At 37.2% G+C, this 72,089-nt stretch overlaps 1 protein-coding gene across 4 annotated transcripts; it reads right to left on the reverse strand.

Annotated features, from left to right (window-relative positions):
- Positions 1-2,548: 2,548 nt before the first annotated feature.
- On the reverse strand, positions 2,549-52,857 carry LOC121323533 (glycophorin-C-like). Of its 4 annotated transcripts, none has more exons than XR_005951147.1 (5): positions 52,635-52,857; positions 44,606-44,813; positions 6,752-6,796; positions 4,713-4,771; positions 4,087-4,172 (listed from the first exon to the last, which is right to left on the reverse strand). XR_005951147.1 is itself a non-coding variant. In XM_041264641.1 (4 exons), the coding sequence occupies exons 2-4, from the start codon at positions 44,637-44,639 to the stop codon at positions 3,976-3,978; spliced, it is 276 nt and encodes a 91-aa protein (XP_041120575.1). In that variant the 5' UTR covers positions 44,640-44,813; positions 52,635-52,857; the 3' UTR covers positions 2,549-3,975. The 4 variants fall into 4 exon arrangements, 1 of the variants encoding a protein (XP_041120575.1); XR_005951146.1 differs by lacking the exon at positions 4,713-4,771 and adding an exon at positions 8,156-8,276 and having other exon boundaries at positions 4,144-4,172; XR_005951145.1 differs by lacking the exons at positions 4,087-4,172; positions 4,713-4,771 and adding exons at positions 5,487-6,035; positions 8,156-8,276.
- Positions 52,858-72,089: the final 19,232 nt, after the last annotated feature.

Here is a 72,089-nt window from a genome sequence, read left to right on the forward strand (position 1 = left end):
CTGCCTATTGAATGCAGCACTGAACTGCGTTTCCATCATCTTAATCTCCCATTACAGCGACGTACTTGGCTTCCTGTAGTTCTGTTTTTATTCATTCTGAATCTTGTTAGAGGTAGCCGAGAATACTGTGGCTATTGAGAAGCTATTGCTTAACATGTTGTTGTAGTCAGAAATCAGAGAAAGTAATTGATTTTCTGATTGAAATCTGATTTTTTCTTACTTGCTCATTGTAATGTATTGTATCCCCATCTAGATGTGGCTTACGTACATCTGGTGGCTTGCATTATATTGCATTCATTTATCAGAAGAAATACTGCATTCAAATTGATTTTTGTTTTTTTAAACGAAAGTGGTAGTTTTTCCATGATAGTAATGTTATCTATTGTATTATAGGAAAAAAAAGGTTTGTCAACGAGGCTATGGTGATTTTTTTTTCTTTTGTAAAAGCAGCCATTAACTGAACTTTATGCAAGTACACACTTGGTCTCTTGCATCAAGCAAGTTATCATCGCTTCCGTTGATAGATCAACACCTGTTAAACCATTTGTTCCAGGCTTCGTTTACATTTTAAACCCAAATATCTTTTTGTACATTTTATTTATTTTTTTTTACAATAGGCGCTGTGGTGTGAACTATGCATCACAACTGCTGCTGCAGGGTCAATTACAATAGGACCTCGGTTTTAGGTCTCATCCAAAGGGTGTAATTGTGAAACCTGGATTTATTGTTATTAGCCGTCAATTTGTATATGTTTTTACTACTGTAACTTATCTGTAAATATACCGAGCATCAAAAGAAACTTATCATTATTATGACACATTTATTTTCGAAAGAAATAAGGTACATAAATGATGGACATGTTTTTGGTTTCTTTTTAATCACTTGATCATTCATCCTTAACCAAGACATACTTGAGTGACTATGACTGAAGCAAATGCACTTAATCACCTAATTAATGAGACAGCTGATTGGACACTGACTATGGAGTGATTTCGGCTGTTGAATTGCAAGCAATAAAGAAAATCACAGAAAAAAAAAAACAATATGCCACGTCTATCAAGAAAGCAGGGCCTTCTGGAGGCTGGACTAGGGCAGCGTACTGTGGCTCGTCATCTTGGGTGCATCCTCGACCTGCTGAGGGAGGGGTGGGAGGAGCACAAAGGCTCGTCTAAAAATGTAGTGAAGTATGTGCTCCTACTCAGAGATCGCCTGGATTTGGTCGGTCGTTTGACCCAAGACAACCTCAGATCGGCTCAGGACCGACAACAGCAGCATTACAACAAAAATGCACGGATTCGAACCTTTCGACCAGGGGACAAGGTAATGCTGCTACTTCCCTCATCTGAATCAAAACTGTGTGCTAAATGGCAGGGGCCGTATGAGGTGATTCGGGCTATAGGTAAAGTAAATTATGAAATTAGACAGCTCGATCGCCGAAATGAACGTGAAATTTATCATGTCAATTTGTTAAAGCCCTGGCAGGCATGGGAGGTCTTATTTATAGCCCCAGGCAATATGGAGGATGATTTAGGTCCCTGTCCAGAGACCCCGAGCACAAGATCGATTTCTATGGGGGAACAGTTGGTTCCAGATCAGCAGAGGGAGCTGCGTAAGCTTATTGAGGAGTTCAGCAATGTTTTTTCTGATGTGCCCGGCAGGACAAACTTAGTTGAGTATGACATTATCTCTCCACCAGGTGTCACAGTACGAGAGAGACCGTACCGGATCCTGGAAAGTCGCCGAAGTGGCGTTCGCAAAGAGGTATGAGATATGCTCGAGCTTGGGGTGATTGAACCTTCCAGGAGCGAGTGGTGCAGTCCGATCGTCACAGTGGCTAAGAAAGACGGCACCAACCGCTTCTGTGCAGTGGTGATCCGGATTGTGCTGACCCTGGTCGACAGCTCCGGATAGGTGAGTTAACTGTCTGGTGGTGCAAAACGCAGACAATTACAAAACAGACAAAACCCAAAACATAATACACAATACACTTTTTCTCTTTCTGCACGAGAGCTCCTCTCTCGGTCCTTCTCTCTGCTGAGCTTTTACCCAAACGAAGGAAAAGATCAGCGTTACCCTGGCCCCTATATGTAATCCCGCATGATATCTAGGTAAACGGTTGCAGCTGCCTCTCGTTTACCTTTCAGATCAATACAGTGTTACAACAGAGTTGTGCTTCTTTCCAGGCTGACCCACTTCCCTGACCCGGAAACGAACTGTCAGGCCAGCCCTTCCAGATACTTCTCCTCTCGTTCTTTAGCGCCCTCACAGGTCGGGAGGAAGATTCATCACCAGGACTCATCTTTCCGTCACAGGAATGTAAACACAATTTAAAGGCCAACAAGGTCTGGTTGCCAATGAAGCAGAGTGCTTTGAAGGAAAAATGCGATAGAATGTCGTAAACAGCCACCCAGAAATCAGTTTAGTATTAAACTGAACAATACTGAGGGACACTGCAGCTGTTAGGACAGGAAGTATCTCTGATAAGTTACTTTCATAGGGACTGGAAAACAAAACATGTTTAATAGACACACAGAACATAAACCTTGTTTCTTAACAGTGTTTATTTGTTTTAACAACACGCCAAAAGGTTGTTTGAAATGTCTTTTCTCTGCCTTTAAAAGACAACAAGCCCTGATACTTTAGGTGGTATGTTACAGCTATACTGCTTAAATTTGTAATTACCAAAGTTTTACAGATAACCTTATCTTTAATTTGACTAACATTCCCACAAGTTCCTTATTGATTTGCTGCTGATGTTTTTGTAAGTATTCCCTGGTAAACTGTGGTAGCATTGCAAACCATGACAGTTTCTTGGACACTCGTACTATATCGTGCATTGCAGTGTTCTGAAACCCCCTTGTCTGACAATGAAAATATAAGTTGAACAATTGACTGTCGTGCCATATGCTAAACTTGGTGTAGCACGGTTGAAACATGATCTCTCTCATGGGGTCATATTATCTGTAACACAGGAAATGAATACCTAAAGCAATTAGGGACTCGTAGTAATGTTGTTATATTAAATAATTGGTTAATACAAACCTTGAAATCACATTAAAATACAAAATTATTTTCTTAAATATTAACAAGAACCTAGACTTTTCTCAGCTACAAGCACATGAAAAAACCCATATATATATTTGACACTTCTATAAAAACTGTTTAAACAATAGATTTGGGTGCATTTGGCTTATTTCTATCTTTTAAACCCTTAATAAACTTATAACAGACAATAATTATGTTTTGACCATAAAACACTTGCATATTGAACTCAATGATGGCTGTGTGTCCATTTTGAAAATTCCAGCAAATGTTTGTGAGCCTGAGAGACTAATTTAGCATAAACATGAATGATGAATGTTTTTTTTTGGTTTGTTTGTTTTTTTACTGAATATGCAACTGGTATATAAAACCTTAGCACAGGTCAATCAATCAAGGGATTTTAGCGTTTTTAGAAATGGCCAGCTTTTTCTTTAACCAACATTTCCAGCATCAGTTAGCTATGTCACCACGGTAAACCACTGGTTCTAACATAATATCATGCTCTAAAATTGAAATTGGCTTGAAAATGGCTTGGCAGGTGTCGTATACCAAGAACAGTGGCAATGGTTAACCACATGAGGGTCAAATTAGGGTAGACCATGTTAATAATAAAAACAAAGAAAATAATACAAAAAACAACAGGCGGTTACAAAAATTGATATTAACACAGCCAGCACATCTACCGTCTCGGAAGACGGCAATTGCTGGAATTCTCAAGGATTCTCAAGGATTCTGACAAGAGAGATGTAATCTTTGGGAATTGTAGAATGCTGAATAACGCTGGGGTATCTTTCATTCCAGCTCATTAATTCTAAACAACAGCTTGTCTAACCACCCTTGAAGGGGAGGTGATATGAAAGCATGTTTTTATCCATGTGTTTTGTTATACAGTTCCAGAAACACAGAATTGGAAGAGAAAGTTTGTGATTCTTCTCAAATGAAGTATTCTTTCTTGCTCTCGTCCACAGCCTCTTGAAGGGAGGGATCACACTTCAGGGCTGCATCTGCATTCTCTGCAAATTCGGTGCCTTTGGCCTCGTTGGTGTGGTAGGTGCCCTTGTGTTGGTACAGGTATCGCATAATCACCACCAGCAGACAAATCAGGACCAACACAACAGCAGTGATGACACCTGAAAGAAACACAAAGAGTAGCCTCTAAATTTATACTGCAGATCTATGAGGTTTTGTTAGGGTTTTATAATGTTGTCATGTGAGCAATGCTTCAGATACAATGGGTTTGATTCTAAAAGTTATTTTAGTCCAGATCTCCATTAGGACTCTATTTGATCCAGACAAAATGTTCACTGCTACATTTCTCTTTAAATTTGTTCCGGCAAAGTTAAATTTTTAACCCCTGAATTCAAAGAGGTTATCAACACTATTCTTTGAGAATGAATCAAGTGTACTATGTCTCAAAAATATGAAAAGAACGTGCAAAGCAAGTGTTTCCATGTGGACATGATTGGAATTGTCTACTGGAAAGTATAAGAAATGAGCAAACAGAAATTCAGAAGCACAGATGTTTGATTTGCTGCCTTTATGTTGTCAGTGTAAATGTATTTGTTTGATGTCACAGGATTGCTGTCCCCCAGAAACCCCTTGTAAATGAGATGGTGCATTTTAAAGATCTCGTGCCATACTGTTTGCATGCCTTACTTTCAGGTACTCACTGACAAGCTTTGCAGCCACTGGTGTGTTTTGACCCTTTAGACAGACTTATGGGAAGGACCTTGGAAGTGAAAAAGTAACAGAATGGCAGGCATTAGGACATGCAAACTGAGAACTCGTATGGTGGATGCATAATTTATTTTAATTTTTGGATTTTCTCTCAGAAAGCAATTGTGTGAATACAAATTTGGAGTTAAATGCTTTTAGAATATGGCCCTATGGAACTTATTTCCAAAGCTTTTAAGTCTGTCTTTGCTTAACTGCTTTTTTTTTTAGTTTGCAAGGTATATTTGTATTTGTACCAGTTTAATTTGTAATAATAAAATACCTTATCTGAATTCAAGTCGTGTAGAACCCACCTTGATTGAAATAATAAGACTAGACAATGTTTCCAAGGAACAGTTTTATTAGAAATAAAACTAAATAAAAGAAAAATTAAAGGTGCAACAACTAAAGTAAAATAATACATAAAGGAAGAATTAACTAAAATAAACAGTAAAGGAAAATTAGCTATGGGAGATTCCCTTAAAGGTTACCTGCATTCCTGACAGCTATTTAAGATGAAGGCTAGTCTTAACAGGAGTATCGTTAGTAACACAAATAGTTACTTTCATCAATATTTGATAATCAAAGCATCGTTAAATCAGTCTAATACAGTATATGTAGTTTTGGTTCAGAAGGCAATTCTCACTCTTGCGAGATAAAAACGCTCTTTGCATCCAGACAACCTATCGAGAATTATCTATTATCAAGACAGCTAAATTTGGATTCTAGCCTTAAACGCAGAATGATAATTGCCTTGTAAAACCAACATCAATTTATATAAATCACATACAAACAGTTACTATAGTGTTTGTTAACTTCAAAGCATGTATTAAAAGCAACAATACTTTTCTTACATGCTACCTAAAACAAAATGTTAATTTTACTTTAAGGTCTGCTTATTCTCAAGTTCATAAGAGGATTAAAACGCTACTCATTGACTACTTAACGGACGTTTGCTGCCTCCTCTAGCTGATCCATGTCTTCAACAATACAGGCGCTCGAAGGCTCTCCTGCTGGCAAGGACAGGTCCAGGTTCTGGAGTCTCCCTTCCTCGCGTTTTGTCTCTACTTCAGGGTACAAAAGAAATGTCTTTGCAAAGAACAAGGGTGCCTTAATCCACTTGGAGTGCTTTCCATTGGTTGTTCTTGTTCTGATGCGGCCCCTTGTTCTCAATTGGTCCGCTGTTTCGCCCCCTGTTGGCTGGATTTATGAGACGGGCTGTTTTCTGTCCTAGTTGTCAAAGCACCCAAAACTGTTTGGCTTGTACCCTCTGCAAGATACTGACAATCACCAAGTGACTCATTTAGCTGATGGTGGAGATAAGCTACTTGTCCAGTATTTAGTTTACAACTCTTTTAAAAGCATTCTTTTTCAGTGAGGGAGTTTGTGACCAGAAACCAAGTAGACACAGAGAATGGCTTAGGACCCCCCTTTGTATATTTCAGTTAAAAGGAAATAATTTGAAAATACATTATTTAAAAATGTATTTAAAGATATTTTTTTTTTAAATATAGTGTGTCTTATTATTTTAACCCAGATTTTCTCCCCAATTTGGAATGTCCAATCATTTTCCCCCTCACAGCAGCAATTCCCCACACAGCTCAGGAGAACTGAAGTTTTAGTAGGCGTCCTCCGACCCCATGACCGAGCCAGCTTCCTCTTTTACACCCAGGAACTTGAGAGTTAATATCAGCAAGCTACTGACCTCTGCAGGACATAGGCTAGCCCTGCAGGTGTCTGCTTTTGAACTCACTGGGCGCATGGCTAGAGAGGGTTCACTGTAGCATGATTTGGGATGCTCCCTTCGGAATCCCTAGCAAAGACTGGGAACTTTGCATAGCCAGGACATGAACCTGCCCTGTATGAGTCAACCTGCACACCACACTGCCGTGCTTTAACCAGGTGAGCCATTTTGGGACCTCTACTTAAAAATAGCTTTAGTAATGTTTGTGTGCATTAAACTTGCAATAGTCTAGAACAGGTTTTTGTCATTTACCTCCAATGATTGCTGCATCTGTTCCATCTTCATTCTCTCCAGCACCTGCAAGAGAAGAGAACACAAACACAGTTGGTAAGACATCGCCAAGGTCTTTAATGAGACAAGCTGGAGTGCTTTTTCTTTTCTTGCTGCTAATTGGGAAACAGAACCACTTTAAAAGCACTTGTCTGCTCAGTTGGCAAGGCTGAAATGTGGTAAGAGTTTCCATTACAAATACTGTTCAATTTGGGTTTTTAAAGTCACAAATAAAATAGTAATACTCTTTTGCCAGGTTGGTATGTTAGCTCCTTTGGGAAATTACAGTTGCTGGAGGCAACAAAAGTAGGTAACATAAGCCTGATCAAACTCTTGATGTTATTAGCCCAATAATCCAGACAGATTGTTTTGTTTTGATGAGGCAGTCGTCTTTGAACAACAAGGGGAATAAAAAAAAAAAAAAACTTCAATTAGAAACAGCCTGCATTGAACCTGTAAAAAGAATGCAATGTGACAGACTTCTGTACTTTTATAGTATACGACAATTTGCTTATAGCCCTGAAAAAACCTTTCCCTACTACACTAAATTATTAATCATATAATATTTGCTTTGGGAGAAAAGCCACATTTAAAACAGGAGCTGGCACACATTAGGTAACTAAAAACATATAGGCACATTTCCTGTGAGGAAGAAAAATAACTGTATTGGATCTTACTGGCACAGAGACTAAAGAGCTTTCTGCTGTGCTAATTGTTAGGTTTTGCTCAAAACAGTAGACAAACACTATTTTTTAATATTGCGCAACAATGGGAGAGAGTTCATTAAAATTAATTGAAAAAAACATGAAATGAATAACTAAGACAGGACAGTTTCTTTTTTTTAGTCCATCACTGTTGCTATTCATTAAATAAATATTAAATAATTCAGCACAGATAATCCGCTATGAATTAATGATTTATTGATTGCAATTGCAGATGATTTAATGGACTGTGATGGGCGCTCAAGCCAAATGACTGATGGGCACTCAGGGCCTAAGTGAATAATAAATTTGGCCGGAGGCCTCGTCTGTTGGTATGCGACAGCTACCTGCGTGAGGCCAACTGGAAAACCATAAACAGTTACATGCATCGCAGTGCCGCAGATGGGAAGTGGCTACGGGCCACCTCCCCCAAAAGACGAGGACGCCAAACCATGAATGGAAAAATAATAATAATAAATGTTTAATGCACAGTGGAGCGCTGCCACCTACCCCCCCCCCCGGAAATATTGAAAAATTAATGAAAAATTAGCAGCTGAGACACGGCCCGTACCCCAGAGCATGATGGTGCTTTGGGAAAGAACCCAGCCTCTCCAGCCTGACCATGCACCCCGCATAACTAAAATGAACCACTCAGCACTCAGGTAAGGAAAAACTCCCTACTTACATGTTTTTCATTTTTGATGTAGGGGGAAACCTCAAGGAATCCATAGCTGATGGTAGGATTTCCTCCAGGCTTTAAATGGTCGACTCCCTTTTCGGCCCAGCGCATGACTGGGAGGCCGAAACTAAAGAAGTGACAGGGAGAATAACACACAGAACCTTTATGCACTTGCTGAAGACGTGTTGGTTAGGGGCGGAGTCTCCTTGTAGACAATTCTGTCTAACAAAATAATTACATACATCTTACTAATTTTGCACTTTCATTACCTACATACGGTACTGTAGGTTTTGAATTAAACACGTGTTATAACAAACATGTATTTCCATTTTTTTAACTATCTTCACTGGCTTTTTTTTTTTTTTTTTTTTTTTACAGAAAATCGTTATGCTGTACTTGCACTTCCTGGGTCATTTGACCTCAGCAAGGTCTTCTGGGTCATGGCATGTTACTGGCTGAAATAATGTCAGTCAACAATGAGAACAGCTTATTGGTTATTGACTGGTAAGCAACATTATCTAAAAGCACTGCCTTCAAACCAAGATAAATTTAACCAGGTGTAGTACCAGGTGTCACGTTTAAAAAAAAACAAAAAAAAAACACGCTTACAGTAAAATGTGTTTCTTTCACAACTGGACATTTGAGGCATATCAAATAAGTGGAAGTGCACAACAGGTAAGATTTATGGAATAATTTTGTTTGCTACAATTACCTTAAATGTCTTTTTGAAGGATTTACCATTTTAGAATGTAAATATGAACTATATCAATTGCAATGCTATGTAATCAGTTGCCCTCTAAAACAGTGGTATGCTATGCTACAATTCAGTCAGCATCAGGCTAGGACATTTTGGGGGTTCAGTTTTTCAAAATCTAACCTTTCAGTGCTTGTTGTAAAGAAATAAGAAAAGGATAGTTTTGTCCAGTTAGAGCTTCAGTTTAATAATGTGTAAAGTAGATAGGCTTTATATTTATTTGTATTATTTGTTAATGTAGTTATCACGTTTACAAAAGTCTTATTAAATATTGAGGTGCTCATGAGTGGACCAAACTACAGTGCACTCCGTTTGTAAGAATTTCGTCCGTCCCGGATGATTTGATTCTTATAAGTGGTTGATTCTTAGAAGTGGACAGATATGATTACAATTAGCAAAAGCGTGCCTCAGCACATCAGCAGTTTAAATACAGTAAACAAATGTCAACGGTGCTCAATCACTGAGGACAATACATCAAAACAAATCCTTGTGGGTAAGCAACTTGTTATAAGATCATGATTGTGTTTACTCAATGCTGACGAATCCTATTTTACTACAATATACTTGAGAAGCGATCGTCTCATGAGGATGCCTAGTTTAACTGCCGTGCAGTGCTACGTGTAATGGCCTGAATTAAAATGACATTACAGTACGATATTTTACTGTCAGGACTACCACTGCATTTAGGCATCTGTGGCTTTGCATTTTTCAGTGATGCAAATCTCAGTTTTATACTGTAAATTTACAGTATAATCGTAAATCTCGAAAAACTACTCACTTCTAAATCTGTTGTAGTCATTTTTGTATTACTTTAGTATAAATACATGTTAATTTGGATTCATATGTTGTTCTTTTCTGACTTTATGTGAACGAAAAGACACAAATTCGCCCGTTTTCTCATTGGAAATTATGATATTTTGAAATTTACCTGTCCTGGTCACAAAAGCAAAGTTTGTGGGGAATAATAGCCATTTTCTATACTTTTGAGGCATAAGCAATTAGGAAATAACACTACTACCAAGGAACAAAAAAAAAAAGAAAAAAAAAATGTGTTACACGGTGTTATTATTATTTTTTTTGTGATTTGTGGTGCTGGAGAGTAAGGCATTTATTTCTCATTTTACCCCAAACAACCCTATTCTTAATGTCTGTGTAACAGGAGCGTTTGCAAGGAAGCCCATTTGTATTACAAAGTCATAGTGGCAAGTAAATTACAAGGGTCTCGTAGATATAGTTGTTGCCACATGCAATGCAACACATTGCCCCAACTCCCACTCTGGCCCACAGAGGGCACCATGCATCTTGTTCATACACACAGGGCCTCATTTACGAAAGAGCACTACATGTAGCTGTAACGTGCACCGTACATCTAAATTTACTTCCCCATTTACTAATAAAGAACGCATTAATTTATGCACATACTATTTGGATCAGCTACATGGCATAGTGTGCACACTACATGTATTGTTAGTTATAATTTTATGTACGTGATAATGTTCAAAATGTACCCAGACAGGTAGGAAATTAATGGACCTAAGTGCAGACGTACAGTTTTGTAGTGTGCGTTTTTTTTTTTTTTTTTTAATAAAGGCACCTTAGTAAACGGTCTTAAAGATCGATCAATCATCTGTTCACACGCCGTTACTAAGCAACTACTATACTGTGTGCTGAGAAACTGACACCCTGACAACACCAGACGGGATCACAGAGGAAAAATTCTGTCAGCTGTGTCACCTTGCTGATCACGAACCTCCGTGTGTTTATTTTATTGTTCATTGCATGTGTTTTAATGAACAGTAAAATGGTGGCTGGTGTGTGGAGTTGGGGGTTACAGCCTTTGAGTGATTAAATAACTGAATTACTAGCTACAATAATGAATGTACTCATGTACACACACAGTCTTCACTAAAGTCCCAATTTAAAGACAGTGCATTTCCCTGTAGCCCTAGGGATGAAATTGATAGCTAGGTGGCTACATTTGTTTTTAAAATTAGCAGTGGAAGAAAACCACTTCAGCAAGTACAGTAGAATCTGTCAGAACTGGCGGACACTGAATCTACTAGGTTGGATACTAATGAGCATAAACAATAGAAAAGAAAAACAAGGGAAATGCAGATCTTTAAGAAAGCTTTGTATAAATGGACTGAATATGTGAAGAATCGCCTTCCAGTCTGTCAGAACCGCCAGTGACTGTTTTTTACTTTTTAAACGCTGCAATAATAGTTCTGATTGTGAAGCATCCACACTACAATTTGAAAGAACAGTGATTTATTTGCACTATGCGGGACCTTATTTTTCCTATTGCTGCTTGAGCCCTATCAGTGATTAAAGCCTGGTTTACAAACAATTAAATATTGCTCACTTCAAGGCGCACACTATGATTGTCGCCCTTTAGCAAATATGGTGTGACTGTACATCAACAATGCCCACTATTTTGCAGGATAAAAAAATACAAAAATAAAATTGCAATAGAAAATACAGAAATCATCAACGTGCACACATTGCAATTATGGTGCACCATAATGTTTAGTGCAATCTATATTCAAACTACTTGTTTAAGGAATCGATTCCCAAATCCACATGTAAACCTGGTTCAATGAGTTTGAAGTGCATAGGATCAGAAGGATAGTTTAACATGTAAACACAACACATTTGACTCAAAACAACAAATTCCTTGTGCATAAAAACGTAGTAAATTAGGAAGAATGGAAAATAGTGTTCTGTTCTATCCACCATTGCTGTCTCAAATTACTTTACAACCACCATCTCTACACTTGAGATTTGTAAACAACTGAAAAGTAGTAATTTTAGGTTGTGATAAACAGACAACACTACTGGGAGTCCAAGGAAGGGCAAGACTATTAAAATCAAGGCCAGTAAACAGATTATAACATCATGTTTTAAAATTAAAATATGTATCCGTTTTGCGAAAACATACTTTCTAAGATGCATATTTGAGTCCTATATGTGGAAAATGTATGAATTATTTAGTTAGCTAGAAGCACTTCAAAACGGGGTGGCTTTCAGAAACCAACTAGATCAGCAGGCTACCAGTCTTTCTGTTTATATTTAATCAGCACAATAAGGGCTGTGTGCCTGAGAGCAGAACATGTGCTCTGCTGTGATCCCGGAACTGCAGCAGCACTAATCATACACAGGTCAGGACAGCACTGTTACTTTCCCTGAAGGAGACAAGCCAGCCTCATTTTACACAGTTCTAACAATACGGAGACACTACCTGAGCTACTGACATTTCGAAGGCAGAAGTCTGTACAGTTGATATAAGAAGACTTCTCACATGTCTTATGTTCTAATGTTTTGGCTGTTGCTGTATCCTACTACTCTTTATGAAAATGGCTTGGCTATTATATCACACACTGTAGGTATCAAAAGTGTACCTTGTTTGTGGAACTGTTAAATGCTTCCTTCCCCATCCCAAATATACGTTTACCACAGTAAATCTGCAAGGTAAATTTTCACTTGTTCCATGCTTTTTCCATGGTTATACAATACATTTACTATAGTTTACACATTTTTTTCATTTGCCATACCTCTCTGGGCTTTACAATGCTTATCTGTGTTTTCCCTAAGCCTTATTGCACTTTGCTATGCTTTTACTATGGGGAACTTTTATAAAGGAATAGTAGACTAGTCAAACAAACTTTTATTCTTAAACTGACCACTTCCTGTTAACACAGGAAGCGAGTGTATTAAGAATAAAAGTGAGCACAATTTTTTTCTTTTGGTGCTACCTCATAATACGATCAGCTGAGTATGTATATAAAATAAACTGGCTCTCTGTATCACAAAGATATCTTTGTCAGATAAGAAGTAGAAACCGAGGTAATGAAAGTTCCTCTTATAGATCAGTTTAGCCAAAAGCATGATTATTTTAAATTCAGCTGCTTCAAGTAAAAAGCGTCATCAAAAAAAAAAAAAAGTTTCAAAATACTCTATATGACAAAGGCCATCAAAATTGCAATGGCAAGTTTCTTTTTTTGTAGTCTTAAAGTATATAATCAGTTTGGGTTTTCAATATTTTTTGTTTTTGTTTGATTTATTGTAAAGTGCTTTGATGGATTCCATCATACCATTATTTTATTATTTTTATAGTTTTATTGTTAAGTGCCTAGGGATCACTTGTGATGAAAGGTGCTATATGAGTGTATATTATTGTTATTAATATTATTATTATTATTATTATTATTATTATTATTATTACATATCCAATATATTGTTGAAAGTTAGTCTAAATAGCTAGGTTTTTCATTAGAAGTAAATGTTATATTAAAATTAATAAGTTGTATTCTACACAGTATACACAACAGTTTTAATACTGACACAATCTGTCAATTCCTATACATTTCATACTTTATACCGTCACACTGTATCGGTGTTGCCTGTCGTGTGTAGTGTATGGCAGCCTTTACTCTGTAAAACAATATCTCTGATGTTATGATTGTTTGGTAAAGCATTTAAATTGCACTCTAAACAGTAGGTGTGTGGCATACATTTTTTATTCCATTGAAAGCTACTCTGGTACAAGTCCTATGCACTCAGGATAAAAAGTAGAATACAATATTGGAGTGCTTAGCCAAAGTCAATTTTCAGTGTATTTCCCCAGAAACATGTATTATTAAACAGTGTAGCATTCCAGAGTCAAATAAATGTGGAGGAAAAAAAAAAATACACTACTTATTTATGGTTAATACACTTACAATCTAACTTTTTTTTTTGTAGTTGAGAACTACATACAATACCTGTCTCAAGCTGGTTTTCCAGTTAGTTTATAGAAAATGGGAACTAGATTCATTTTTAAAATTTTTATTTTTCAGTTTCAGTGGCACCTGGTTTGTGGTATTTGAAAAACAAACAAAGAAAATTGTACTGAATGAATTGCCTGCTGTCTCCAAGTTTATTTATATAACAAGGATATCAGTAACACACATCCCTTACCACGGCTGTAATTTTAAAATGAGACCTATCGCTATGATGAAAAAGTTGATGACCATGATATAAGTAAATAATAGTATATAATAATGGCAATGTAATAATTGTTTAATTACAAATTGAAAAGTTCCCCAGATATGTAACATTCAGACTGATAGACAAACAGACAGACACTTCCATTTATCCCCAGAATCTCATATCTCAATAAATTTATGCTAAATAATGTTAATACCAAGTTTCATAACTATTGAATTAGCAGTTCTTGAGATGAATGTAAAAATGTAAGTGTGACATACAGATTGATGAACAAAGACCTCCATATATCCCCAGAATCTCATATTCTCAATAAATTATAATGAAAAAAGGTTAATATCAGTTTTCAAGACAATTGTATGAGGAGTTCTCTAGATGCATGGAAAAAGATGTGTGACATGCAATTGTCCTCTATATCCACTTGTAGCAGGGCGGTAGGAAAACCCTGCTGTTTATTTGTATTGTTTGTTTATTTTTAGAACGGGGTCTCCTCCTCCGCCCCGGTGTTGTTATTTAGTATTTGTTTGTTATATATTTGTGTTTATAGATGACGGCGAACCGCCGTGTGTTTTGTTTGTTTATTATTTTGTATGACAGCGCAGCCGTGCATTTTTGTTTTATTATTTTAAAATTGTATTTGTAGATAAATGACGGCGAACCGCCATGCGTTTTGCTTTGCAGCGTCGATGGGAAGCCCATCCACGTTAATAATTAAAACCCGTGCAGAAGGTGACCATCTCACGAATTAATTAAATGATTAATTTATTGCTAACCGGGAGATGGTCACCTGTATAAAAAGCCTGCAGCTCTCCCTGTTCGAGGTGTGGGTGTTCAGAAGCGGAGAGGCGGAGAGGCGGAGAGGCCGTGAGGCCGTGAGGCGTGAGGCAGAGAAAATAGAAGGATCAGTGAAGGCAGCTGCTCAGCCTGACCTTAACGTTTATTTTTGTGTTCGAGATTTGTTTTATTTCAAACCTTTTATTTTGCTCTGTGAGCAAGTGTTTATTTTTGTTCAAATATTTTGTTTATTTTTGTTCTTTAATAAAACGGCTCACGCGCCACTGCACCGTACCTCTGTTTTGGTTGTGCTTTCTTCTGGTCCGAGTAACCGCAACGCCGTTTCCTGTCACACCACTTTTCAGGAGATTTGATCCCCTCTGGGAGATAATGAAATTAATGTGGTAGTAAAGGAAGCTGAGGCATCTAAACTTTAATCCTGGTAAATTAATAACTTCTGCCAGACTAACTTTAGGATATCATCCAGAAAACGTTGTTCTGTTCTGGAACTTGGTGTCACACATGTTGCTCCACGAGTCTGTCCCTCTTCCCTGTTTCCACTCATGTGTGACAGTGTTCCTGGAAATGCTTAATACAATTGATGGCAAGGGCTAGACATCTCAAGCGTTTTGATGACATAATGGAGTTGTTTTGTTTCTCACTGTTAACTTTACACTCTGAAAAGGTCAAAAGTGTAGCATGTCTTTTCTCAAACAAAACTGCCCTAATTACTGCTATACCAGTACTCTATATTTTGAACCATCTCTAAATGTGTATATATCCTCAGTTAAAAATTAACGATCTAATAAAAACAAAAACAAAAATGAATCCAATTGAAAATAAGGGCTTCTTATTTTTCTGGAAACCTTTAAATATTTACCACACTTGGTAATTGACTGTGTGCCCATCATAGAAAATAATTATTTGATTGTCTACAGCTCTTTTCTGTAGCACTGTACTTAAAACTTGACTTGTTCTTGAGATGAGATTTGATGTCCTCCATGGATAAACAATAGCAACATACCCCGTCCTTGGTTTCAGAACTTCCCTTTTTTTTAGGCATGTCAAATGACCTGGTACTAGGAGTTTGAATGCTCAGGTACCTTATAAATCTGCTCTGAACTCATCACACGTATCATAATATGAATAAGTCACTGCCCACAGTCTATAGGTTTACTACATAAAGAGAATACTGTAGGATCTGAGGATGCAATCACTGGTCTCAGGTCCTGCACATTCCTCATTTCTCCCTCATTTCAAACACAAAACTACATGCACAAGATGCCATCTTCATTTTCTTGAATGAGGCTTTAGCTGGTCGAGTAAATACATATTAATATGTGGATGGCTACATACAGTAATAAATGCACTAATAAATCAGGATATTATTTCAAATGGCCTTATCAGGGTTTTCCCCTCTAGCCTAAGATGCAGCTCTGAGAATTTAATATAACAATGGGCCTCTGATGTTGTCTCAAGAAACCCTTGTTTGCCGGGCTGTATTGTTCCTAGCTGCCCTTATACAAGTTTACTATGGTATTTTTGCACTTTTACCAAGCTTTTTCCACAGTAATACCATGCATTAACTATAATTTAATTAATACATTTTATCATACCTCACTGTTGTTAACAGTGCTTACCTATGCTTTAGCATGCTTTCAATATGCTTTATTACGCTTTGCTATGCTTTTAATATGGTAAACTTTTATAAGGATGCTTTGGCACGGTACACTGTTTATTATCAAGTGGACTGTTACAAGACATGCGTTTCTGACAAAATTTATTACACCCGGCTCAAACTATTTGGAAGGCCACAGTGTGATTTACTTTTCTTTTGAAAAACTGTTGGTAATAAAAAGTTTGAATGGATAAGACCCTGTTGATACTGTGGTGGTGTGTTATTCTGTAGTTGCAAGGTATGCAGTTACCATAATAAAAACTTATTTTAGGGGGTAAAATGAGGAATACATTTTTGTATTAAATAAATGGATAATATTTGGGGTACCAATGCACTTGTGGATACCAGCAGGGCTTGCTATTGTCTGTTTAGCTCTGTTAAGCCTGTTTTCTACATTTGTTTAATTTTGGTTAGATTTTTTTTATGCTTTGTATTTTGTTTTGTTGTTGTGTCCAAGATAACACTGGAAACGTGACCCTGGTCTCAGTGTGATTATTTCCTAGTAAATCTGTAAGTTATAAATAAATATTGTTTTTGATACAACTTGCATATTTGTTACATGATATTTCAGTTCAGGACACAGCATTTGTAATAAATAGTATTTATTTGATGATTATGGTGTATGGTTCAAGATAACACATTTGGCCTCAAACCCATTTGGATGTAATTGAAAAAAAGCTGGTGATTGGGGACAAAAAGAGGTGTAAATGACAGGTTAATTTATTTTTTGACTGAAAGGTGTCATGTTGGGGGCAGTCCTTCCTCCTGAACTGAAGTTAAAAATGATAGTGTAGAAGGGAACACAAAAAATTATTCATCCATCCCAATATGAATAGTGTATTTAAAATGTGCTACGCCCTTTGTTTATTCCAAGTTACAGGATTCTAAAGCACAGTGGTACAGTAAGTTTACACTTTTGACAAGTGAGATTGTGATAAACTATAATTTATGGAAATGCAAAGAAAGTACTGCCAAGATGGGAGAACAGCATTTGCATGTAAACAGAGCAACTACCAATGTGAACACCTGCTTCCTGTCATTGTTGCCTCTTGAGGGCTTGCTGATTGAACTTCCTTACACTAATGAGCTTAACAGAGTACACATCCTACAGCTTTGCACTAACAATTATTAGGTGTCAAAAAAGCTACTGTAAATACCTCTTGGTTCAAATACTTTTAAAAAATATTTTCAAGTTGCAGTTAAACTCTGGAGGTCTCTTTTGAATGTGAAACAGCATACTTTATTGGCCACATCAGATCAATTCCTCTTTCGGATGGCGGTGGCTTCCTTCTCCCCTGGAGATGCGTGATTAGCAGCCAAAACTATAAGCGCTGACCTCACCTTGCCCCAAACAAGCAACCACCACTCAGGCACCGAATTAGAAAGTTTAGCTTGAGTTTAATTATACAGTGAATGGTGGGCTATGTTTCACCTGAATAACAATTAAAAAAAATATATGATCTTAAATGTACTTCATGATCGTCAGTCTATAAGCTACAGCAGGGGTGTTTAACTTTTTATGTCTGGCAGGCCTGCTCCGATACCCTGGCACTTGGGTATAACAGTTATAATAATACAAAGGCGAACCCAGAACCTCAAAATTATCGTATTTAACAAAAATTATAATACATATTTATATTCCCCTAATTAGCACACATATTGATTATTTCACTCACTGTAACCTCTTAGAACACGTTTAAACATTCATCCAGCGAGTTCCTTCGCATGAGGAACACAAATTGTCATGTTGCTGTGATTGCTGTCAATCGGCAATCACGTGGGTGAGATGGCAATGTGTCAGCTGGTTTGAGTTATAACACCAGTGATACCAGAAAAAGGGTTTTAGTTCTGATTTGTAAGTTCTGTAGTGACAAGTGTCATCACGTCTTTATCCGTGAAGAGAAAGGTGGACCAAGAGTGACATGTGTTTCAAGAGAATTGGGGAATTTTATATTTCTTTATGGACATGAATGGAAAGCAAGCGTGCTTAATTTGTAAGCAGCATGTTGCTGCTATGAAAGAATGCAACATTAAAAGACACTATGAAGCAAACCATGGTAAGAAATATGATAAATATACAGTAAAGTTAATTGAAGATAAATACTCTGAATTGGCATAGTCAACAATCAACGTTTACTAATGCTTATAACATAAGTGATGCTGTTGTAAGGCGACCTGTATGATTCCCCACAAAATAGTTTCTTCAAAACCATTTCCTGATGAAGAGTTTTTGAAGAAATGCTGTAAAACCAACTGAAATAGTGTGTTCTGAGAAGCAACAAGCTTTCTCTGTCATGAATAGCAACAAATCTAAATTAACTTACACACAACTTAACTCGATACTCAACATATCCTCAGCCCAGTAATTTACTCCAGATGCTGATGCGTTGGTTCAAGCAAAGGTCCCAGGTATCTGGAAGCAGCAGTAGCAGTCACTAATATTCTTTGTCTTTATATTTTAGTGAGTGTTAAATAAAAACAAGTTCATCCGTATCTATGTCTTGTGATTTTTCTGCTAACTTTTTTTTACCTTAATCCCTTAGAATAAAAAATTATATTCAGTGACATTCCATGGGCCAGGTGACATCGTTACGGTGGCCGTATTTGTTTGACATGCTACAGCATACATTAACTTGTCCAAAAAAAGTGTATTAAAAATGGCAAATCTGTCAAACTGATAATGAAAAGTAAAAACTTAGGCAGCCAACTGTGAGGAACCTCAATATATTATTATTATTATTATTATTATTATTATTATTATTATTATTATTCATTAGTTTAAAAAAGATTAGAACATTAAAGCGTTGTGAGTAGGGTGCCTTATATCAAATGTGATCATTTTTAACTAATCTAGATATGCACACTTGTATTTTCCGGGGAATACAAAATCAGATTTTGGAGTCAAAACTGGCAAAAGGTACTGAACATGAAGCTGTCACCTACCAGAAAAACTGCCAAAAAGTATATAAAAAAGCAGGCATACCTGTGCTTCCTTACACAGGTGAAAAATAACCTTGTTGAAATGTATTTCAGGTCAGTACACATCCTCAGTAAATTTCACTATCTTAAACAAGAAGAGTTAGTGAAATACCACTTTTACCTTTCCCTTATACTGTATCTAATGCAATCATATTCTTCATTCAATATAAGCCCCACAGTGAGTTGTGCACAATGCGTGGGTTTGGAAATGGAGCTAATGAAACACAAAGCTTCAACCAGTAACTTCACTTACTCAGTGCTTCCTCTGTAATAGCCCTTAAATAATAAACCAATGAAAATACAGCCTTGTAACTTATTTATCACAGAGTTGGAGGCTGCAGTGGGGTTTGGGATCTTGAACCGCATATCACACTGGGGAAACACACGATTTATCAGGTCATATTAACTCAGCTACTGGAGAACATGTTATTCAAGTTAATCCAGCATGGCCATTTCGGGTCGTAGCCCTAAAGTTGTGGTTACCAGCACGGGCGATAAACCTTGACATGTTTTGATCAAGCTACCCCCTTTAAACATGCAAAGGTATCCATTTACAGTAGTATACTTCTGTAAAGTACATACATATACTGTACTCATCATTTCTATTTTTTTAATTCTGTGTAAGTGCAGTAGTTAGAAACATAACACTGTCACTTTAGCATCACTTGAGCCTTGGAGTTACCCAACCTCACACTCGGTCTCACACGAGCTGGCTGTGTGTTAGTTTGGAGAGTGTCAGATGGCACTGTAGCCATTCGTATTTAAATATGGAGCGTCACTTGTGCCGAAACTATCTAGCCATTAGTTTATCAATTAATTTGTCAATTTGTTTGTCAATACATGAATTTGTCAATTTGTTTGTCATTTCGTGAATTGGTGAATTTGTCCAAAAATTCATCCACAGATTTGTCAAGTCATACACTAATTCATAAACTGTATTTGTTAATGCATCTAATAATTTATTAATATTATCTAAATTAATTTGTCAATTCATTAATACGAAAGGTTGTACAGACCAGCAAATTTCCAATCAACCAGACAAACTTCCCAACAACCAGACAAACTTCCAACTGTCAATCTCACACTGTGCCGAAAACACTGCAACCTTTCCAGCCAATGGGAGCATACACTACTATTTTAATCAATGAAAATCCAGCCTCACTCAAACTACTTCAGCCAATAATATTTAGAAGGGTGTTTCAAAAGATATTCTATTTAACAAGATACTCGACTCTGCTGATTTTCAATGGAGACTTCCATCTCACAGCGTGCAAAGCATTGTGGTATATAGAGTTAGGCAAAAAGACTCTATGGAGAGTTAATGCAGACGTAAGAAATGTTGCTGGTTTTCGCCATCATAAAAAAAAAAAAAATACCTGTAGTTTGTGTACTGTACTGTATTGCTGTGTCTTGATAATATTTTATGTTGTAATGTTATGTATTTCTAAAGTAACAGGTGTTATTCAGCACAGTGCGAGATTGACAGTTTGACGTTTTTCTGGTTGTTGGAAAGTTTGTCTGGTTGATTGGAAATTTGCAGGTCCATACAGCCTTTCATATTAATGAATTCACAAATGAATGAATGAATTATTAGTTGAATTAACAAATATGTTTATGAATTACTGTATGAATTGACAAATTTATGGACGGAATGCTGGACAAATTGACCAATTCACGAATTCACAAACAAATTGACAAATTCATGAATTGACAAATGAATTGACAAAGAAATTGACAAAGTAACAGCTGGATAGTTTTGGCACAAATGGTGCTCTATATGTAAACGCTTCCTAGCACACACTCTGGCTGCTCCAGTTCTGCAGTGTGTTTAAATATGGCAGTTGTCACTCTAGATGAGGTTGGGTGCATGTGGGATGGTAAATGATCCTAAATTCCCCCTCCAGTTGTTGCCCTAACACATTATAATATTATTTTAGAATTATATTTTACAACCAATAACATATTTCTAAATTAATACTATAAAACAGTATTTATTGTGCTCTTACTGTCAGCCCTCATATTAGATCCCTTGTTTGCTGCTGCTATGTTTAATCTTGAAAAGCAAATAGCCGCTGATAAACTCCAACAAATACCCATGCGCTGAACACTTTATTCTTGGTAAAGTAAGTTGTGTAATGGCTGCATTCTAAGATGGACGTAATGAAATTGAAGTTCTGGGCATGTAAACACCAAATAATATCTAAAAGTCTCTATTATGTTCAAATAAAGAAACTCAAGATGTTGAACTGCCACAAGCTAGGAGTCGTCTTAGTTTCATGGGTGTCATGGGTCATAGTTTCACGGAGAAAGCGAACCTGTAAACAGAGGAACAGGGAAATGCAGGGATTCACAGGCAGACCGCAATATTAATAGTGATCTTTTAAAAAATCTGTGAATTAGAAACTAACATTGAGCAGCTGACAATGTGACAGTCAGATGGTACTACTTGACCAGTGGCCAGGTTCTCTGCTGGACACTAGACCCGCCCATGCACAAATACACAGAAAAAACTATAAATATAACACAAGCCAGTGGCGATCAGATTTCTACTGTCTTAGTTGTTAATAGTGGTTAGAGTCATCACATCACCTCGTTGGTTTTAATGTTATTAATTTTGTTACTAACTTAGAACTATGTACATTCTCAAATGTAAACCAAAACAAATCAAAAGCCAGCCCTATAGAGTGAATATAAACAAACAGAAAAGAATATAATCGTCCATCATTAATTCATCATAAAAGGGTTTGGTTTCTTCATCTTCCTGTTGTGTTTTCCAGATCATATCTTCATCAGGGCAGATCAGCTGAAAAGTGTCTTCCTCATCTTCTTCATTAACACCACCTTGGTGTAATCCTAGTAGACTTGGCATTACAGGTGAAATTTCTATCCTTGACAGTGCATCTGAAACTTCTTGTAGGTGTCATTTCCTGTACTTAATAGTAAAAACAAATTCCTGTAATCAGAGTGCCCATCTGGTTAACTTGGAGTTCGACTTTGGATGATAAAACACCCACAGTAACACAGCATGGTCTGTGACGACCAAAAAATATCCTAGATAAGGTCTCCATTTCTCTAGTGCCCAAATCAAAGCAAGGCATTCCTTTTCCATTGCACTGTAGCTATGCTCAGCTTTATTAAGTGTTCTGCTGGCATAAGCTAGAACTACTTCTCTTCTATCAGTGGCTTCCTGCACATGTAGGGGTACAACTACACTGCCTGCATCAGTATATATTGTGAAAGGGAAAAATCAGGATGTCCAAGGACAGCTGGTGTTACTAAACAGTCTTTTAAATCATTGAATGCCTTGTTACAGATTTCTGTACATTTCCATTTTACCTTCTTTTTCTTGAGAGCATATAATGGCTCAGCTATCATGAAAAAGTGAGGTATGTACATGTGATACCAACCAAGTCCTAAGAAGCATTGTAGTTTCAGGTTAGTTGGTACAGGAAACTCTTCATCCACTGTGGTCTTCTCAGGATCTACAATAAGGCATTGGCTTGATATTTTATGTCCTAAATACCTGGCAAAAACTGCACTTTTTTAAAATTCAAGGTAAGACCAGCTGTTTGTAATGTTTGTAAGATACTTTCAGAAAAAATATCATCAATGTAAATATAGAATTTTTTTCCCTTTAGCTCTGCTAAAGTTGTTTCCATCAATCTTTGAAATGTTGATGGGACATTTTTATGCCCAAAGGCATAACTCTAAATTGGTACAGTCCTTTTTTCTTTTTTTTACAGACTTGATCCATTTCAATTTGCTAGTATCTGGAATTTAAGTCTAAAGTTGTGATCAATTTTGCTCCTTGCAAAGATTCTTGAAATTCCGCAACAGTTGGACTTGGGTAAGCATCTGTGACAGTTTTTGCATTTAACTGTCTGTAATCAACACAGAAGCGCTTAGTTCCATTTTTTTTTTTTTTTTGGAACAATCACAACAGGTGCGGACCAAAGTAACTGTGAAGGTTCAATGGCACCATCTGATAGCATCTCCTGCATTTTTTTTCTTAGATGTAAGCCTGCTTGTTAGGTGATGCTCTTATAAGGCCTTGACTTTGCAGGTGTTTCCATACCTGTATTAATTTCATGCTTTACTAATGAGATGCTCCCCAGAGCATTACTACAAACATCAGGAAACAATTTAAGAACATCTACTAACTGCTTTCTGTGTTCAACAGGTACGATTATATCTTGCCAGTCTCTCTCTCCCATGACTCTCAGCTTCATCATAGATGGGACACTCACTCTCCTGTAAACATGAAGGTGGCATGCATAGAGACAGAGGGTTTGAGAAAGGTTGTGGACACAGAGTGGTATTTCCTGGTTGGATGGGGAACCCTTGACTCCGTCCAGCACTCTTCACATAATACATTTGCTTTTCCACATCCACCTGTATTCCTGTCATAGCAAGGAAGTCTAAACCCAACACAACAACAAAAGTTAATTTGGGTATTATGACTGTGGGTAGTAGCCACTTCTCACCATGCAATTCATACAGTGGCTCTCAGTATTCATACCCCTTGGACTTTTCCATATTTTATTGTGTTACAACATGGAATCAGAATGGATTAAATTAGGAGTTTTTGCCACTGATCAACACAAAAAGTCTATAATGTCAAAGTGAAAAATAAAATCTGCAAATCGTTCTAAATTAATTACAAATACAAAACAGAAAATAATTGATTGCATAAGTAATCAATCACCCCTTGAGTCAATGTTTGGTAGAGGCAGCTTTGGCAGCAATTACAGCCATGAGTCTATTTGGATAATTCTCTACCAGCTTTGCACACCTGGACACTGAAATTTTTGCCCATTCTTCTTTGCAAAATTGCTCAAGCTCTGTCAAGTTGGATGGGGACCTTTGGTGAACAGCAATTTTCAACTCTTTCCACATATTATCGATTGGATTGAGGTCCAGGCTTTGACTGGGTCACTCCAGGACATTGACCTTTTTGTTTTTAAGCAACTCCAGTGTGGCTTTGGCTGTGTGTTTGGGGTCATTGTCCTGCTGGAAGATGAATCTTCTCCCAAGTCCCAGGTCTCTTGCAGACTTTAACAGGTTTTCGTCCAGGATGATGGTACAGTGTTAGGCTTGCACCAAACATACGCTTAGCGTTCAGGCCAAAAAGCTCAATTTTGGTCTCATCAGACCATAGAATCTTCTTCCACTTGGTCTTAGAGTCTCCCACATGCCTTCTGGCAAACTCTAGCCGAGATTTGATGTGAGTTTTTTTCAACAATGACTTGCTTTTTGCCCCCCTCTCCCATAAAGACCAGTTTTGTGAAGCACCTGGGCTATTGTTGCCGTATGCACAATGTCTCCCACCTCAGCCGTGGAATACTGTAACTCCTTTAGAGTTGCCATAGGCCTCTTGGTGGCCTCCCTGACTAGTGCCCTTCTCGCCTGGATACTCAGTTTTTGAGGATGGCCTGTTCTAGACAGATTCACAGCCATATTCTCTCCATTTCTTAATAATGGACTCTACTGTGCTCTGGTGGATATTTAATGCCTTGAAAATGTTCTTATATCCTACCCCTGATTGGTGCTTTTGAAGAACCTTATTGCGGATTTGCTTTGAATGTTTCTTCGTCTGCATGATGTAGTTTTTGTTAGGAAATGTACTTACCAACCGTGGGACCTCCCAGAGACAGGTATATTTAACCTGAAATCATATGAAACACTTTAATTGCTCACAGGTGCACTCCATTCAACTAATTATGTGACTTTTAAAGACAATTGGTTGCACCAGAACTTATTTAGATGTGTCATAGCAAACGGGGTGAATACTTATGCAAGCAATTATTTTCTGTTTTATATTTGTAATTAATTGAGAACAATTTGTAGATTTTATTTTTCACTTTGACATTATGAACTTTTTTGTGTTGATCAGTGGCAAAAACTCCTAATTAAATCTATTTTGATTCCATGTTGTAACACAATGAAATGTGGAAAAGTCCAAGGGGAGTGAATACTTTTGAGAGCCACTGTAACACAGACATTATGCCCAAAGGTTCAATTTTTGTTCCACTGGCAATATACAATGGTTCCTTATTCCAATCTGTTAAATCATTAGTTATTTATTCTTTCCCAAAGTTCTTGACTCATAAGTGAGTAGATGGACCCTCTATCTAGTATTACCTTACCTATCCATTGCTGTATTGTTACAGGTATGATAAGTTGTTGCAATACTATGTGCTCAGCTGCTTCAACATTTACTTTACATGTTCCAGACCCATTTTTCTTACTTCCAAAAATGTGTGTGGGTCGATAACGCACACCCCCTCCACAGTGTTTCACTGGAAGACAGTGGTTGCCACAAGACTTTTTTGAGCCTGAAAAATTACCTTTTCCATCTTGCTGTAAATTTTTATTTTTCCATTCACTTTCCAGAAACATTCCCACTCTCTTTCCTTTTGTTTTGTTCAGTCTCAGATTGTTTGTCCTGAAACTTGGGAACACATTTTGGACAACCATATGGTTGATGTTTTCCCCCACAGCACTAACATTGAATATACAAGTCAGCAGCACCAGATTTTGAAAGTTTTGAACTACTTTATTTTTTCTGTTCTGTACTGACCTGTGTTTTTTCCTGTGCATTTGTTTTTCTGTACTTCAGCTGGGCTTTAAGATCAGCTTCCAACTGGTTTCCCAGATGCACAATTTCATCTACACTTTTGATACGTCCATGCAGCTGACTACTCAAAAATGGATTAGCTTGCTTGATAATTAATTTCACTATTTTCCATTCAGCTATTGTAAGTTTCCACCTCTTGCACAGAGTTTGATAACAGAATACAAAGTCTCTTATTGGTTCATTAGGTTTTTGCTTCCTTGTATACACTCTCTCTGCCAACTCATCCTCATAATCCTCTAAAAGAAATGCTCCCAGAAATTGTTTCTCAAAATCTTCCAAATGGTTTTATAAGCTACTGAGCAATCTCCCACCAATCTTTTGCAGTACCATATAGAACATTTCTCAATGTAGCTACAATCTCAACATCAGTCAACAGCTGCAATGTAAGGAAATCTTTACATTTTACTATGAATTGTATGAGATCCTGCTCACCCTGTGCTCTACCAAACATAGGAAAAGACAATTTATTTGGTGGTCTTTTTTTACTTTTACTACTACATCAGGTACCTTCATTTGAGGGTCTGATTCAAGCCGTTACATCAGCAGTCTGGCTTTTAATATTAACATCAGTCTCAAGTTGTTCTTTAAGGTCATTTACTTCACCTGACAATTTCTGTTGTTTAATACAAAACATTTTGCATATAAACTTAATTTTCCTTTTCTTTATCAGCAATTTCCTTCTGAACTTCAACACACATATGCAATATATAGGATTTATTGTCTGCTAATTCCTTATGCATTTCTCTAATTGCTTTCCTATGGCTTTCCTTAACATCCTGTTTTAGTCCCATCAACTCTAACATTATCTGTTGGTAAATTTCCACAAGTTGCTGAATAGATCTTTGCTTGCTCAACCTTAAAAAGTTAGTCAAAAGCAGTAATCTGTTCCATTCTACTATCAGTCTTGGTTAATTGCTCCTGCAACTCTTTTTTACAACCATTAATAGCATTCAACAAAACTTGTACATCAATACTACTTAAGCTGGTTGTGGGCAACTGCTCTGTTTAGGATGGTATATTTACAGAAATAACAATAACAGCTGACTGCTCCAATACCGTAACATCACCAGCAACAACAGTAGCAGCTTGCGTTCTAGTATCAGATAATGTAATATCAATGCCAGCATTACTGCTAGTACTTGATTCCACTTCAAAACATAAATCCTGCATTCGTTTTACTGTCTTTGGAGCTTTAACAGCGTTCCAGATCTAAGGGTTTTAACCGTTCTAGTTCTCTTTAAACTTGGCAATGATAACTATTTATGCAGTTTATCAATCCCTTCGTGGTTGCCAATATGTGATGGGCGGGTCTAGTGTCCAACGCAGTATCTGGCCACTGGTCAACTAGTACTGTCTGAAGCATTTATCCATGGTTTAGCAACCCAGCTTTCTTTGGCTGCAAAGACTGCCTATACTTATTTATTCCAAAATATTCAATGACATGCACATTCATTCTCTAATTAGGTAGTGTGTATATATATATATATATATATATATATATATATATATATATATATATATATATATATATATATATATATCCAAATATAATTTTAGGATAATTTTTTTTTAATTAATTATCTGTGCTCTTTTGTGGTTCAGGGCACAACACTCTTGACTCCCACAATTAAAATGGATACAGAAAATAATTGGAAGAAAAAGGTTCCATCACATACTTGCTTTGTCAGTTCAGACAATTTAGCTGAAAAAGTAACTCCAGAGGTACCCAAGTTTGACTTAGAGGGCAAAGTTTTACTGAAACTTTAATAACTACAATGCACATCATGTTGCCCTATTAAGAAGAATTTCTGTTTGTTACATTCAGGCTGCAGGCTGTATGCCTGGGTCGTAGTTAGGGTTGCCAATTTTAAATTTTTTTCAAAACTGGACCGCACCCCCACCCCACCCCACCCGAAACACACACACACAGACAAACACACACACACACACACTGCCTGCTACAAATGATTATGGGGATTTAAATTTCAATTAGTAAAGACAAAATATTTCTAACAATCAATACCAACAAGTACACTGGAACAAAAAATCCAGCAAAGGAGTGAAATGCATGGGCATCGTATGTTTTTAATTTAGCCAGTAAAATATGTTCTAGGCAATTAAAACAAACTAGACTTTAAAAAATAATACATGACATTTCACAGAGCATCTAAATATTTTGATTAAGTAATTTAATGTGGAAACTAGTTCTATTCATACAACTACTATCTCACTGAACACGGCTTCCTTTTGTGACAGCGATATACACTTATGACATGAGATAAATGTTTTACCAAAATAAGTACTTTATAATATATATATATATATATATATATATATATATATATATATATATATATATATATATATATATTATCAACTGACCTTGATTCTTTTTTTTTTTTTTTTTTTTTTTTTTTTTTTTAAAAGAACATAAAGTTGACAGACTATGACATCGCCTCCTTCTGCTTGGCTGCTAGCAACATCTATCTTTACAGTGATTTCTTGAAAATAATTGAATGGCAGCATGTATTAAACTATGTACTATCAAAAGCTGAAATTGTGCTGCTCATCATGGTGACGTCAATTTGTCCAGCTCTTTTTTTGTTTTAGCAACAGCAATTAATAATTAGGTACAGCAGTCTGTCACACATTTCACCACTAGCATAGAGACAGTGGTCGCCTTTCAGCGATGTTGGCACTGAATGTTAATGGGCAATGCATATCCGGTTTTCAGTTTTACTAGAAAACCAGACAGCAGGTTTAAAAACCGGACTGTCTGGTCTAAAACCGGACATTTGGCAACCCTAGTTATACTATTCTAATAAGCATGTTGTAGTGAACAAGGTGAAATACCACATTTATTCAGCATGGTATTTCTTATTGATACATTTCTTACCCTGGTTACAGCATTAGAGAGCTCTGTTGAGGTCACAGTGGTATTTTACTCTCTTAAAAAACAAATATGATGTTATGACTGAAACAGCAAATGATATACAATGAAGATCTGAAAAATAAGAATACATCAGTTCTGTGCTGTTTCACATCTTCCTGCATATCCAGTCACTCTTTAGTGTTGGTTTGAGGAGAGTATAGACCAGCTGCTTCTTGTAGGGTTAACATTTTCGGTGAAGAACTCTAACAACTGAAGTATATGGCGTTTGTTTGTACTTTGCTTAAGTGAAATAAAATACGGCTGGCTGACAACAGCTCTTCTGTAATAGTCTGAGCTCCCGGGATCTCTACTTTAACCCCAGTGAGCATGTGCATTATACATTACAGAATAGCTCTAAACACGTCAGCCCTTGCAGAACGACACAGTGCATTAAGCAGCTGCAAAACTGATTAGGGCCCAACCCAAGTTGAAATTTCCCAGTAGAGAATCATGGATCTACTGCCAAATACCCGGTGAAAAACAGACATTTTCTGTCAGGAAAGAATTCACTAAAGCCTGTCTCGTGGACATCTTCCAATGAACCGTAGAATGTGCTACATTGGCAACAGTATCTCATAGCTTAAGTTTCTTATCTTGTCTTTTCTATACCCATGATACATTTTGTAGTACATTTTACAGCAGCGCATAATAATACATAATACATATCCCCTTCCATTTTTCCCACATATTAGTGATGATTTTTTTAATGTGGAAAATGTAGTACCCCTGCATTTCTTTGAAAAATGTTATGTAGCCTTTTATGTCCTTGTGACAAAGACAGAAAGAATCTAAGCTGTAAATCTCCCTCCCGACCAGCAAGGGCACTGCGTAAGGTGAGCTGTATACAAAATGAATCCCTTGCGATTGGCTATGGGACAGGCAATGATTGGACAAACCAGGATGCCGAGTTGATTGTAGGGGGGAGTTGGTTAGTACAAAGGGGATACAGCTACATGAGTGCGGCCCCTTACACTGAGACGTTGTGATCAGCCAGAGCGTGTTTTGTTTGTTTTGCCTTGCAGAGGAATAAGGAGATCGGGAGCTGCAGCCATGGAGCCAGCTCACATGATGCTCACGGCATCACTGTACTGTACTGCACTGCACAGCACAGCGCAGCACAGCACGGACACTCACACCACCTCCACCTGAACGGCAGAGCACAGTTTCGTGCACAGAGGATTGGGGTTACAGAGTGTTGTCTTTGTTTGGGACTGAAAACCGGCTGTGTTTTGGATTACCTTATACCAAGTTTTTTGTATAATAACTTTAAATAAAGTTATTTAATAGTTAATAGTTAAAGTAAAACTATTAACTATTAAAAAAATCTTGAGAAATTCAGATTTCTTGCCTGATTTATTATTAGTTTTAATGAGTGTTTTTAAAGTTATATACGATTAAAGTCCAGTGAAAATATTTTAATTATCTTTTGTGTTTAGTTTTATCCACAGATGAGACTCTTCCAATAATTGTGTGTTAGTTAGGTTAGCCAAAATGTTACAGAAAAAAAAAAAAAAAAAAAAAAAAAACCCATCAACTAAACTCACCCTGAATTTGCCTTGTTTAGCACATTGGTACACCACTGGCTGGAAATGGTAGAACAACATACATTGATGTATGACCGGGAAAAAAAAAAAACCCAAAAACTTTCAAAGCACAATCAAACAAACCAAAGGTACAAATCCTGTTAGCCACTTGCTCTGGGGCTTCACTATAACAAACCCTTCTAATAACGAACACCCTTTTTTAATAATCCAAACAGCAAGAACCATTTTTTTCAATGGAAATTAGCCCTATAATGATCACTTTTACAAAATCTACCCGGATAAAACGATCTTGGTAGTGACTGACACTGAACTTTCCCCAGTGTGAATGTGTTAATCTCTCAGTGAAAAGAAAGACCTTGGTAGGTTAATATGAAGATAAGGCTGATTCATAGATAACTTATTGAAGTGTGAATCATGTGTGACGTATGCAACCATTGCCATCTTCACACAAACTGCAACCATGGCAACAGATGTGAGGAGATAAGATTGAAACAGCTTGCATTGAGAAAAGCATGAAAAATATTGAGCAATCTATGCTGGAATTACTGAAAGAACTTCTGTATACTGTATGCAGATGTTCAATTTGGGCATTTCTTCATTATTCTGCTACAGCAAATTGCCATATCCTATAGTGAACAACCTGAAATAATGAACATTTCTCCAGGTCCCAGGGGGTTTGTTATAATGAAGTTGGACTGTATATATATTCACATAAGTATGTTAGTAACATCACACACCACGGCTGTAAATTCTAAATCCCAGCTACCTGTAAGATGACAAAGTTGTAAGTGTGACATACAGATGGACGGATGGACAGACTGATATCCCCAGCTTGGAATAACAGGAGTACACTGAAGAAGAGACCAGCTGAAAAGCTAGACTTAGTTTCTTAGAGTTTTATATTACGCTATAATAAGCCTGTAGGGATACAACATGTGTTTTAATACGGTAAAGATGTAGACTTAATTTCTAAATAATACAGTATATTTAAAGATTATTGTATAAACAGTCTTAACAGGAGATATGTGATACATTACATGAATCATGATGCGACTTCCCCTTACAAACTGTGCCGTGACAGTGGCACATCCGACAGCACTGATCAGAGCACATCTGTCAACAGCTACTGTATGGAAACATAAAGTGACTGCAGCAACAAAATCATTCTTTGCACTTCCGTTTGTTATTTGCACTTCTGTTCGAATGTGGGGTTTTGAAAGAAACACATGTTATAGTTAAACATGTATTTTTTAATTTTTATTTATTTTAAAACATGATATCTAATACTACACACTGTTTGAAAGCCATACTTTCAGACAGTTTTGCACTTCCTTGGTCATTTAACCTGGTTGAAATTGTCCCCACCCCATCAACTGTCATTAACCAACTAGCTGCCTCGCTTAATGATTGACATGCTTTCAGCCTTAAACATGCTGTGACCCAGAAGACACTGCTGATGTGAAATGACCTAGGAAGTGCAGGTGTAATAGATTTCTATGTGTTTACTGTTCACACACAAATAGAAAATAAACTTGTATTTGCCTTGTGTCTTACCACACCAGAGGGGTAGTACATTTTATTGCTATAGGACATCAAGCATCTCTGTATGTGGATAATATTGGCACAAGTAGAAGTGAACAGTTTACATGATGCAAGTCCTATCCTATATTTATTTTCTAATCATTACCAGCCTCTCTTTAGTCCATTGCCATTTTCATTGAAAAGAGGTCCATGAAAAAAAATACCATAAAGTGGCTGAGGTACTGAAGGTGGCGATTGTGATGTCACAGTTTTGAATTGACTTTGCAGTTGAATCGAATTCTAAGAGGAGCCTCAGGTATGATTTTTTTTAAAGCAAGTGACGTCAACTGTACTGATATTGAGAATTCAATAAAACTCAATATGGTTCCGTTAATGTCATGAATTAGGTTTCTCTGTGAAAACATATGGTAAGGTGCACTGAGATTGGCTGAAAGATCCTCAGCACCCTGTCATGTATTATTGCTTATAATAAATATGTTTGGGACAGTACAAAGGGAGCCAAACCGACCTGAACTAATCCAGAGAATTAGATAATTAATGAATTACTGTAAAATTGACCCATATTCACAGGAAGCCAAATCCACATGGCTGATTCTGAGAAGAACAATCCTATCTGTATTAACCTGACTTCCATAGATATGGTCTAGTATTAAGCCCAGCATGGATGGCAATGACAGCTCCAGGGCAGGCAGCAGAGGCAGGTGAAACAACTCCTCTGCAATTAATCTTTGGGCCAAAACAATATGAACAGCCCCCACCCTATTCCCTTTCTGTTTCCAACACTGCATTTCATCAAACAAAGTGTCTTGTCTTTGTGATGTGATGGGGTCACATCTTCCTGTGGTTTTGAAACGGTAATGGAAACTCTATTCATATCTCTGAAAACATCTGTCCAGGCTCTTTCTGTTTTTATTATTCTCCCTGTACGGCCCTTACAAATACAGGATAACTGGTCTGCTAATTGGAAGGGAATCTTGTTACAAGATCAAATAACTTGTTTTTCAGTCAAATTCAGATTGGACACGGTTAAGAATATAAGCTTTGCTGTTGCCAATTCATGTGACTATCTCAATATTTTATCAGGCCAGGAGTCCAGTTTGACAAGTTTCTAGAGGCTTTACATCATGTCTGTAGGGACATATTATAGAAATAATTTGAAAAGCAATTTGAAAATTCATGCTTCATATGACCATTATCATTACCAGGATATTTTCTCGCAGGGAAGCTTAGTTGGTAGTTTGCATTTATATAATCATTAAACATTGAGTTAGCTGTAAATCTAAGTTTATATATTAAACATTTAAACTTTTTGTGCAAATAGTAGTTTACCGTTTAAACTATCACACAGTTTTAATGGAAAAGTTGTATTTAGTATTTATTGTCATCTTTATATTTTACTTTTGTAATAAATCATTGCAAGATAAATTTATTCCATGATCTATAAGAATTGCTCTTTTTCTGTACTTTCACGACTGGATTTTATCATTCTCCAGAAATACCCAGGTTTTCAAGCAACTTATTTACAAAGTATGTTGTCAGCAGTTTTGTTGTTTTGACCTCATGTCTCATGTTTCCCATGTGTTATTTATTTTGTATCTGTATTTCCTGTGGTATTTCAGCTGTTACTCTGTCTCAGACTTAACACAGTTGGCAGCTCCTATCTTAAAAACAGCAATTTACTCTCTTTATAACAAACACCCCCCTCCACAGCTGAAAATACAAAATTAGAGCTATCAGTATCATGCAATTGGAAATTACCAGACATTATGGACCAAACTGTCCATAATGCCTGATAATGCCCAATGTTGAAGGGCTTATTGCTTTTATACTTCAATATTATTGTGAACAGGAGAGAAGGAATCTGAGCTGTAAATCTACCGCCCACCTTCACAGGGATGGGCCGACTTGATGGACAGAACCGGAAGTTGGCCATCTTGGGTAAAAGCAGTGTTCACATGTGTTGCGTGCAGCGACTGGATAGACCGCGGCAGTGCACTGATCTGGCAGATTCTTCAGACATTTCATTATATATTTCTCGAGCGACTTGATGGGGCAGTCTGGATTTTCAGGGCAATATGTAATCATATTTTGATATGTTATAAATAAAACATTCCCCTTTTAAATGACCCGTATGTGTTTTATTGTAGTACAGACTTAGTGCAATTTCCATGTCAACGATTTTCTATTTTAACAAAACAATGCAGGGTTTGTAAACATGTAAACTTGCTTTTTTATTTTAATTAAAAAAAAAAACTTGCTTTTTATGTTCTTTTAATATAATATTTTTTATTATTGAAACTCCGTTAACTCAGCATGCACAGTAAATCTAACATGGACTTCCACCAAAATAATGAGCTTTTTAAAGGTTTTTGCTTCAGATATCTTTAAGTTAAGTTAAAACTAATAAAATACATTTTGGTTTTGTCCCTGTTTAAATCCAGAAATTAATTTTGATCACCCTGCTAGTAGTAGTAGGTTTTTCAGTTTGTCCGACAGTACTCCTCTCTGTACTACTTTAGATTTTACAATGTCGGTAGACTTCTCAGAGGGCCTCGTATTATTTCCTGGGAAATACTGGGAGCAGAGTTTATCAAAATGATAAAAAATGTTATATGCAAATCTATCGGTGATGGTTCTTACTGGCACCAAATGCTTTTCACAGTTTGATATTTCTAGAGGTACTCATCAGGGATCTCTCTCTCTCTCTATCTCTCTCTCTCTCTCTCTCTCATCCATTAAGTTTTAACGGCATGAAAGGAATAAACAGGTTTTGGCAAAGCAATGTATAAAAAACATTACAAAACACTAAACATTACTTAAACATTTCTCTAACATCTCTCACTCCCCCTTTCTCCCTCTCTTCTTCCCTTTATCCCTTCCTTTCCTCTTTCTCCCTCTTGTTCCCTTTGTCCCTCTCTTTTTCCTTCCTCTTTCCCTCTTCTCTTTCTCCCTTTCCTCTTTCAACATCCCTTTATCCCTCTCCCCCTTCCTCTCCTTCCCTCTTTCAGCCTCCCATTCTCCCTTACTCTCTTTCCATCCTTCTCCTACCCTCCATCCCTCTCCATCCTTCCCTCTCCCTCACTCTCAGTTGTAGCCCTGTGATGGGATTGTGGTGTGACGTGTTTACTATGTGTCTGTCAGGCTGTGACAGACCTCTATGTACTGGCCAGCCACTATAGTTGTGTGTATGTCCTTCCCCAGCAGGACTGACGGTCTATGTGTGTCGGGCATTTTTGGGAATTGTGGGACAGAACTGCAGAATTAGTGGAAGAAAATGGCCCTTGTTTTGCTGTATTTTCTGCAGTGTAATAGAAAGTGCATCTCTGCCTCTGCTTTGTGTCTATGACCCTGACCAGGTAATTCTTTTTAGGGCCAAATAGCCCTCCAGTTTGTTTTGTGTTTTAGTGTTTTTATCCTAATGGTCCAGATAGGAGTGTTTGACAGGCTCTGCTGCAGCCCCTGTTTGGTGAGTGACAGAAGAGCCAGGTCATCTGAGTGCAGGAATTAAATTTCTGTGTTGTGTAGAGTGAGATCAGGGACTGAAGACTGGTGGTTTGGTAGGAAGCCAATCTGATGCTTACTCAGGACACTGTGCTTGGTAAGGAATGCCAGTATTTGGGCATTAATGCTACTGCAGAACACCTTCCTCAGATTACTGCTCACACAGATACCTCAGTAGTATTAATTTTCAAATTTGTCTCCACTTTTGTATATGGGTGTTATAAGTCCTTGGTTCCAGGTCTCAGGGAAATAATCAGCTCTCAGTACAAAATTGAGCAGTTTGAGCAGGGCCTCCTGCAGCTTGGGGCTGATGTGTCTCAGCATCTCACAATGTCCACCACATTGTTATCAACAGCTGAGCTGTAGGTATATCTTCCTGAAGAGTCCCCTCTGATCCTGCCTTTAATGATGTACAGACCTAAACCTTGATAGAGATTAACAAATGTTGCCAAAGCAATGTATAACAAACAGTACAAAACATTAAATGTTACTAAACATTGCTAAAACATTTCCCAATCTAACATCTTTCACCCTCCCTTTTTCCTCTCTTCTTCCTTCCCTGACCTTTTTCCCTTTCTCCCTTCCTTTAGCCTCACTCTCTTTCTCCCCATTCCCTTTCTCCCTCTCTTCTTCCTTCCTCTTTCTCACTTCCCTTTCTCCCCTTCCTTCTTTCACCCACCCTTTCTCCCTTAATCTCTTTCCATCCTTCTCCCACCATCCATCCTTCCCTCTCAAATATGAAGACGTAAGCCCGATACCAGCTCCTGCAAGGGAGCCGGCTCTTTTGTACAGCGGTATTGGCGCTATGCTTCAGAGCAGGAGGTCCTGGGTTCGCCTCCCACCTCCACCTGTGTGAAACCCCTGCCTGCAGGAACTGCTGATTAACCTTAAACTGCATGTTTTATTGTGTTGGTTGTATTTGTAATTTCTAAATGCTCCATGCCACACAGCCAGGTCAATCAAGGTGTGGATGGAGGACCACCAGATCAAGACCCTGTCATGGCCAGCCCAATCTCCAGTCTTGAACCCCATTGAAAACCTCTGAAATGTGATCAAGAGGAGGATGGATGGTCCCAAGCCATCAAACAAAGCCGAGCTGCTTGAATTTTTGCGCCAGGAGTGGCATAAAGTCACCCAACATCAATGTGAAAGACTGGTGGAGAGCATGCCAAGATGCATGAAAGCTGTGCTTGAAAATCAGGTTTATTCCACCAAATAGTGATTTCTGAACTCTTCCTAAGTTAAAACATTAGTATTGTGTTGTTTAAAAATGAATATGAACTTATTTTCTTTGCATTATTCGAGGTCTGACAACACTGTATCTTTTTTGTTATTTTGACCAGTTGTCATTTTCTGTAAATAAATGCTCTAAATAACTGGCTTCATCACACTGCCACTCTCATATTCACTTTGACATCTGATACATTCTTTTTCTTGCCCAGCGCGTCTTTAACCTGTGCTGCATACCAGTCTGTCAGAGGCCAGAATCACTCACTGTATGCCACACTCTGATTAGTGGAAGAATTATGGCTATCCAATCAAAACTGCCAATAAATCTGAAATAAATTCCCAAAATGTCCTGTTATACGGCATCAGAACTCGAATTAAAGTGACTCTGCCTTGACTGAAACTACAACGTGAGAATAGTGAAAGCATTTGACTATTTTTGGGTGTTTTCTCCACCTGAGGTGGTAGTGTGATAGTGTGGTAGGCTCAGCTGGCTGTAATAGAGTATAATCTTTTATAGCTGTGTAAACGTAACTCGATACCACCTCTGTGTATGGAAATATTCTTTACATTCTGAACACTGAGAAATCACCTGAGTCTGTACTATTGCGACCCAAAACTCGCTCCACTGACCCATAGATCCAGGAACTGGTTTAGCCAATGAAAGTACACAACGTCCCATGGAGCTCCACCACAAAAACTCTAGCAACCCTGGGTAATTCCCTCTAAGAGGGAGGGGGGCGTGTGTTATTTTGTAGTTGCACATAACAAAAGATTTAACTCAAAAAGAACAAAGTAAAGCATCGTGCTATTACTGGTTATTTCATGGTGACTCACAGTATGACTGGTTTTCAAACTCCATGGTCTGAAAAAAAAAAATATTCAGCATGGCTGTGGTGTCATCCCAACCATGCTCTGGCTATGGTTAACCATGGTACATGAGGACTAAATCAAGCCTGAGCATGTTAATAGTTCATGGTAAGGTTTAGGTTTAAACTTAGGGTACAAAATTATATCTGGACTATACAGAATTAGAGTTGGAGTTTTAGAGGTTGTTTTCCTCCTGGAAAGTTCCTCTTGTTGGTTTAGTTTCTCCCTACATTTTTCAAACAAGAACACATCAAGCAGGAATTTTTGGTAGAGGAAGAAATGCCAAGTTTATTGCTACAAACAAACACCATAGCACTTCCACAAGCATTGCTGACATGATGCAAAATTGATAACACCCACGTGTTAATTCACTCAACTCTGGCAGCATAGCACTCACACCACACTATCATGTCTCAGTGACCGCAGATGAGAAGAGTGCTGGTAATCTCCAAGTAGAATTCCAGCCTTCAAACATGCAAGCCAACACCTCTTCACAACTACCAGAGTCTAAGTGGCTTACTGGATGTATACCCAGGGCCCTACGTGAATGCACTATCTACAGTAAACTCATTCAGTTCAATTGTTTAAAATCCCATATAGTCCTTACAAAAGTTTACAAAGGTAAAACCTTGTGAATGAATAGTAAAACATAGAAAGGAATGATAAAGCATTTAAAGCAAGTACCACAGTCAGTCTATTAAAAGCCCCCATTGGAGTATATATTGGAGACTGGCATAAGTGCATACATACAATTTGTCACACTTTACATGTTTGCATAGAACCACTTGTCCAATTATGAGGAAACTTAATAAGAACCTGGTGTTTTTATTATTATTATTATTATTATTATTATTATTATTATGAACATATACTGTATTAAATATAGTTTTGGTTAATGAGGATATTTTATGATAAAATGAAAAATAAATTAATACATTAATTAATGCATAAATAAATATAGAAATAAATAAATACATTTGTAATGTTTGTATACTAATCTTGAGGTGTATGATTGTCTGCCCAACTGTCACACTTAGAGTATACTGTACATTTAATTTAGCTGTAGAATCCCCTGTCAAATTCTGATGAAACTTTTTAAGGACATTTTTAACATGATATGTTGAGGTTTATGGAGGCTGTCTGTCTGTCCAACTTATAAAACTGTCATTCTTCAGTTAGGAAGAGTATTGAAATCTAGGGGTATAGGGAGGCAAGCTGTTTGCAAGACCTGTCTCTCTATCCATATGTCAGTTTTTTATGATATCTGTTATAAAATGGCTTCCATAAATTAAGTGCTATGATTGGCTGAACAAGATCACATGATTGTGCAATAAGAATTGTCTCTCACTGTTGGTGACCATAGACCAACTCACTTAACTCTATAAATATCACAATAATAATAATAATAATAATAATAATAATAATAATAATAATAATAATAATAATAATAATAATAATAATAATCACTGGTTGAAACAAAACCAAAAAAAAAATATTAGCCTGGATGTTAAAACTGTGCCAAGTGTTCAACTGAATAAAGTCCTAAGGCATTTTATGCCACAGTTAGAAACACTGAAATAAATTAATATTTTTAGGTCTGAAATAAATTGCTATCTGAATAATGTTTTTTGTGGGTGGAAATGTCAACATAATATCTGAAACTGAGTTTAAATAATCCAACGAGAATTACAGAAAATCTGGCAAAGATACAGCTCACCACCACCCTCCGATATCAGAATGTCAGCCATTTTATAGTCTAATATAACCCAGTCCAGGGTGTGCAGTAACACAATTCTTACCCCACTTCCTGGGTGGTTGAAGGCAGGCTGCTTCACATCAAAACCCAGGGAGTGCGGTAAAAAATTGTCGAGCTGTAGATCCTGTCATTGGTTTTTTCTTACATACTATATTTGGTTCTTTTCTGTCAGTAACAAACCAGCTGCTTCGCATAATTATTTTGCAGCCATTAATTTACTTTGGGGTGAAATGACCTAGGATGTAAAACAGTAACAGACTTCCTGGAAGGCAAAGGAAAGCAATCTGAGGATGTTCTTTAAAGAGTGTAGTACCAGATATCTGAAAATACAAGTTTACTATAATATTTGTTTCTTTCAAAACTGCACATTTTAAATCTATAGGCGAAAGAAAGTGCATGACAGAAAAGATTTATAAAATCATTTTGCTAGCTATAACCACTTTAAAAAGAAAACAAACTATTCCATTAACTTTGTAGGAAATTACCTTAGAGCAATCAGTAAAACTCTAAACCACTTAAAACAAATCAGTTACCGTGTATTATAAGAAATAAAATACGTCAAAACAATCATTCCAAGGAAGTAACAACCTTAGACTGAACATCTTAACACAAATTCACAGCAAAATGATATATTCATTTTAATGTCATTTAGCATTCAATAAACCAGAAAGACTGTAGTTTTCATGTTTACTCAAGGTACTACATTGTTTAAAAAATAGATCCTCACATTCAACTGAAGTAATCAAACTCAAATATCTCTTCATTTACCATTAATGCTGTTTCCCCTAGTATGCCTAGTAAAAGCATAGAGAAAGCATGGTAAAACATATGTAACCAGAGAGGTATGATAAAGCATATTCAGAAACACATCCAATCATGGTAAACTATGATCACTGCTTAATATAACCATGGGAAAACTGTAAAATTACCATGCAAATTTACTGTCCTAAAGTTTATAGGAGCACTTAACGATTGCATTCAAACTGTAGTGATTGTTTTGCATGCTATAACAAAAGATCACACAGTGCCTTTTGTTGTACTACTTTATAAACATATTACACACTCAGTGGCCAAAAACCATAGCTACCGAAGCCCACAATGTGTAGCTACGGGTATTGTTGAAGTGGAAACAAGTGTGTCTGTGCTGTATTGTGTTTTTCACTTCTCGTAATACTAATTTATTGTGTTCTTTATTCATTGATATACATTGAAGTCCTGTATGTTAGTCTTGCATCTCACAGAATGCTCTTGGAAATGTCAGGGGCCTTGTCAAGCTTTAAAAGTAAATATTTTACTGAAAAATAGGGACCTGGCTATTCAGAATGTCAGTTGTATCAATACACTTTTCTGACCCATACAAACAATTAAAAAGGTCTTACTGCATCATAAACAATTCTATAAAATATGATTGTAACTTGGCATTGAAGCTTTTGAGTAACATCACTATACAGGGTTCCCCTCAAAATAATTACCATACTACTATCAATAAGCCATAATGAACAGCCAGGACAGCGACGATTTGACATGACAGGAAAAATCATTTACATGTTACAAAATGATCAACAAAACCTTCTGAACACTTAAGCGAACTTGAATTATATTACTTGGTTGTTTGGTTCTAGTTTTGTAATATTAACATGAACAATTAATAGGCATTTGACCTCCGTCATAAAATAGGAGTTAATTAAGACTGGGGGAATACTTCCAGTTGTTTTAGTCCTATTGGAAGTATAATTCCCTCTATTACAAGTATCCACCCTTTTGCTATTATTTCCCTTTAGTACAGTACCATTTTAGTGCCATCTCTTTGCCAGTGACTTAAGAAATTGATTAGCAGCTGAACTGTGGAATGTTAAACGAGTAATTGGCTATTCAAGGATGCTCAAATGTTTCAGCCTAATCCGCAATACAGTACAGCTGTAGCCTAAAGTATTTGTACAATATCCATGTAGCATAAATAAAAAGTCCTTACGCTTCAGATATAATAGTTTACAATGGGGCAAGGGGATGCTGTTACAGTCTAATTGCACAATTAACAGTTAGATACAAATTACTTATAATGTTGTTAAGGGAACCAGAGGAAGCAGAACAAGGAATTAATTTATGTAGGCTTAATTATTTGTAGTTGAACAGCAGGCATGGACATTAGCTGAAGGCCTATTTCATAAAACTTTTAACTCTTATTTAACTTCAATAAATAATATATTTTTCTTAACTGTTTCTTAATAGGGTTTGGAATAAACCGCAAAGAAGTTGCAAGGTTCCTGTGAAAAGGTTTATTATGGTAACATTGTTGACCACTCATGGTTTAATGACAACAGATGGTTTAAAACATTTTCTGTTTTAATTAAATCACTAAAGTTTGTAATTCACTGATTCTGGACTCAATCATTTCATGACAAGTTGTTTTATAAAAACAAAAATATTTTCAGTTAAAGCTATTCCTGAATTAATTTGTGTGATTGATAATAGGTTAATATGATGTCATGTTTAGATCTAGTCTCTTATTCTATAAGTGATGTAATTTCTCTCAGCTTTGCTTTGCGGTCCTCTCACCCAAAAAAGCATGAGATAACAATATAATAAGAGAAACCATACACACAACATATTAACTTATATGAAATATCAAATATTAAATAGCTACTTATAGATTTATGCACCACAGGTACTCTAAAACTGGAAATTATATCCTGTAATTTAAAGAATGCTTAAACAATATGGAAGCCATTGATTGATTTATAGTGCAATACGAAGCAAGGTCTGACAATGGTTAGTTCCCAGGCAAATCATGACTTGTTAAAAGTTCATGGGTTACACTGGAAAAACAGTACACACACATACAGAGGGTCCTCATAATCATGCAATAACCACAGTACTCAAAAATTATTGTGTTCACCAAGACAGACAGACAGACAGACGAATATGACCACCACATAAGGGTCTCAATTTTTTTGGATAAACTGCATGGTGTAACATGATATAAAAATGATGTATATATCCAGGCAGGGTTTGGGATAGACCCTGTTTATCCCTGCTCCGGGCTGTCACAGGAAATCAGACTATCTAGACCTCTACAACACAGACACTAACATCTATTTCCCAGAAGCGGTAGATACAGTATAGCCCTATTTTAATAGCTCCTGCTTCCCATCCCCTGACAAGTGGAGCTGCAGGCAGTCACTGGGGAACTGAACATTTCTTCTATCACTGTAACTAACTTTAAACTGTAGCATTTAGAATAAAGCAGCTTGGTCAAGCAACGAGAGAGATAGCATCAGAGAGTTTCTTTTTTGCAAGGGCAAAGGCAAATTAAAAATAAAACAAAACTATCCTGTGCTAAATGTAATAGAACCCCCACCTGAGCCACCCTTACACTTGCATTCTCGCAGTTGTACATTTGGAACCAGGTGGTGTCCTGTTAAAAGTGACAAAAGTAACTGTACAGTACTCTCATTAAACTTATTGTTGAGACAGGATAAATAGCCTTCACATAAGTCAAAGTGAAATAAAGAAAGTGAGAATACTGTGTGCTACTGAGAGAAATCACATGTTTTAAGGATTAGTTATCAAAACTATACAGCGTATTGTAAAGTGCAGAAATGTACTTGTAATTTTTATTGTAATCTTTTGTATTCTGTATAAGAGCAGTAAGACACTGAGCACTGTCGCTTTAGGAGCATCACTTAAGCCTCATGTGGGTTGGCCATGTTGTTTGGTGATTAGAGAAGAAGGTTGGGTTATGGTTATGGTTATGGACCTGATGTACTTAGGTTCTGGGAATGAATATGTGTAAAAGTTTATTTTTCACTGAACTAAATATCCACAAATGTGTTACAAGGAGAAAGTAAATGTGTAGGGAAGCAGAGCTGGGATACAAGCAGTATGTGAGAGTTGCAACAACTCAATTATCATTTGTTAAAACCTGTTAAATATTGCTACAATATGTTATGTAATATACACAGCTGCCTTTTATATGACCCACACACAATAGTTATGGGTTGGCCTATCTTCGGAAATACGATGGAAATGGATACTGTTTTTACAGTCGCTAGAAACTAAACTGCCCCTTGGCTCTCTGCACTGATGTCTTATTCTTCTTCTTAAAAAAAAAAAAAAACCTTCTAAGTTTTTATACAGCCTAAAGCTGAAGGCCCTTTCCAAGTAAAGCAGCCACTATTAAAGGGTACCTGCAGCTTCTATTCCGAATAGTGAGTTTGAAGAGGTTTTGTATAAAGCATGTCTGGTTAGCAGTTGAACTCTGTCCTATGTTGTAAGTGTGAGGGTTAGGTGGGGTCCTAGTATTGTCCACAAGAAATGAATTCTTCTGTCAGTCTGGAGGAAATTTGACTTCTCGCTGTATTTCTATTACATTTTTTTAAAATGTTTTATGATATATAATTATTAGATTAATTATTAGCCATTACAGCCTTATTATTTAGCCTTGTAAGATAATTAGCCAGCAAGTGCCAGCTAAAAAAAATAAACAGAAAAATCAACTTTCATTCCGAAAAGTTGGACAAAACAACCAACAAAATCAACAGTTGTAAAATACCGTATTCGCATGGAATTATTATTATTATTATTATTATTATTATTATTATTATTATTATAACAATGATATTGTCATTGAAAATCCTTAAAGGAATTACAACCTTTTTATGTTCAGTTGGATGTTCATCATCATTCTTCTTCTTCTTCTTCTTCTTCTTCTTCTTCTTCTTCTTCTTCTTCTTCTTCTTCTTCTTCTTCTTCTTAGTAGTAGTAGTCGTAGTAGTTGTACTAGTAGTATTACTACGACTATTATGATTATTATCTTTTCTGAAGATTTTGAAATATGTTTCCTGTTCAAAATCACTGCTAAAAAAATGTTGCCATTCAAAATACAACTTGTATAATACTGTAGTTGGACCAGCAATACACACAGTACTGTTACTATAGAGTATACAAAATATTTTAGGTCCCCCACTTACAGCGTTTCTTCCAAACTCCACCTTAGAAGTAGGTATCATTCCACAAAACAAACACAGCATGGAAAAGAAACACCTCATCCTTGAAATATTATTTTGCAATGCTAACAGTAAAACACTGAAGGTGCCACTCTGTTTATTCTAAGAGTCAGCATTGAAACTGTGCTCTATATCACCACCAGAGTTCAGCTGTCAGTCCCTATTTTGACACACAAGACAACAAGCAGCCTCTTGTGACGATGTTTCTTAACAACAGAGTTCCCATAGCAGGTATATAGCTGCTTTATATGAAGAATGATGTCTTTTACTTACCAGGGGTCATAGTTGTATTATCATTTTCAGCCATATTGCAGTTTGACAGGGTCCCTGTATTCCTAGTATCTGGTGTCTAATGGAGCTCCTCTGCCACGGAAAGGGAGATTGAGTGGGACAGCTGCTTTGGGGGGAGAAAAGGAAGGCTTTGATACCTCTGGAGGGGAGATTCTTGTAGTCAGGATATTCTGTGGTGCAGTCTCACGCTCTACAAGTGGAAAAGGAAGCAAGCACATGTGTCATTCTCTGTCTGTCTCTTACTCACTTCAGAAGCCCACATGAGGAGGGGCCTAACTTCATTTAAAGGTTACAGTACCCCATACAGGATTTGTGATCTAGTCTTAGTAGTTATGATTGAATTAAATAGAAGTTGTTACCTTGTAAAAAAAAAAAAAAAACTGTAAAGAGATTTTAAAGATATCTACAAAAAGCCAAGTTAAAATAAAATAAATGGTTGTGCATTTAGCAAGTATAGCCACTCTGGGACCCAGATGGCGATATCTACCATAAAGTTCGGTTTGCATAAGATCATTGTAGGTTTTCTCTAACTTAATTCTAACTTGGCTGGAATAAGTACAGTGTATAAAACACCATTTAAATATAAATGATTGTGCTATACTAGAGCTTGAAAGCGCATGCATGCAATGACAAGGGTAAGCTTAGCCTTGGAAGGCCTGCTATAGGGGCAGTCAGATGACTTACCAGTTTGACAACTACATAGAGATTACACTGTAAGGATGCCAAAGTATTATATCATAAATAAGTTTAGGCCAATTTCAAGAAGCTTTTATATAAATTGTCTCCTATTTATGAAAGTATTTGCAGATGTTTCACACACATATTTAAATTGATCTTTGGAAATGATCTTTTATATTGTGTGTAGGTTTAGATGAGGACCAAAAGTCTTAAATTGATTCTGAGTGTTTATAAAGCAATGAGGCATAATGGGGTGTATGTAAATGCGCTTTTCAGTGATATCCCACAATACACACCCTAGTGTGCCATTTTGTGATTTTACAATAGCTATGATGTAATCTAACATTAAAAATAACAAACAAAAATAGGTTAAGAGAACCAAGATGATGTCCTGAGATGTCACCACAGCCATGAAGTCACATAGTCTTGTCACATTGTCTCTTGTTAAAGGAGAACTGTAAAGCAAATGACTATATAACCATTTCAATGGAAAACATATTAACTAAAGCTTTTGATGTATTTTCAGCCTCTCCAAATTAACATTGAATATACTGCAGCTCTCTTCTGTGACACTTTATGTGACGTCCTGTCACTGACTCACCTATAGTCACACAGTATTCTGTTGCACGTATGTCCTGTTCCTATATTACGTAGCCATTGTTTTGTTATGGTCGTCCCTTGTTGGTTTAAAGGCTTAGGCACACATAAATACATTTTGTTACTGTTTTTCCTTTTGTTATTTTTGCACCCAAAAGCTTTGCATTCTGACATAATTCACCCTGCTGGTGTTCACTGGTGTGGGTGGCTGTCAACGATGATGTAACAGGTGTTGCCAGAAAGACTCCAATATGGCAGTGGTCTGCATTTCCAGTTGACCCAGAAAGCTGACAAAAAATTGAAATACTGGTCAAATGCTTGAATTTTGAACAAAATTGGCGCATCGAGACATATGTGTTATGTATACAGAGCACTTAGAGAGCCTTGTTATTTTGAGTACTGTTCCCCTTTAAGAGGTACACGTAGTTTGGAAGTAAAGCTGTGCAACATGATTTCTGTTGTAACTGACAAAAGACGACTCAGGGACTACTAATTATCATGGAAAAAGAGCTGATGTTTTTGATTGTATCATACACAGAGATGACTCACACAAGATAGTGTACTGAAATTCAGATTTTACAAAACTAGTACCAAACATCTAAGTAATGTCATTGAAAGTCTCCTAAGCACAACTCCTAAGTTGTTTGTTTCTCAGTTTTGTACTGTTGCATTTTTATCTTTAAAAAAATAGAAGTTAGCTAATTAAAGACTGTAGTAAATGCTTTGCAAATAAGGCATATACTATAAAAAATGAAACAACACGACCATAACGTTTCTTTTTTTTTTTTTAAAGAGACCACACCTATTTTGTTGTAAGTTTCACACTCTTACAACTTTTAATACTTTCATACTTTTATTGTTAGCTCTTTAGAACAGACATGACAAGACCTACAATGCTACCAAAGGAACTGACATGTTAAGAAATGCTGTCACAGGAGCTTTAATACTTCAAAACCAAGCTCGGTGTCAGGGTAGGCCCTATAAGCTACAAATGGTATTATTGAGATACATTGTATACGTTTTACAATTACAAAATCATTAAAAATAAACATCCATTATTCATAGACAGTGCTAGAATGTAGAATGGAGATTAACACCAATAAACAGATGGATATACAAATAAAATACAACTAACCTGTTAAAATAATGGGAACATTTTTTGAGGTAATTTCATTATTCTTAAGTTTTTCAGAAACTAACTGCCAGATGGAACATTCCGTTTTAAAAGCAGTCTTAAAATTCTAGAACCTCCCTGATGCCCAGTGAGGCTTGCAGAATTGTGTGTGTGTGTGGTGTATTTCATCAATGTTCATGGCAGCCATCTTTAAACAGGTCATGTGACTAGGGGAAGCCCAGACTGTATACAATGCGTAATCATTTGTTTTTCACTTTTTAGAAAAAGATGTGTACTCCATTTACTAGGAGTCATTTTTGTTATCTAACACTATAGGTAGTTACAGAATTGAAAATGTAAGGTCATGTGTTGGTTGAGATCAAGACGACAGCTACTAAATTGATTAGGACTGTCAACCAAATAAGCACAAATCCAGTCCTATGGTATTACAGGTGTCATTAAATAATTAACCGACATATAAGGAGGGGAAATTGGTTCATTTTAGGTTATAGGGAAGAGGGTCCTCCATTAAATGTGCAGTTTTTTCCCATGGTAATCCTCTGCATTTATCATCTGCTTAATATGCTCAAGCATTTGGTTTGTGCATAACAGTTTTAAATTATCATTATGTTTTTCTCGTTTAATAATTGGTGTGCATAGCATGCATTCAAATGCTTGCATACCAGATAAAAGTACATATGGCAAACAACACATATAGGACTGGTCTTATCCCATATACAAGATTCCCACATCAAAAGCATAGCAAAGTGTAATAGAGCATAATGAAAGTCTGGTAAAGCACATATAAGCATAGTATGAGAGAGGGATGGTAAAGCATATTAAAGCCATAGAAAACCATGGTAAAGCAAGGTAAATGCATAATATAACCATGGGGAAAAGAAGACACTACTTTAGGTCAAAGAAACAGGATATTTGTTACACTTTTACTTCCTGGGTAAGTTCACCTCAGAAGTGTCTTCTGGGTCAAAGCTTGTTGAAAGTATCTCAGTCAATGGAGGAAGCAGCTCAACATTTGGTGTAATTTAACTACAATTGGATCATATATTCTGTGCCGAAGAAGAACAAAAATCTGATTAGAAAATGACAGGCAGGAAGCCCTTGAAGTGGTGGGAACAATTTCACTATCCAGATGAAATGACTAAGATCTGAAAGTATGACTTGGAAGCAAAAACACATACTCCCAGATATTATTTTTAAAAATGAAAATACATGTTTACTATACTATGTGTTTCTTTCCAAACTGCACATGTGAGACAGTTATAAAGAATACAAGTGCACAGCAGGTACGATTCATATACATGTTTTGTTAGCTACAATCACTTCAAAAGGAGAGTTCTGGAGCTGTCAGGCTCTGTGTTTTGCATCAGTGAAATGGTATCATGTCAAAGCATGGTCACCATTTGATAAGCAAGCAGCTGTACAATCTTTTTAACATTGGCATATCTATGCAAACCTGAAACATGCCTTCTCTTTATTCGATTGAATAATGAGGAGCTTTTTTTTCAAGAATTAAAATAACTGAATTCAATACATGCTTTCTGCTTATTCATTCTGAATACTGTACTACAGAGAGTACTAACTGTAAAGGTAGCAGCATTTGTTAGTTGATTTATTGTTCCTGGGCAGTGCTCTGGTTCATTAACCCATTTTTTTTTTAAAGGTAAACACTCATTTATAATTAATGAGGATCCCTCTTTATTTTAGTCACACATCAAAAACCTAGGAATCGAGGGCAGTGAATCAGTGAACTCTCTGAGATGAAAATCCTATATTCTATTAACTTGCCCTTGAAAATAATATAATTACAGATTTAACATTAAAACTGTACATTAAGGAGCTGATTATTAATGTTTTATACATGTTTTATAAACATATACTAGATGCTTAATAACTTTGTTATAGCATGTTAATAAAACACTGTAGATGGATTATAACCATGCAATAGCCATAGACAGAATTACAGTTTTATAAAGGGAACAGTTTACAGCCACCTATTCTACTTTGGGGTGTTTAACTATGCAATAGCCATAGATGTAATTGCATTTTTATAAAGAGGACAGTTTTTAGCCACTTATTGTACCTTGGGATATTTAAACGTAATTCTGTCTATGGCTATTGCATGTTTATATACCATCTATAATGCTTTATAAACCATTTGCAGTCCTACGTCGGACCAGGTCCGACATTACAATTTTCCCTTTCCAGTCCGATGTTGGACCCTGTCCGACATCATCAAAAAGATGTAAAGCACAGGTTTCTAGTTGTTTTTTCCCTCTGGAAAAAGCTGAGAAAACCTTTCAATGGCTGAGTGAGACCGATAGGAGCCGAATGAAGCCGAAAGAAAAAGAGTTTATCTGATAGCCCCATGCACCACAGAGATAATGCGGACATAAACAAAGGAGAAAGCTGCTTCTGCATCCAGCGTTCAAAGAATATCACAGAGATTTGCAGAGCTTTTTGAGATGTTATGGTAAATAAATAATGAATAAATAAATAAATAATGACTTGGATTGCATTATTGAGGAGTTTGGTGATAAAACAAATGATCAGGAGAGGATTTATCAGTATGCACGTCTATAAAGATCTATGTGAAAAATACAGTGAACAAGGGGTGGGGCTTGGCTGGGCATGCAGTACTTTGTCCTTTTGCGATTCAGTGCCTTTTAAACCTGTTTTACTCTGAAAAAAAAATATTTTAAACAACTCGTCTGAAAATAAATTGGACCTGACGCGCTTGACAAGCTCTGAATAAATGGACCACTAAGGGTTAACACTCTATAACATAGTTATAAAACATTGATTATATATTTCTAAAACATTAATAAGCAGCACCTTAATATAAATCCTTAACGAAGGACAACTTTATGATGTGCTCCTACAGACTAGAAATTCATTCATTTAAGTATAATGCATTCCACTTACTTGTGAAATGTATTGAATGAGGGGCCTGAGAGTTGTGAGAGCAAGAGGCTTGAGCGTTAAACCCCTGAATACATGCATAACACCACTTAAAACATTCACGAAAAGGAAGGGGAAATTCCCCTTTAAATATTAAAATTAAGGTAATTTTATGGAGAAAATGAAATGATTTGGTTTCATAGTGATAAGGGGCCGTGTTGTAGTTAATGTCAATGTACCACCAACAATGCATTAACCAACTTAGTGAACTATCAAACCATGAAACAATGGGATAGCTGTATACATCAGTCATCATTGCAAATTGTCACATTCTGTAGATAACATACTTTACATTCTATTTCCTTGTATTTAGGAAAGAACTGGAGTGTGAAACTTGTGCTACAAACTTTGAAATGTGTCATATAAATATTTCACTTTTAATCTGCCTATCAGGAAAAATAAGTTTGAGGTTGGCTGTCCCTGGATGTGATTGTGTTGTTAAACTATTCCATCTATGCCATTTCTTGTTTTCTTGTCTTCCAAACATGTGGGTAAACATGGCCAATAGCATACTTGATACTTTGAGTAAGAAGCCCCTATCAACATAAACAGGATATATTGTAAGTATTGTATATTATTTCAGGTCATGCATTCATTTCCTCACAGCAAACGTGTTGTTTGACACTGAAGCAGAATGTGTTATTCATTGTGTTCTGGACCATGGGAGCACTGCCTGAGGGAAAAGATCATGAAACTAAGGGAAAAGGCAGATTTATGCAACACATTGTACAACTTTATTTTAATTACATTACCTTTTAGAGAGGACATGCATGTTTCCTGTTTCTGGGAATGCTATATTCACAATGTATTCATAGAAATACACAAAACATTTTTTTTTTTTTTTTTTTTTGCAAACCCATAGTAAGGGTGCTTATTTACTCTTAATACACCAAACACTTACAATGCAAACAGGATAACTAAAAGACAACTAATGGAAAACTGCCTTTTATGGAAAAATAAAAAAAAAACAACAATGTGTAATTTTCAGTGATTACAGTTATGTCTGTAGTATACGGGTTAAAGAGCATTACACATGTACAATAATGACGTAGACTGTAGGCAACATAATGGTTGCTAGTGAGTGCTCTTACATTGTGTATACACAGTTCAGTAAAAAAGTATACAGTTCTATTGTTTAAACGCTTACATGAAATAGTGGTCTCTTTCATTTGCATTAAGCCTCCCGACTGCAATCACAAAGCATATAATAACAAGATACTACAGTATCCATTTTAATAATTACAGTAACTGCCTTCAAGAAAATATTTGTATGATATATATATATAGATATATATATAATATCAATAATATATCATATTTCGTTTAATGGTCCAGATTAACCAATAGGTCTGAATATTATTCTATGTATTACAGTCTAATTGTGTTCCCAGTAAAGCAAAGTACCTTTCATTTATTCTAGTATTAAGGCGGTAAGTAAAATAAATCAAAGGTCTCAGTACTGTAGTTACTCCTGCCAAGTTAGAACTATGGCCGGAGAAACTAATGTGACCCTCTATATAACACAAACTTTATAGGAAAACTATCATCACAACCCAGTAGTAGAATGCCAGTCTGTTTCTGTACAGAAAGAATAGAAGCACGCTAAAAGAGCAATGTTCTTCTATTGATGGTGTGCTAAAGGCTCAAGTAAATATACAGAATGTCGTAAAAAGCCAAGCACTCACCAAGTATCTGCTGTTAAGCTTATATATTTATTATTATAACATCATTATGAAAAAAACATTGAAGTGAATTCATGCATAAATGTGTTTCTGTACAGACCTAGAACACCACAAAACAAGATAATACCATGTTAATAGATATGTAGAAATATGTAGTCAAAAATGTTTTTGTTTTCCGTTCTTCTTGTTAAGCAGAGACATACAGTAAATGAAGATGGATATTGGCATCCTTATAGTGATTGAGATGAACTACGAAGTGCAATTTGAACTCTTAAACTATTACCCCCTCCTCCCCATGTTTTTTAGTTGATTGTTTTATTACCACCATGACCATTGGGGGTTATTAAACAAAGTTTCAATACAATAATAAAGCACAGATTTGGGGAGTCAGCATGGCCTAGTGATTTATAGTTTTGGCTCACACAGAGGAATGGATCCAGATCGCAGGACAGTCTTCATTTACAAAAGGTAAATGCTACCTAACAAGAGGTATATCCTGACCAAAACATTTCCCAGTTAGAATAAAGCAATCAGATATATGAAGATGACATATCTACCCAAGGGTTCAATTTTATAGTATACTGTATGCCTGATGCCTCCTTAATGGGCTTTTTTGTATATGTGATGTATTTGGTCAGACAGTATACAGCAGCAAAAGTTTAAGTAACACTTAATACAGCTTTTTATACAAATTAAAGCTATAATATACTGTATAAAACATATCAGTACTATATATGGACTTAAGTATATTATAGATATATATATATATATATATATATATATATATATATATATATCTATAATATAGCATATATATAATATCATATATGGCCAAACCGGTTTTACTTTTGGATCACCTACAATTTTAGTATTCGTAATTTAAAAAATAAAAAATGTAGATATATATCATTTTAATTGGTACTCTTAAGTGAAGCACTGCAAACAACAAAAAGTTACTCACCAGGTTTTCCAGAGCTAATCAAACTCCTGCTTTCCACAAATAAAATCCCCTTTGAACTTTGAAAGGAGGGATGTAAAGAACAGTAGTGCTCTGTAGAGCTGTTTATTCAGGTGACAGCCTTGCTATGTGCTAGAACTGTGTGCTGTTTATTGGGGTGCGCAGTACAGTTTTGGTTCCCTGTGAACTTTCAGCTTCTTGTCTGGATAAGTGTTTGGTCTGTTAGGCCAATAGCTCAATATGCCTCTCCCCTTCCATGCAAATTAGTTATAGCTGCCACAGTTGAGCGCCCAAGGGAGGGAGTGGAAGAGAGAGAAAGGGGGAGGTCTGTGTGCTCCACCAGAAGTGTGCTGTTGAAGGACGGTTGATACTAGTGTACTGTCACACAAAAGGAGCTGGGCCAGGTGGAATTCGATCAGGTGAGACTATAGACAAGTAAACAAATGTTTCCTTCAGGATGTTGATTAAAAAAAAAAAAAAAAAAAAAAAACTTTTGTCCAATTGTTTGTTGACTTTATAGTTTTACAATTAAAGTTTTGTGATTTAAGTGTTTAGAGTTATGGATAAACACATTTAAAAGCTCTGGAAGTATGTATTAAACAGACAGGGAAATATTCATCTGACATTTACCACCATGTGACTGTTATATCTCCCATGATTTTACTTATGTGCTCATTGGCAGAGATTATGTAATTTACAAGCATTTCAGACTCAAAAAACAAAACATCCATTTTGTTATCAAAATGGTGAACTTATTTTACTAATAACATTTTATACATATACTTTTTCAACATGTAAAACATTTATAAAACGCGAACAGCCTGATTTTCAGAAAGGGCACAAGGAAAAACAAGATGCCAAACACCTTTGCAACACCAGAAAAGTGTCAAACTGTATTTTCAAAAGTAATAAAAGTCAGTGGAGCAATAGAATTTTAAGGAACTTTGCACTTTCTGACACTACACTTGCATTACAGCTTGTTAAGCAATTGAAATTGTTAATTGGTTCTATTTTGCAAAAAAAAGGTGCAAAACACTGACGTCCCACTAAGTACACTGAAATAGACTCACTAATTAAGACATGACCCCTCCCGTGTCATATTTAACTCCTCTGTCAAAGTTAGTTGTTTTCAATAATGGAGGATTGTAGCAAAGTAGTTGATTATCTACAGGTACAGATGAGTTCAGGTGATTTCATTGTGGGGTGTTGCATGCTGCACAATATTGCCACTCAGCGTGGTCTGGAGCTTGTTCTGGATCACGGAGAGGAAATGTTACCGGGGGCCATAGATGACAATGATGAAATCCTACACAACCCTGTGCCACAGGCAAGGCAGATACGTCAACAGATCATCCATGAATTATTTTCTACATAGTAAGTATGATAATTTACCTTTACTTATGTATACGTAAATAAAAATTATATATATTATATAATCAGTTCTAATATATATTATATAATCAGTTCTAACAATTAACATATGACCTGGGTAAAACAGAGATATGTAACAAACATTAGTATTTAACAGTTTTTATTTTCCGTTTTCAGTTACACTACAGAATATTGATTCATTGTATTACAAGCATATAACGTACTGTTCTTCTAACCTCTGCTGTGCCACAGCAAGTGCCTTGCCTTTGCCTCGGGGACGACCCCATTTGGATGTAGAAGGATTCTGCTGGTGTTTGATGGCAGTTCGTATTGCAGTGGTCGTGGCATTACAGGGCTCTGGTGCAACGGGGGCAGTGCAGTGCTCTGGTGCAACGGGGGTAGAACGGGGCTCTGGTGCAACGGGGGCAGTGCAGTGCTCTGGTGCAACGGGGGTAGTACAGAGCTCTGGTACAACGGGGGCAGTGCAGGGCTTTGGTACAACGAGGGTAGTACAGGGCTTTGAAACAACGAGGGCAGTACAGGGCTTTGGTGCAACAGGGGCAGTGCAGGGTTCTGGTGCAACGGGGGCAGTGCAGGGCTCTGGTGCAACGGGGGCAGTACCATATGATACAATCCAGTAATGTATTGCTTTTATGGAGTACCTCGATTATACGTTTATCGGCATGCAACCCCCTGTCAACCAATGTAAGGATTTGTTTAATTTCTTCATCTATGCCACAAACTACCTGTACAGGTTTTTCGTTCTTCATACCTATTTTTTAAGTTATTTTTTAAAGAGCATTTAGACAGTCCTCTCTAGTGAGGTGGTGTCGAGTTCCAAGGAAAAGAGGACCTTCAGAGAACATATGTTATTATGTATTAGCCTACCAAGCTATCACTTGGTTTACCTTCCCCAGATTCTTGTGCTGTAAATATTTTGTAATATTATTGTATTAGCCCTCCAATGCATGAGTTTTTGTTTATAACAAAAAAATCCCTCTTGCTTTAGGGCTTTCTGAAGCTAATAATATAGATATATATATAGATAATAGATATATATACTATATATACATATATTATAATGATATATATTATATATATTATAGTCCCTGCTCTTAGTATCCTATTATATTTTTTCCCCTCCCTCTCTTTTGTTGCTCCTAAGCAATGCTGTGCGACTAAGGCAGTAAAAACATGTTTTAACATGTTCAATAAAAAAGTTTGCTTTCTTCCATAAAAAGTTCCAGTATCCATGGTATTACTTTTGCATGTGAATATAATTTACATAATTTGCTGAAAACATTATTATGTTTTACATTGGTTTTAACACACACACACAATTTATATATTCACCTGTGGTAGGCAATTCACCTCTTGACCCCTCGGATTCCATTAGATCGGCCCCATCGTGTATCCCTGATATAGTGACTGCGTTGATCAGGGATGAATTTTCATCTCCAAAACTGTAAAGTGTACTGGAGCCGGTGGTCCTCCACCTGTTTCCCTACAATGTCGACTATATGTAGCAATTGTTTTCTTCACTGTTTTCAGTCCCAGAATCTTTTTGGGACCTCCTTTGTTGACCATTTATAGCAGATGTTGCATTTATCTTTTCAGTTATTTCGATCCATGTGTTCAGTTTAGCAGCTGATCCAGACCTTTTGCCAAAAAAATAGATTGGTGTTCCAACACTGCGTCAAGCAAAAGCTCAACTTGTGGCTAGGAATATTTTTCTCTGTCCTTTAGAATCATTCTTTTTTTTATTTGCAACTCCCTGTGCTCTTCCCCGGTTAGGCAGTGGAATGGAAGTCTTGGCTATTTATTTGCAACTAATTAGCTTGTTAAGGCACCTGAAATCAATTGCTTTTTCAATTGCAGGGGTCGTAAAAACTACTTGCAAAAGGCTTTGCGAGCGCGTTGCTCATTTTGAAAATAGAGGCGTGTAATTAGTGAGCAAAAAAAAGCATAAAGAGACAGTGTGGTCCAACTGTCACTGGTTCAAATCTCACCACTGACTGACTCACTGTGTGACCCTGAGCAAGTCACTTGACCTCCTTGTGCTCCATCCTGTGGACAAGATGTTAAATCAATATCCCATTGTAAGTGACTCTGCATATAATGCACAGTTCACAGCCTATCTCTGTAAAGTGCTTTGTGATGGTAGTCCACTAAGAAAGGCGCTATATAAAAAAAAAAAAGATATTATTATTATTATAGTAAAAATGCACTGCAACCTCTGTTTTTGTTCTAAATGTGCCCCTTCTGAAAAGCAGACTGTAAGTGGTCAGGTAAGGGACTGGTTGTTCCTGTTACATTTATAACAGTGTTTTATGGGTTTACTTTTACAATATATTTCTGCTAAATTAAACAAACGTATTGAGAAAATCTCAAGTCACTGTTTTTGTTTAATTTGTTATGGAAGTTGCAACCCTAATGCATACACACTTGTAAATAAAAGTTGTTATATGGGTGTGTGGCAGGCTGGCGAGTGGATAGAGGCCCAGAGACAGACTGCAGTTAAAAAAAAATAACAATTTTATTATAAATAAACACAAAAATAAAGTGCACAAGGGCAAAATAAAGGGATTTAAACACAAATAAAGCAATACAAAAAAACAAAACTCACAAAAATAAGGTTTCCAGGCTGGGCAATGCCTTCACTGGATTCACAAATCACAAAACAAACACAAACACCAACCTGCTTCCTCAGCTCTCTTCTCCCAAATGAGAAGCAGAGGCCTCCTTTTATGTTAGGTGGCTGGGCGCTGATTGATTGTTAATTAACCTAATGAACTAATCAACCCCAGCCACCTGAACATAATGAACCCAGGCAGGTAGGGGAATTTAACCCCATCCCTGCCAATTTAAAAAGGGCAGAGCTTTGCTCTGCCACACACCTCTCCCCATGTACAACGTACACTGGCCGCAATTGGCCAACTCCCCCCTTAACCCCACCGTCCCCACCCCCCTCCCCCCAAGAGTCCAATTATGTCCCTTGGGTGGGCTGTTATGGTGGGTGGTGGTGGGCGGGGTTGATGTCAGAGCCCCCAAGCCTTCTTTGGTTGAGGGGGCCCCGGATCTCCAAGGTAGTACGGCGACGGCGGCCCGGCTCCCTCTGGTGGCGGAGGCAGCGACGGCAGCGGACCCTCGGCAACCCTAGAAATCAAAAAGGAGACACCAGCAGTCCCAAGTGATGCGAAGCAGCAGGCAACCCCAGGCGATCCAAATGTGTCATCCCTGAGCAGAGTGGGCGTGGCATCCCTGGGCGGTGCAAGGCAGGCATCCTTGGGCCATAGCTCCTCCCCTCTGGGCTCAGAGTAGCGGCTCCTCCCTCTCGGGCTCTGAGAGAGGCGGCTCCTCCCTCTCGGGCTCTGGGAGCGACTGCAGCTCCTCCCCCCTCTCTGGCTCTGGGAGTGACGGCAGCTCCTCCCCCCTCTCTGGCTCTGGGAGCGACGGCAGCTCCTCCTCCCTCTCTGGCTCTGGGGACGGCGGCTCACCCCTCTCTGGCTCCTGGGAAGGCGGCTCACCCCTCTCTGGCTCCGGGGAAGGCGGCTCACCCCTCTTCATTGGAGTGACTGGGGCATCTCCCATGTCTACCGCCAGGTAATTAACCACCATGAGGGCAACCTCTGGGAAGGACGCTGGGTGGTGTTGTTCCTCCCACTTTTCCCACCTCTCCCCATCTCGACGCCACAGCCTGTTGATAACTATGGGGAGATCGTGGACGAGGTCTGCCTCAGGGTGCATCAACCAGTCCCAGATCTCCTGGGACGGTGGTGAAGGTGGTGGTGCTGGAGGTAGTGGGGTGGCCCCTGATGCCCGGGGTGAACACTGCATCTCTTCCTGGGCCTGATTGTAGGGGCATCCTGCCCAGTTGTGGCCGTCCTCCTCACACCGGCCACACCAGTTTGCCGGTGGCACATCTGGGCAGGACCGCCAACGATGGTCCTCCTTCCCGCACCAGGAACACCAGGGGAAGAGGCTGGCCGGGTCCTCCAGCGGTGGCTGCAGAAGCTTACATTTCTTCAGCTGCTGCTGCTTTTCCTGCCTTTGCCGCTGTCTGCTCTTCTTTCCCATTTTTTTTTTTTTTTTTCAAAAAAAAGTTATCCCAAAAATTCCAAAAAAAATAAATAAATAAATAAATACTGCTCTGAGCCTCTAGGTGGCGCTATCTCACTTCTGACACCAAATGTGGCAGGCTTGCGAGTGGATAGAGGCCCAGAGACAGACTGCAGTTCAAAAGAAAAATAACTATTTTATTATAAATACACACAAAAATAAAGTTCACAAGGGCAAAATAAAGGGATTTAAACACAAATAAAGCAATACAAAAAAACAAAACTTAAAATAACAATTTCCAGGCTGGGCAATGCCTTCACTCGATCCACAAACACCACAAACACCACAAACACCACAAACACCACAACAAACACCACAAACACCACAAACACCACAAACACCAACCTGCTTCCTCAGCTCTCTCCTCCCAAATGAGAAGCAGAGGCCTCCTTTTATGTCAAGTGGCTGGGCGCTGATTGATCGTTAATTAACCTAATCAACTAATCAACCCCAGCCACCTGAACATAATAAACCCAGGCAGGTAGGGGAAATTAACCTCATCCCTGCCAATTTAAAAAGGGCAGAGCTTTGCTCTGCCACAGGGTGATATCTAGATAAGCAGTAAACAGTGGCACTGTAGGAGGTTTCAACTTAAATGTATCTTCTTCAAAAACAGACACAGGAGATGGAAGTTTCAAGTTAAAAAGCACTCTTTCGTTCAGCTATTAGTCCTTTAAACAGTGCTTTGCTAATAATTTGGTTAACAGAACATAAGCATAAAGCTGGGCCTGCTTGCATGTTTCACCTTGTTCGGTAGGTGATCTCTCTGCAAACCCATTATCCTCACCTTTTATAATTCATTAATGCCTCTGTCCCACAATCCTTACAAAAAGTTTTGATAGCCCTGCATTTCACAGCGGAACCCCAACATACTTAATAAACTACGATTAAACCATCCTAATATAAATACATACGTATATATAATTTATATGATATCGTTTAAAAAGAGACACATTGACATAAACATGATGAAATAGAAAAAAGCATGTGCATAACTTAAGTAAGCAATAACGCACGACAAGGCTGGAGTGACCTTAACCACCTGGAGTGGTTTGTTTCAATGGTTCAATGATATATTTAAGGGGAGGTAAGGAGAAAATCAAACACAGTGCATGAACCAGCAGGCTTATCAAATAGAAAAAAAAAATCCTTCTGAAAAAACTACTGTATATCACTCTATGTTGAAAGTCAGAGATTTAATTCAATGAAAGCAACTATAAAGTTAACAAATTAAGCAGTACATTACAATGAGTGTTATAAATGCAGACATAATTTTGCTTAAAAGCAATGTACTTACAGCAGAATCAATGCAAAAAGCAATTTCTCCTGTCTTCATCTAGAATTAACAGGGCACTTACCTTGTGGTACATTATGAAAAAATATAAAGGTGTACTGTTTGAAGTAGCCTGCAGTATCAAAAGGTGGCAAGAGAGAAGCTGCCTAACTGCTTGGTCGAACGTGAGTGAAGCTCATACAGCAGCAAAACTGCCTAGCTGCAGGGAACATCCATTAATCTTTTTATTTTTATATAATTATGAGCCATCTGTCACTTTGAAAATTGAGTACTGGTTTTGGCTGTCTACAGATCGTACTGAATATTCACGTGCTGACGTGTTGAGATACGTTCATATGGTTCACAGCTACTTGAAGGTAACTCCGTTCACGGAAATGTATTCCAAACATGTTTAAAAAACATCTCAGGAACACAAATACTTTCAAAATTCCTAATTCCAAAAAAAATATTATTACTACTAAAGTTACATAGTTGGAACATCTTATAACTATGTGCTGTGTAGAGTTGTGCAGTCAGGGGGGTGCATATTCATGTCCTGGCTGTGCCAAGATGCTGATCATGGCAATGGATCCCACAGGAAGTTCAAATTGGCCCAAGTTGGGGAGGGAAAATGGTTGGAAATGCTTCACATCACTATGCGGTGAGCTGAAGCGGATACCTGCAGGACTGGCCTTTGCCCTCCATCTATATCTGCTGTCGAGTGCCTAGGTGTAAAGAAGCGGTTGGCTTGGTCATGGGATCAGAGGACTTATGTGAGATTTGAAACAGTCTTTCCTTTATTTTAGGTGTGAGATTGTGAAAATTGATGCCAAATAGTATGTAAAAAAGTGACTGAAAAGTTGTGGTATATCACTAGGCCTTATTGGTTGCTCAACTATAGAGCGATCTAAGCAGATACTCTAAAACACAGGATATTAATTCCCTTACATTATCAATTTGACATGTCACTTTCAGAAATAGCAGTTAACTCCTATGGTAAAACTGTTTTAAGTAACATGCTTAAAACTATGGTATTATTTCGCAAGAAGTTCGAATAGTTATTTCATATACTTAATAGCATTTATGGGTGGCACATATGAAATAAGAACATAAGAAAGTTTACAAACGAGAGGAGGCCATTTGGCCCATCTTGCTCGTTTGGTTGTTAGTTACTTATTGATCCCAGAATCTCATCAAGCAGCTTCTTGAAGGATCCCAGGGGGTCAGCTTCAATAACATTACTGCAGAGTTGGTTCTAGACCCTCACTATTCTCTGTGAAAAAAGCGTCTCCTATTGTCTGTTCTGAATGCCCCTTTATCTAATCTCCATTTGTGACCCCTGGTCCTTTCTTTTTTCAGGTCAAAAAAGTCCCTTGGGTCGACATTGTCAGTACCTTTTAGAATTTTGATTACTTCAATCAGATCGCCGCGTAGTCTTCTTTGTTCAAGACTGAATAGAGTCAGTTAGTTTAGCCTGTATGCATATGACATGCCTTTTAACCCTTTGCGGTCCTATGTTGGACCAGGTCCAACATTACAATTTTCCTTTTCCAGTCCGATGTCGGACCCTGTCCGACATCATCAAAAAGACATAAAGCACAGCTCTCTAGTCATTTTTTCTCCGGAAAAAGCAGAGAAAACCTTTCAATGGCTGAGTGAGACCAATAGGAGCTGAATGAAGCCAAAAAAAATAAAGTGGCGTATCTGAAAGCCCCATGCATCACAGAGATAGAACGGACATAAACAAAGAAGATAGCTGCTTCCGCATGCATCGCTCAAAGAATATCATGGACATTTGAAGAGCTTTTTTTTTTTTACAGTAATAAAATAATGAGTTGGATCGCATTGTTGATGAGTTTGGTGACAAAACGAGTGATCGGGAAAGGATTTATCAGTATGCACGTCTATAAAGAGGTATGTGAAATATACAGCGAACAAGGGGTGGCTCTATCCAAGCATTGTGTTAGCCTTGTTTTATAGCTTCCCCACATTGCCTAGATAAAGACATTTCTGCGTCAGCATAAACACCTAGATCTTTTTCATAGATTTCTTCTTCAATTTCAGTATTTCCCATATGATATTTATAATGAACATTTTTATTGCCTGCTTCCAGTACCTTACACTTTTCTTTATTAAATGTAATTTGCCATGTGTCTGCCCAGTTCCCTTTCAATGGAATGACAACCATTATCGAATGGGAAGAGCCCTCTCTGACCGGCAATCACTGAGCATATATAAAAAAGCTGCCCTATCAGGGCCCTGCTGTAAGGAGGAAGTCCCTCCCACCTCCTGCTGAAGAGGGACGTCCTCACAGTAGCATATCACCATTTTCCCTCTCACTTCACTGAGACAGGTCACAGATTGCCTCGTTCTTTCTTTGTCAGAATTTGGCTGATTTGTTGGTTCTAAACCATCAAATTATTTGAATACACGCAATATTACGCTTTCGAGCCATATTCTCCTGCCATATTCTCTCATCAGTTTTCTGACTAGTTAGCTAGCTAGTTTTGACCCCTCTTTTAAGATTGGCAAGTGGCCATTACTCTCTGTTCCACTACCTTGTGTAGTTTTGCGACCGTGTTTTGAGCTGTTGCTGTACTGTAAGGTGACCCCATGGACTCAAGGCGTAGTCCCCTACGGCAATTTACTTGGCCTCAACTACTTGTAGCTCGGCCTATGTGCCCCTCCCAAGTCTCGAGCTTTCCTAAGCGAGGCTGTGCTTATTGTTGACGCCGACGCCGATTGACTACATCAACATGGCATCGACCGTGCTCTCCTCGGCCCCGACCCCGATGTTGAATTAACTCGGCACCGGCTTGGACAACAGCCTCGTTGCCGACCCCAACACTGATTGCTCGGCACTGATGGAAAACATCTTCGCCACCGCTTCTGACGCCGACTGAGCTTGGCACCGGTCAGAACACCAACCTCGGCACCGATTGACTGGGCACCAATTGCTCGGCACCAACCGCACTCTGTGTGGCACCAACCTTGACACTGATAGACTCAGCACCGATAGACTTGACACCGATATACTTGACACCGATAGACTCAGCACTGATAGACTCGGCACCGATAGACTTGACACTGATAGACTTGACACCGATAGACTCAGCACCGATAGACTCGGCACCGATAGACTCAGCACCGATAGACTTGCCACAGATAGTCTCGGCACCGACTGCGTGTTCTCGACGCCGAAGCCGATATACTTGACACTTATTATCAGCCCGGCTTCGTCTGACTGGGAAGCCTAACAACTCCCAACGTTTTATTTAATAAATAGATCAGGCCTGTGCCTCATAATGATCTCACATTGGTATATTTTTGCCAGATTTGTATTTTAGGTCAGGTATCGATGTTGTCTGTAGCATTAGTAGACATTATTTATACCCATTAGTGCAGGGATGGGGAACCTATGCTTAATGTCACCTGGCCCGCAGCACACATTTGTAAATATATGATAATGTCACTTAAAAAAAAAGCAAAAAAAAAAAAAAAACACTAAAGCAAAGATAATGCGTGCAGTCCCCATTTTCACTGTTACAGGGTTAGTGGTGGGGTTGTAGGTAGGTTAGATATGTGGCAATAGGTTTCGAATTTTAGAACATTACGCATATGAAGTGGTTACTAGGCAGCGTAATTTCCTGTCACCGGCCGTGCTGCTTGTTCCATATGCATGATACAGTTGCCCTGGGCAAAAAAAAAGAACAAAAACATTTTCTGTGCTCCTACTACTACAGTGTACTTCTTTCGTTTAAAAAAAGTGGCTACTGCAAACATAGGAAGAACGTGGATGCGGAGTGTCGTATTTTTAATGAAAAATTGACTTTTTTTGTGAAAGGCAAGCCTGTGTGCCCGATTTGTGGTGATGTAGTTTCTGTCATGAAAAAATCTAACCTAGACCGGCATTGCAACCCAAAGTACATCAAATATGAAGAATTGTAGGGACAATTGTGTGCCGACAAAATTAGAGGATTTAAAAATAATTTTAAGCAAGCTATTTTTACAAGACCAAGAAAAGATCTGGACAGCATTGCACAAACAAGCTATGTGGTGGGTGAACTTAGTGCAAAAAAAAACTTAAGCCCCATAAAGAAGGTGAGTTTGTAAAGAAGTGGATAGTTGCAACCGCTGCTTTATTGGCGCATGAGAAACTTAAATTAATTGAGTTTATCTCGCAGAACAGTGTGAGATTGAATTCACGGTATTTGAGTTCCATTCTCTGCTACTGATGAGACAACAGACGAAACAAATACAGCCCAGATGTCTATTTTGCGTGGAATCACACAAGGTTTTGAGACACGAGAGGATTTGCTCTCTTTATTGCCAATGCATGGCACAACCGAAGTGAAAATCTTTTTGAGAAGGTTACGTTGGCAGTGCACAGGCTTCAATTACCATGTGAAAAATTGAGTGGACTTACTACTTACTGCTATTGCATCGCTATTTGGTGCAATGTACCGTTGTGAACAGTTCTTGTCCAAGTTTACACTTGCGAAGAACTGCCTGAGTGCCAGATTAACGACAACAATTTTCAAAACCAGTTGCGAGTGGCAACATCTTCAATGCCAGCAGATATCACAACACTCGCCAAGAAGAAGCAATCTCAACCATCACACTAAAAAAAAAGCGGGTGACTTTAAATTTTAAAGTTTTATATGTAAAGAAAAAAAAAATCTCAATTTCTGTGTTTTAACCCTATTTCTAGGTTTCGGATCTATTTGACCCAACTCTAGTTTCCAATTAGCTTAAATACTATTTTTCTTTTCATTTTCTGTATAATATTTTATGACTTTTCCTAAGTTGGGGTCATGAACCCATACACAGAAAACAGAACCTGTGAGATGTTTCTTTTTTTAAAGAATAGGTCATGTATACAAAAAGATGTTTCGGGTCACTGTGACCTGTTTCATTTGTCTGTGTAGATTTGTGTGCAGGAATAAAACAAACTTATTTAATTTGTTATTTTATTATTACTATATTTGTATTATTATCTCTGGATATGGCTGCACCTGTCTGGAGATATTTATAAACAAAAAACAAAAAAAAAAACTATATATATATATATATATATATATATATATATATATATATATATATATATATATATATATATATATATATATACATACATACAAGGCAAAGCCCAATTTCCTCAGTCAGTATTGCAACAGCATCTCACTGGTAGACACTCCAAAATGAGGTGCTCCCAGGTTGGTAGTCAAACAAGTTTTATCACAGCTCCTGGATTAAAAGAGCATAAAAAAGTAACACCTTTGCAAATAAAAACATTTAATCAATTTAAGGCTGTTTAAATTAGTTTGAAATTGCATCGGGTCAATATGGCTGAAAACATAATACATGTACCAAAAATCTGAACATAATAGGAGGGTTAAACTAAATTAAGTTGGTATTTTGTATGTGGCCCGCAATTAATTTTTTCCATGGCTAGTGGCCCATGATAGGAAAAAGGTTCCCCAATCCTGCATTAGTGTATTATTTTCATTAATGAAACAGTCCCCTATCCCTCCAAGATAATTTTAATTTGTGGTGTGAAACCTAGGAGTTCTTATACTAGGAAAGACACAATCAACTCCATTGGCGAAAATCAATCTGAGCCCCATGTGTGCAGACATATCTATTAGAGAACAGTTTCCTCTCAGCAGCCTTTTGTTTCTGTGTTTTTAATTTATTTTTAAAACTTGTTTTTTAGGTGCCTAAAGGGCATTATTGATTTAAAGTAAGGCAGAGAATAGTGTCTGTTTTGCAGAGTTTGTCAAAAACAATATAATCAGGAATAACAATGCAAGGTTATTGTAGGAACTTAAACCAGCTTTATACCCACTGGTGGACACTCTTAAACATGAATTAGCACCTGTCCTTATGGGAAAATTGTTGAAAGTTGGCATAGCAATTGAAAGTGTAAAAATATTAAATAAGTATTAAAATTGCTTGCCTCTTAAGCCCTGGACACACTGTCCGATGCGATCAATAGCGACATGATTTTTTAGTCACATCAGGCAGTGTTATGCTTTGCGGTGCGATTTGATCGCAAAGTTTAAACACGTTTAATATTTTGCCTTGGCATTGCCCTGGCAGCCCCATAAGCATTGTACTTTTTAACTGTTAGACACAATATTTGCAGAATACAGTACTTAAAAACTGCTACTATAGCCACGATTAATTTATTAATAGCAAATAACGTTTATTTACAATGAAGGGAAAACATAATACATGTTTTCATTAAAGGCATTTTGGAAACACAATGGGTCGATTGCAGCGTACCAGTGACTTAGTTCGCATCAAGTGGACTAAAATGCAGTCTAGCAAATCCTGCAGCTCTGTACTAAATTAGTCCTGATTGCAGAATACCAAACAGCTAATCATGAAAATTGGTTTTGCTGACTTGAACAAGAACTAACCCATAACAAATGCGGATGGAAATTCACAATTTAAAGTGTAAAGACATTGTCATTACTAGCATTTGATTAAAAAAAAAAATAATAATAATAATAATAATACATTGAAGATATTGAACTGGCAAAAAAGTCAGAAATATGAAAAGGTATGAAAAAAGCAAATAATTAATATATTAATGATAAAATGGTAAAGACGTTTTTATTACATTAGGCGTGATTCGGGCAAACACATTTAAGTAAAAGTACACCTATATTCATAATATAATTGTAGACGACTGCGTGTCTTTTTTGTGCACATTCCGCACATGGATCATACTCGCATTTTAACTTGCCAGTATCCTATTGCTGCTTAACACTGAACGTTAAGGGAGGGAGATTTACAACCAGAACTCATTATATTTCCATTTTGGATTATAGCGAACCTTTTACTGTAGCGAACAAAAGGCTCTGGACCCAAACAGGGTTGTTATAGCGAGGCTGTACTGTGTTAGTATTTTACTTATATGCTTAATAGAGACACTTGCACATTTTAATATATAACGTGTGCACATTTGTTATTACTACATATAGTATACTTAAGTATACTTGTGCCATAATTGTCTGGTTTTAATATACTATTGGTACCATTATTCTGTCCTATTTTGGCACAAGCACTGTATACTTGCAGTATACAACGTTATATATTCTTTTTTAAAATAATCCAACATAGTTCTCAAATATTGGACATTTCTTAGATTGTATCTTACTTCCCTTTTGCATACCTGCATTGTCTCTTGCTAGATATGCACCTCCAGATTCTGACAAATACTTTTAGAAAACCAGGAGCAACTTCTGCGCTGGATCAAAAGGCTATAATGTTCTGTGGCTGCCCGCCTATGTGGATAACTATAAAAAAACTAGTATAAACTAACTAAACACACAAGTCTGGGAAAAACAAATGGACATCTAGAAAAAGTATGGAATTTTGATGTTGAAAAACTACGTAAGAAAATTTACAAATGAGAGGAGAACATTTGGCCTATCTTGCTTGTTTGGTTGTTAGTAGCTTATTGATCCCAGAATCCCATCAAGCAGCTTCTTGAAGGATCTCAGGGTGTCAGCTTCAACAACATTACCTGGGAGTTGGTTCCAGACCCTCACAATTCTATGTGTAAAAAAGTGCCTCCTATTTTCTGTTCTGAATGCCCCTTTGTCTAATCTCAAGTTTTAACATTACTTTTCCTGATTTAAATTCAACACTTTTCACTATATATCTGAGCATCTTGTTTCTCTTTTTTATAGCTTCCCCACATTGTCTAGATGAAGACATTTCTGAGTCAACATAAACTCCTAGATTCCTTCTTCAATTTCAGTATCTCCTATATGATATTTATAATACACATTTTTATGGCCTGCTTGCAGTACCTTACACGTTTTTCTATTAAATATCATTTGCCATGTGTCTGCCCAGTTCTGAATCTTGTCTAGATCATTTTGAATGACCTTTGCTGCTGCAAGAGTGTTTGCCACTGCTCCAATTTTTGTGTTGTCTGCAAATTTAACAAGTTTGCTTGTTTGTTTACTATACCAGAATCCAAGTCATTAATGTAGATTAGGAATAACAGAGGACCTAATACTGATCCCTGTGGTACTCCACTGGTTATCTCACTCCATTTTGAGGTTTCTCCTCTAATCAGTACTTTCTATTTTCTACATGTAACCACTCCCTAAGCCATGTACATGCATTTCCTTGGTGTGAGATACCCTGAGATACAGTTCCTCAATTGAGTATAGTGTACTTTGTACAAATCACAGTCCACAGGCCAATTATGGGCAACTTGACATTTTTTTGGACAACCAAATGTTGACAGTGGACTGCCCAAAGGGCAAGTACCATTATCAAAAGTTTGCGAGCCCTGGAACCTTACTGAACCAAATGCTTCAAAGGGTTCAGAGTGATGTTCAAAAGGCATCACTTTTCACTTCACTGGTTTTTAGACGCTGTCATTGTGTTACAATGTGCTGTACAAATGTAGGACGAGAGAGACAAAGTTAGTCTTATACTTCATAAGTTAGACTTACTGAACAGGATCATCTCACATCCGATTTGGTACGCTGCAATCAAGATCTTGTTTAGTTCGATTTAGTGGATGATCCACCTGTGCTAATTATCTTCTGGTACGCTGCAACCGGGATTAATAAGTGTACTAATTTTAGTCCAAGCAAGTGGACTAAAGCTGCTTAATCCACTAAGTAAGCCGCATCAAGTGGAAAAATGGGATTTAGTATAATTGAATGAAAACGCTATTAATAAATTAATCATGGTTGCAGCAACAGTTTAAGTATTCAGTAAATATTTAGTCTAATAGTTAAAAAGTACAATGCTTATGGCGCTGTCAGGGCTAGTTTTAAAAAGCTGTCATCAATTGTATATAATACTGTCTTAGCCTTATGTTTTCGCCTATTGTCATTTAATTGCCCTTTATATACCATGTGGCTGGGGCATGACTAGCCATCAACAAGTCAAGCAAACTTAAAATTTGAATTCAAAATATTGAATCTTTATTTACCAAAAAAAAACCCCACTATTTACATACAGGGCTTTTGTCTTGTCACGGGGCCCTTTAGGAGGAATGTGTGTGTTGTTATTTTGCACATATACATCTAAAATCATACGTATTTTCTTTGAGATGCAATAATGAACATTAGACCATAAGAAGGTTTACGGACGAGAGGAGGCCATTTGGCCCATCTAAGCTTGTCCAGGCCCTAGTAGCTGATTGATCTCAGAACTTTGAAGTTGGGTCGTAAAGAATCCAAGTGTTTCTGCCTCAACAACATGACTAGGTAGCCGATTCCATACACTCACCACTCTGTCCCTCTGTCCTAAGTCTTTCTCCACTTAATTTCCTATTGTGTCTGGCTAAAGTAATGTTTAAGGTTAACTATATCAACTTCTTTTTGATTTTAAAGTCTTCATTTGTCTCCCCCCTGAGTCTCCTTAGTTCCTGTCTAAATATATTACATTCTTATTATAAATGATTCTCACACTAAAGTTAAAACTAAAAAAGGAACTACGCAGACATTTCACGTGACATTTCATTTCACTGCACATCATCAGAAGAACACTTTGCTTTAATGTTTCATTGTAGTGTCACTGTAACTAAATGGTGATTGCATATATTATGTTTGGTTTTCACATATTGGTTAAGTTTCACTAATTATGTAATTATTTGAAAATGTTTTGTTGTGTATGTAATTGTCTCTATATATTGTCTTTGTTTTCTGGTTTATTTATCCATCGATGATGGAGAGTTTTTATTATTTTCGATTTTTTTTTTTTTTTTTAACTGGGGACGTAATAGGTGAAATTAATCACAAATGCATTTTGGCTGCCTTCCATCTAGACTCACTATGGTTAATTACCTGCCCTATAAAAACAGACACTTAACACTCTAGAACAGGGATGCTGGAACGAGAGGGAGAGGTGCTGGAACGAGAGGGAGAGACCCTGGAACGAGAGAGACGCTGGAATGAGAAACAAGGTTGGGGTGAGACAAAAGCTGCAGCCGGAGACCGGAGAAAGGAACTGGGAAGCCAGGCACTGAAGACTTAGGACGAGACTGTGAGCAAAAGGAGAATCAGACTGATTAAGCAACAGGAGCTATTGCTACGCAGAGAGAAGTAAAAGCTTTATTAAATTTGTGTAAAACGTGATTTAAAACAAAGTACTTTCGTTTCTGTTGGACGTGCCAGGGAATGTGCAAGCAGGAGGTTACAGAGACGGTACAGCATTTATTTATGCTAAGAGTATACATGGATTGCTTGAAAACTATTAAAATTGCGATTCAAAGAATGGCTTAACACTATGCTTTAACGTTGCTGTTGCGTGTGGTAATTCAGGACTGTTATTCGATTCTCTACAGGCACCCATGTCCGAGGACCACAGAGGAGTTAGAGATGATTCTACATTAGGAGATTTCATGGATTACTGTACACTCTAGACCAGTGGTGCACCTGCAGGTTTTTATTCCAACTGCACCCTAAAGTACTTTATTGGACTTAATTAGGAGCTGAATTGGTCCAATTAACTAATTTAGGGTATAGTTAGAACAAAAACCAGGAGGGACACCGGCCCTCCATGGCCTGAGTTGTACCCCACTGCTCTACAAGTGACAGCCCCCTGTTGGACTGAGAGCTCCAAGTGGCTCTTGGTTTTGCCTGGGTGTGAAGATCTCTGGTCCTGGAGGAAGAAAATGATTTGTAGCCACTTTCCAGGATGCACTGATAGGCTGATTTAAAACATCGTTTTCATCTAACAGTAAACAAGATGATTTTTTTTTTAAATTATATTTTTCTAAGTTTTGGTTTTTACCCAAGTGCAATGCACACTGGAAGGCGAAGGAATAAAGAAGCCTATCTGCAGAAAAGAGCTACGCAGTTTGTGTCGCTTGTGTTGTGTAGTAGTTCTTTCCTCCTTTCACCAACTGAAAGTGTCCCTATTTCAGTCTTGCTATCTGATCACCCTAGTACCTGCCCATTGTGCTCGTGAGTGGCAAGCTTGTTAGTATATTGCTCTATTTTTAAGACACAGTTTAGATAGTGTTTTGTAGTATTTTAGAATAATAGTTTATAAAGAGCTTGAAGCTATTAATGAGGGCACTGTTTTTGTTCTAGTTTATCAAGTATTATTACAGATACCTATTTATGTCAGAATGTGCTACAAATGTTTACATCTAACAGTTAAATACTGACTTTGACTGTGTGCGTTTGTCTGATCTATTTACCTCTCTGATACATCAGCATACGAGTATTCTGATATAAATCGACACTTATAACTAATATTGTTTGCTTATTTATAGACTTACTTGAAATGTATTAACCATATTTAATATATATCTATATATATATATATATCTATATATATATATATATATATATACTATTCTTAAGAAGGAGATAATTTAGCATTGCTTACATCAGATTGTTAAATGTTGATTTTTAACTTACTATACCTGCCAAATGATTTTAAGTACGTCTGATAAAATATTTAATCTTGCTCACTTGGTTTATGGCTCTTGTTCATTCATCCTGGGGGTCAGAGGTGGTGACACAGAATCCAAAGTTCCTGTGCAGAGAGAGAAGGACAAGGTTTAAATTAAGCAGTTAAGTTGCGAAAGCTATAGTCAACTGGTTGTCTCTCGACCAGCGTGTATGGCAGCATTTTCACTGTTTGATATATCATAGACCTACTGCACTGCTGATTATATTGTCAACACAAAATACACCCAGAGGACCCAGCTAAAAGAAAACAATAGAAAGGGCTACCACGTGTTAAAACCTATTAAAGAATACACTAATGTTAAGAAAGACATTTCCTCATGCTGCATAATAGACAGTGTCACAGTAAGAAAGTGCGGCTGATTGAATTTACAATTAAAAAGTACATTGGAGCATAACTGGATTGAAAGGATAATCAATTAATGTTTTACAGGGTATAATACTGTACTGCAAAGCACAGTTCATGTGATGTGTCACAATTAGACAGTGCTGTATATTTGACCTATACATTGTGCATTGGAGCAAATCAGAGGAAATTGCATTGGTAATTGTTATGCCAGTGTGTATAGATATTTAATTTCCCAAGTCACAAAGGGGTCTTGGAATTTTGACTGGAGTACAACTTGGATCAATGTTTAGTTTTTACTGCCAATAATGTTTGTAATTATAAAGGATCGGACACATATGAAGGGGTTAATGATTGTGGTTCAATACAAGTGTTCAAGAAATCATTTTTTGTTTTAGTTCAGCTCTTTTCAAAAATTGGAGAAATAAAAACCTAGTTATTCAATTGAATTGCAAAGCTAAGAGTTAGTTACTTGAAATTCTGATATTGAGCAGGCAGTCTTGCACAGTAATCGAGCTTCACTGAAAACTCCCTTGATATATAAAAACATGCATGTGATGACACTGTAACATTGTTTAATAACACTGTTGCAACCCATATTATAATATAGATCCAATTCTGCTGTGCTTTTGGTAACTGTTTTATTACCTGCCCAAGAAATGTAGTTTTCATCACCCTTCAGTTTCTAATTTGAGTTCACAATTCTCTCAGAACAATTTACCATGTTACCTAATCTGAGACATTGATCAAAGTTGCATGCATTATTACTTGCTTGACATGCTATAGTGACATAGACCACAGACACACTGACCCATTCAAATCTGTTGCATTTACCACAGTCCCTTATAGTTGTCATTTTAAAGGTTAATTGATTTAGTCGAATGCAC

The sequence above is a fragment of the Polyodon spathula genome, chromosome 11 (genome assembly GCF_017654505.1).
Source record: "Polyodon spathula isolate WHYD16114869_AA chromosome 11, ASM1765450v1, whole genome shotgun sequence".
Lineage (NCBI taxonomy): Eukaryota > Metazoa > Chordata > Actinopteri > Acipenseriformes > Polyodontidae > Polyodon > Polyodon spathula.

Excerpts from the sequence above, each read along its gene's own strand:
- LOC121323533 (XM_041264641.1), bottom strand. The coding sequence starts at position 44,639 with ATGGCTGAAAATGATAATACAACTATGACCCCTG. Across the intron at positions 6,797-44,605 it reads TAATACAACTATGACCCCTG|GTGCTGGAGAGAATGAAGAT; the intron begins GTAAGTAAAAGA and ends CTTCTCTTGCAG. Across the intron at positions 4,173-6,751 it reads AGATGCAGCAATCATTGGAG|GTGTCATCACTGCTGTTGTG; the intron begins GTAAATGACAAA and ends TGTTTCTTTCAG.